This window comes from Procambarus clarkii, chromosome 25 (genome assembly GCF_040958095.1).
Source record: "Procambarus clarkii isolate CNS0578487 chromosome 25, FALCON_Pclarkii_2.0, whole genome shotgun sequence".
NCBI classification, from domain to species: Eukaryota; Metazoa; Arthropoda; class Malacostraca; order Decapoda; family Cambaridae; genus Procambarus; species Procambarus clarkii.
The window spans coordinates 1,915,443-1,987,531 of record NC_091174.1 but is presented as its reverse complement, the minus strand read 5'-3'; the positions used below and the strand labels follow the sequence as shown (position 1 = coordinate 1,987,531).

Here is a 72,089-nt window from a genome sequence, read left to right as displayed (position 1 = left end):
ACTCAGACCAATTCAGGTGGCTAATAACAGTAATTAAGCCCCACGTTTACGTTATTCTAAAATGACGTTACTCCTCCCATGAGTCAATCAAGTACCGGTACTTCCGGACAGATAAATAACGACGTTACGTTAATGGAACAATGGAGCCTTCGTGTGAGTCGATCAAACAAGGATCAAGGTTAATTACTTTGACTTCCTGAAACACGTCAATTACCTGGCCCACTGACCGTTAATTACGACAGACAATACTCTAATTCTTATCTAGCTGATGACTAGGCTCCTTGAGACTACCGTAGCCGCTTGGCAGGAAAGTAAATTAACCCAAACGTATTCTACGTTACTCAAATTGTCAAAGAACAAATTCTCTTAAAGCAATGGGCGTTTCCTTGGTTACGTTATATTAATTGCCTCGCAATCATCTCACTGAATACTGGACTTCGATGTCCTACCAGATAACCAGGAGAATATATGTGTACCCAAGTACTCGTCTACAGCCGAGTTCACCCACGACAATGACAAATCACAGTGATTTACGTTACAATCCGGTTGCAATGACAATATTGCAGAACCTTGTAAAATAACATACAGGACATGAACCCTCTAGAACACTGCCCCACAATGACCTTACTGAACTGCAATCACATACGATGATTGCTCAACTCTAGCAACAATCACCATCAAATAACAACCCCCTGTGCAATAACACACACGGCAAGTACTCAAATTTCCAAGTATTATAATACTGCACAACACTTACTGTTGCAAATGACCAACAGTGTGCTCTAAATAACCCCTTAGAACACAGGTTCACACATTGCAATCACCACAGTAAATAACACAATAACACTGGGCACTGTGACACTACGATCATATATATAATTACTGCTGACACATGTAGCCTACAGCTATCAAACGTTAATCGGTTACTAATCACTCAGCGATGGTAAACTCTGATTTACAATATCCAACGTGCTAAGAGAACGGTAATCACTCGTGATTACCTTTAGAGTAATTAATTATTATCCTCAAGATCAATAATTAAACAATTAAATACGCAACCTTTCACACTGGCTCAGCAATTTACATTAAAGGTATGAATTCCGTCTAAGCCTTCCATACTCAGACCAATTCAGGTGGCTAATAACAGTAATTAAGCCCCACGTTTACGTTATTCTAAAATGACGTTACTCCTCCCATGAGTCAATCAAGTACCGGTACTTCCGGACAGATAAATAACGACGTTACGTTAATGGAACAATGGAGCCTTCGTGTGAGTCGATCAAACAAGGATCAAGGTTAATTACTTTGACTTCCTGAAACACGTCAATTACCTGGCCCACTGACCGTTAATTACGACAGACAATACTCTAATTCTTATCTAGCTGATGACTAGGCTCCTTGAGACTACCGTAGCCGCTTGGCAGGAAAGTAAATTAACCCAAACGTATTCTACGTTACTCAAATTGTCAAAGAACAAATTCTCTTAAAGCAATGGGCGTTTCCTTGGTTACGTTATATTAATTGCCTCGCAATCATCTCACTGAATACTGGACTTCGATGTCCTACCAGATAACCAGGAGAATATATGTGTACCCAAGTACTCGTCTACAGCCGAGTTCACCCACGACAATGACAAATCACAGTGATTTACGTTACAATCCGGTTGCAATGACAATATTGCAGAACCTTGTAAAATAACATACAGGACATGAACCCTCTAGAACACTGCCCCACAATGACCTTACTGAACTGCAATCACATACGATGATTGCTCAACTCTAGCAACAATCACCATCAAATAACAACCCCCTGTGCAATAACACACACGGCAAGTACTCAAATTTCCAAGTATTATAATACTGCACAACACTTACTGTTGCAAATGACCAACAGTGTGCTCTAAATAACCCCTTAGAACACAGGTTCACACATTGCAATCACCACAGTAAATAACACAATAACACTGGGCACTGTGACACTACGATCATATATATAATTACTGCTGACACATGTAGCCTACAGCTATCAAACGTTAATCGGTTACTAATCACTCAGCGATGGTAAACTCTGATTTACAATATCCAACGTGCTAAGAGAACGGTAATCACTCGTGATTACCTTTAGAGTAATTAATTATTATCCTCAAGATCAATAATTAAACAATTAAATACGCAACCTTTCACACTGGCTCAGCAATTTACATTAAAGGTATGAATTCCGTCTAAGCCTTCCATACTCAGACCAATTCAGGTGGCTAATAACAGTAATTAAGCCCCACGTTTACGTTATTCTAAAATGACGTTACTCCTCCCATGAGTCAATCAAGTACCGGTACTTCCGGACAGATAAATAACGACGTTACGTTAATGGAACAATGGAGCCTTCGTGTGAGTCGATCAAACAAGGATCAAGGTTAATTACTTTGACTTCCTGAAACACGTCAATTACCTGGCCCACTGACCGTTAATTACGACAGACAATACTCTAATTCTTATCTAGCTGATGACTAGGCTCCTTGAGACTACCGTAGCCGCTTGGCAGGAAAGTAAATTAACCCAAACGTATTCTACGTTACTCAAATTGTCAAAGAACAAATTCTCTTAAAGCAATGGGCGTTTCCTTGGTTACGTTATATTAATTGCCTCGCAATCATCTCACTGAATACTGGACTTCGATGTCCTACCAGATAACCAGGAGAATATATGTGTACCCAAGTACTCGTCTACAGCCGAGTTCACCCACGACAATGACAAATCACAGTGATTTACGTTACAATCCGGTTGCAATGACAATATTGCAGAACCTTGTAAAATAACATACAGGACATGAACCCTCTAGAACACTGCCCCACAATGACCTTACTGAACTGCAATCACATACGATGATTGCTCAACTCTAGCAACAATCACCATCAAATAACAACCCCCTGTGCAATAACACACACGGCAAGTACTCAAATTTCCAAGTATTATAATACTGCACAACACTTACTGTTGCAAATGACCAACAGTGTGCTCTAAATAACCCCTTAGAACACAGGTTCACACATTGCAATCACCACAGTAAATAACACAATAACACTGGGCACTGTGACACTACGATCATATATATAATTACTGCTGACACATGTAGCCTACAGCTATCAAACGTTATTGGGAACACTAAGGAGATCTCGCACTCCTTAAATCACATGGGTGAGTGATTTATCGGTCACGCATGCCGATAAAGACACTCGAGAGTTACGTTACTCGACAGAGCGACGGCTGTCACTGCAGACAGCCTCGTCACTCACCAAATTCTACCAAAAATTACGTTAATACTGCAACCACAATACATATATAAATCACACTTGTCACGGCCCTGGGAACAATACAAGAAATTTCCACACTCCACAATAATCATTGCCAGGAATCACTGACGTTACACACTAACCTGAGCTCAACTAACTATAGTTAAGCAGCTGACATATGTGTTGAGTTAGTGTCACAATTGATATGTTTATCCTGCACACACAACTCTTCCCCCCCCCCCCCCCCCGCCATCCAGCGGGCAGCGGTGGAAAGGTTACAATCACCCACATTTACTTCCTGTAATTAGCGAACTGGGGACAGTTGAATAAAACTTCCGGTAGTAGGTCATTATGAATTAAATATTTACACATTTCTTGGACACTTGTTATAGATCAGCTGTTCCTAATGAATTCTGTTTAAGGTTCACATATCAGTTAAGACATTCTTACTTGGACACAAATTTTGGTTTCAGAAGAATGCATGACAGTGGCGAGGATTTTTATAATTGTTACCATATTTCAAAGCTAATTAGGACAAATATCAGCCCTTTGCTGCATTTAATTCTAAACACAGCCATGGTTCTCGTAGTACAGTTGGCTTCGTTCTCGACTCGCAATCCGGGATCCCTCGGGGAGCATCAGATCGTCGTCGCCAATCAATCAACGACAAAATCCGGTAACCTGAGTTTGGCTCTCGGTTAGGAAAGACGAAATTTGTGAAATTCAATTTATGATTTTTATCTCAACTAGTATTGGACTGCCTTTGAGCAGCCTGAGGGCAGTAATATTCCGGGAACATCAACTAAATTTCGTAGACTGCAGGCAAACTGAAATTCACACCAGTTACTCTATCTATCATCATTCTATTGTGTAGGAAGTACCGCACGTCTATGGGTCATCCAATAAGGTAGCAGACTTCTAGATGTTACCACTGCTATAGGCTTAGGCTCGGCTACAAGTACCTCTGGCAGTTTGTAACATCTGCTGATGGAGATTTGACTAAATGCAAACTCTGTCAGCAGAACTATTCGCATACTTTGCGTCATTATATAATGGAATGTGAAAAAATCGCGGAATTTAGAGATAACACCATCAATAGTGTCCAAGAAATGTGTAAGTACTTCATTCATAATGATGTGCTGCCCGAAATCGTAGCGAAGTATCCAAAATTTGCTAACTGTAGGTAATGCATGCACATGACTGTAAAGCTGCCGCCCAGTTGGGTGGGTGTGGAGCAAAACTAGTAACTATGTGACTCACCATAGATGTAAAGTGCCTTGTATAGTGACTGTTGTGAGCCTCTTGTTGAATTACTTATCACACAAAAGATTATTGATGTGTATTTGTGTGGGTGATTAAATATGTATGTGTATGTATATATGTATATGTATATATATGTACATGTATGTATGAGTATGTGTACATGTATACATAACATTAATAATTTTGTAACTAGCGTCAAAACATTGTTATTTGCTTAGCTAAACGAATTAGAGGGTTCAGTTCCTGGACCGATAATGTGCCTCTGTAATCCTTTACACCACCGCCCACGGGATGGGTATGGGGTGCATAATAAAGAAAAAATTGTAGAAATTGAATAGTATTAAGTTTTAGTCTAAGTTTTTTCCCCACACCTTGTCCGAAACGCTGTGCGTATTAGTGGCTTCAGGCAGTGGGGCTCTATCTATAAGACGATATTATGTTTGTAACTCATTTTCAATGTATGTACCTTTACCTGAATAAATATCTTATCTTATCCTAAAAGGTGGGAAGAAATGAACAATGCACGTGAAAGCATAATAAGATCCTTGTGTTCTAATGTTACAAAGTATGATGTCCGTAAGAATGTATTTCATTGCCAAAGAAACAATTAAGGCCAACATGGGAGGAATACAACGTAGATGCAGTAATTTTTCTCTGTGTGTTCTCAGATTCTTAACTTTGCTGCGGTTTGCTAATTCATTGATAACCGACATCGCCTTGTCCACAACCTCCCCACATTTTAAGTCACTGAGAAGCAAAATCGCCTTGGTCACAGACTCCCAACTTTTTACATCTCTTTTTGCTCAACACTTGTACCCCAATACAATCAAAAGTATCTATTCATAATTTTGTTTTCAATTTCTATTTTTGTAAACCATTTTTCCTGAGCTTCTCTGTCAACATTTTCCACCACACGGGGTTGAACACTACCATCATTAGTGGATAGTTCATTTTCCTGAGTGTGAGAGAGTGTCTCTCAAGATTCTCCCACAGCTGACTGGAATGGCTCATTGCTGTGCACAGTGCACCGATCTTGTGCACAAGGTCCTATTTCTGTTAACCCTGGATAGTGACCTGGCATGTTGGGTATCTCCAGAATGCCCACTTAACCAGGAACACTTTTATAATACGGAGGCCGCCGTATGTCCAGGCAGGAAGTAGATACAGGGAGTTAAGCATACTTGCCACCAAGGGTCAGTGAGTACATGGCTGGTGCCCGCGTGAGAGACAGAAGGTAGACGCCAGACCATCTGACCTCTGGGGTCAACCGGCGCGATGGACAATAACAGCTATGACGTGTTCATGACGTTACGCCTGCTACTGCTCATCGAACGAGCTAATATGATTGGTTCCCGCCCATTTGCTGCAATGCTATTGGTCAAATTGTAACTCTTTTTGTGTTGTGTGCCACGAGATGCCCGGCACCCCTTCAAAACCCATTCAAGTGAGGGATATCAAACCTAGAGGACGTGTCCTGTTCTGTCTATCGGCCAATAGACTGAACAACCGTCCATTCCTCACCGTCAAGTTAACTCAGCGCCTGAAGATTATACGACACACTCGCCCAGAATCATGGGTGTGAATATATTATTCAGAAGCCTAAAGTGACAAATCTCCAGAGCGAAACAGACTGGTATCAGGTAACCCCTGGTGACAAAGATCGTTGTGAGTGACTTAAGAGTGAACTAAGGCAGTGCCGCCGCCTAAGTAATCTGTGTGTGACTTTACCACAGTGTACCTGTACCACAGCGGCGTACAGTGTAGTGCATGGTACCATATAACCCGCAGTAGCCAGCCTGCACTCGGTCCAGAGCGTGTAGCTAGTACCTCTGTACCTCTGTGCCTCGAGCCGCTGCCGCCCTCACTACTACGTGATGTCACCACCTTACTCATCGCCAGCGCCAGTGTGTGTGCGGGTGTCTGTTAAGCATACAGCCCGCCCTACTGCAAGTACCCTCCGTGTCTACGAGCGAAACCAGCTGTCAGGCCACCTACGAGTGCTTGTATAAATGTGCCTGAGTGAGTGAGTGAGTGAGTAAGGAATGGTACCCTATCTGTAAGTACGAGATCTTGTCATTGTTTTATTGTGTCTGTGTTGATCTGAGGGATCAACTACAGTTCTCACCTTCTCATACCTGTCACAGGTCATAGGTGAATCGACGGTGTGTGCGTGTTTATCTGTGTGGTATCACGGCATTTCACTCGTCTGTTGAATGTGAGCTTCACATACACCACACATTTAGTTATTGTGTGATAATATTATTGTGCATGTTATTGCCTGTCCCATTGACAGTGTATTTGTTGATTTATTGCATATCATCATTACCGAGTATCCGGTTGGAACTCTTGTGATCCCTTTGCATACCGGCAGTTAGGTTGCCGTGTTAATGATTGGCTGTCAACTGTGTTAAGTTAGGTGTTTCTCCACGAGTGGATACGAGTCGTTTAGCCAGACGTCAAGAGTCTCGCTAATACAACCATAGCTTTGCTGACGCCAATCTAAAGTAAAGCAAGCACCCTGTGTATTAGTGGTTAAGTTAGTAAATAAACTACTGTTAAGCTTTATGCGGTGTTTCCGTTGAACCACTTCTGAATACTGCCAACATTACTCCAGCCTTCAGCTCTAGGTGTCTTCAACACCGAGTTGCCTATAAGTCACTAATCTATAAATGTGATGAGGACCCTAGGAGTCCCTTAAAGTGTTAAATCATTGAGGAAATTCCAACGATCAACGTGGAGCAGGACCAGGTGAGGCTAGTCTGAGAAGAGACCCTCAAGGACTCTAACTCGACCTTGCTCCCAGGCCCTGTACGGTTGCTCTCGTATTTTCTATTCTGCTAATTCCGACAGCTTCGTGAAGCGTCTGCCACATGTACATTGGCGACGTACGCATTGCAGTCGTGAAAGCAAAAAAGAAACACCCCACACTGAGATTCTTCCATCCGTAATACGCCATCCTCTTCCTTTCTTTCTTCCCCCTCCGTTTCATTCCCTACTTCACCCCCACCCCCCTCCCCCACTACACGCCATCTGTTTCCATGTCTAATTTTTCTAGAGCTTCAATCCTCTTGTCCAGCTTTTTGAGGTATTCCAAGATCTGTGTTCCGACCGCAGAATCCACAACGCTGGCCAGCACCTCATCACCACCAGGATACACTCTTTCGGCTTCATTTCCTACTGCCACTAGGCTATCCTTAATTGTCGCCGTGCCTTTCTTCCAAATGTTGGTCACAGAGGCTATCGTTGTCTTTCTACTGTTTCTTCCTTGTTCCTGTTTTACGAACTTGCCTGCCTTCAGAGCTTCGTTTACCCTGCTTATGGGTGCTGGCTTGGAATCTCTCATATGGGGCTTTATGGGACATAAACTGGCATTTCTAAGCCATATGTCCCCAACGAAAACACTTCAACACTATAGGCTCCTCAATATATTTGAGGAGCCTCCACTTTCCTGTGTCCAAGTCCTTGTAGAAAAAGTCTTTTTGGAACCTTACACTTTAACAAAGGACCAATCTGGCTTTGCTTTTTACCACGAACAAAGTTCTTCTTAGCCCACACAACACTTCCATTGTTGAGATGCAGAAATTCAGGATCCAAGTATGTCGGATACTTAAAAACAATAACTTTAGTATAAATTATTCCTACTTCAGGAGTAACCAGAACAATATTCTAAAATTCGTCAGTCGTTAGATGTTTCACTGCCTCTGCATTCCCAATCGTTATGTAGGGCCGGCGAACTTAAATAATGGTTCATATTCACCAAATTCCTTGGCCAATTGAATGGTCCACTCCAGCTTTTGATGAAAAGTTAGTTGACATGTCGAGGGAAACAATAGCCGCTTCCTTCTATTACCCTGTGCCTCCCGCCGCGTGTGGTCCTGTTGCATCATTCCGGTGAGATTTTACTACTGAGTTTGTATAGGACTTTGAGACCCAGGTCCCGTCTGTCCTCGATCACTACGCTTCCTCGGTCTTTTCATCACTGTCAGTATCACTTAACTCTGCGCACCGACCGAGTTCAGTGCAGTGTGTGCGAGGTCAGTCAGTGTGTGTGTGTAAGTAAGCATCCATCAGTCTCAGGAGACTATGGAGTTGCGCTTTGGTTGTCGGTTTGGAGTGGCCTCTTCATGGCGCAAAGCCAGGGTAGGTTGATATGGGAGAGAAGCTGTCACCCATGCAGCAGGTCCCCCCCCCCCCCTCCACGGCGCCGAAAGTCTCCAATGGAAAGGCAAACGCCAATACGATTGGTTCCAGCGCCGTCGCAGGAACTGTCAGAACGAGGTTGAAGGTAACATCGAACTGCCCTAGGAAGAGTTATTAATATAGCTCTACCTCCCAGACCTCCAGCTCCCGAGCCCGGATGGGATTTTATCAAAGCAGATTGGACAAAGTTTCACGAATCTCTCGAAACTTGGCACCAAAACTACACTCCGCCTGACAACACCGAAGAAATTAAAAGAAATTAGTAAATGCAATGCATAGAGCAGCAAATCACGCCATTCCCAGGAGGAAACAATTACCCAACAACATAGGGACCATTTGTATTACTGTGAAAGGATCAAAGAACTACGTAACAGACTAAATTGTGCACGAAAGTATTTCAGAAGAGATAGAACCGAAGCTAATCTAGTACTTCTTAGAGCTGCCTGAGTTCATGTGCATGAAGAAACTGCAAAAATCAGAGAAAAAAATGGCTCGAGTGGTGTGCCAAACTAAATCAGCATGCATCCTAGGGCGACATCTGGAGGCAGATCAACAGGGCCAAAGGAAAATCGCCTCCTGCTCCGCCACATCATATTCATCCAGAGCAAGAAGCAGAAAGGTTAGCAAATCTATTTGCTTCAAGAGTCAGTTCCACTCAACTTCCTACCAAGCAACTCTGACTCACCACAAAGACTTCAAGCAGCAAAATGGAAAAAACAGACGATGTTTTAGCCTTACCTGACAAACTAGACCAACCTTTCAATCTGAAAGAACTCTGAAGAGCTTCAAAGAAAACTAAAAACACAGCTCCAGGTGAAGACAAAATCACTTACAACCTGCTGGCCAAGCTAGGAGAAAAGGGTAAAGAAGTCTTCTTGAATCTCATCAACAGAGTATGGGTGACAAGATCTCAACCACTCTCTTTGAATAATGTAATTATAGTTCCCATTCCAAAATCCAAAGACCCAGGAAATCCAAGACTCTCATTAACAAGCCGTCTGGCCAAAACTGCGGAAAAATTGGCTCTCAATCGAATTGACTGGAAAGCCAATCCACTGCACCAAAATGTATCAATTGCAGGATTGATCATTCCTGGATCAAATCAATGACAAACCAGGAATCCTTATTTTTCTGGACCTAAAAAAAGCTTTCGAGCTAGCCAATGCTCCAGCTACACTGTGGTGTCTGATGGATAAAGAAATCAAGGATCACGCCTTTGCCTTTGCCAAAGGAAGCCTGCTTAACCGAGAAGCAAAAGTCAAATTCAAAGGAAAAACATCCTCCTCAAAGAGGCTGGAAAATGGGACTCCGCAGGGAGGAATACTAAGCCCCTTCCTCTTCGACTGTCTCATGGAACAATTCATAAAGCTCAAGTTACCAAAAAGCCAAACTGCTTAAAAATGCAGACGACTTTGTGCTCATCATCAATGTCAAAGGCACTAGGAATCATGCACAAAAATGCCTAAACATCAACAACAGGGAAGCGGAACGCATAGCAGTGAAAATAAACAGCAATAAAACCAAAACAATGGCCGTTAAAATGAGAACTCAAGACATCAGACTTGCAATAGAAGGACACGAAATTGAATGGGTTACCTCTTTTCAATACCTAGGAGTCATAATAGACAGCCAGTTGAAATTCACTCAAGAAATTTAATATCTTCGGCAACGTTGTAAAGCCAAAAACTCAGCTTTGCTCTCCTTGACAAGTCTTAGAGATAGTGCATCTCTACCAGTACTCAAAATGTACTACGTTCAAGCAGTTAGGTCACTCATTGACTATGGTGCTCCTGCTCTTACATCCCTCAGTGATAACCAATGGGAGAAACTGGAAGTGTCTCAAAATGATGCCCTCAGAACAATTCTGGGAGCACCTATATGGACGCGTCGAGAGAATCTAAGAATGGAAACCAACTTACCAGCCCTAGAAAACAGGATCAAAGAATAGTACCAAAACCACAAAACTTGTTGGAACCACCGCCAGACTGTCAATCAAAGATAGCATGCACAGATCGCTTCACAGAAACCTTCAATATTGAGCAAGTGCATGGACGGATAATCTGGATAAGATTCTAGAGAAAGCTGACTTGAAACTGACCATTAAAAACAAAAAAAGATAGAACATATCAACACTTTCGGCAGCCTCCTCCATGGGAAGAACTGGGTCGAAAGATAATCATTGAAGGATTACCGGTTAAAAAATCAGCATGTGACTCGCAGAGGCTCAAATCAGTCATAGAACGACAAATGGAAACCATCTCAAGACCGACAACGACTCATATCTTCACAGTTGGATCAGTTGATCAAGAAAGAGGTTCTGCTGGGGCAGCAGTTTACACTAACAACCATGAAGCTTACTGGAGCATGAATAGTGGGTGCTCAACATTGTAACCAGAATTATATGCCCTGAAGGAGGCCATACATTATGCAATTGAGAATAATTTACATGATGTCATTTATACCGACTCTAAATCTTCGCTTCAGGCATTGTTATCCAGCCATCACAGAGATAATATACAACTCATCACAGAAATCCAACATATAGGGAAAGAAGCATACACTCTAAGGCTGTCAATCACTCTAAATTGGATACCAAGTCACATTGGTATCTTCATTTCATTCATTTTCAGATGATAATGAAAAGGAAGACTCACTAGCAGAAACTGCCACTGCTCCTTTTGTACAGGGTAAAATGTCCACGTTTTTCACATATTAAGGAGCAAATCAAGAAGAAAATACTCCCAACTATCAAAAGTTGCCACAGAACCAAAGTAGTGGAGGACGATCCACTGAGATGTGGTACGAACAAGCCACTGGATACTCCACTTTCAAGCCTGACAAAAAGATATCCAAAGACATTGCAGTAGCCATACACAGACTCAGACTTGATTACAAGAGCTGCTGGGAGGTAATAAATCCAATAGTTAAAAAGAGTTATATCTGTGGAACATGCAGAGGCGCTATTATTACATTACTTAATGAAATATGGAGAAACAAGCCCTGCGCATCAACATTAATTCAACGACGGCAGCTGCATTAGATGCAAACTCCACAGCGAATACAATGATTAGAAAAGCAGTTGAAGAATGGGACACACTAGTGAACACTGTATATTTATATCCCCCATCAAGATAATGTTATTAAAACAAAGCTAAAACCAGTGTGCTAAAACAGAAGTGAAAAAATAAACGTGAAAAAAAGGAGGAAAACCCCGCCTCCATTTAAAACTGTAACGGTTCTATTGTCACGTAAAGTATGGTGACAATAAACACAGACACTAAGAGAATATATATATTTAGTCGAGTATACAGAAGTATACAGGTGATACTTTGGCGAGCAATGGTGTGAGTTGAGCGCACTGAGAGTCGCTACAGTATCTCGCAAGTGTCTGATCTAGACCACACTTGAAAGTAGACTGGTTATTATTCGTTGTTATAGATTCAGCTACTCGGAACATGTTCCAAGTAGCACGGGCTATGGTGAGCCCGCAACTTACCTGGCACAGGAGCGGGGCAAGTAGCACAGGCTATGGTGAGCCAGTAGTGGGTTATTATTCGTTGTTGTTGTTGTTATAGATTCAGCTACTCTGAACATGTTCCAAGTAACACGGGCTATGGTGAGCCCGTAACTTACCTGGCACAGGAGCGGGGCAAATAGCACGGGCTTTGGTGAGCCCGTAGTGGACTTACCTGGCACAGGAGCGGTGCCGTCTGCGTGTAGGTTATTATTCGATTGATTGATTGATTGATAAAGATTAAGCCACCCAAGAGGTGGCACGGGCATGAATAGCCCGTAAGTGGTACAATTTTTTTTTTTTTCAGTATTCTGAGGTTGCATTTAACCATCAAGCTGTTATCGCGGGGAAGGATACTGCTTCACAGTCTTTATGAGGGTGTCCAGCTGCTGGACACCTTTGTTGACCAGGAGAGTGGCTGTGTTGATGGCTTCAGGGTGGCCACTGCATGATTCAGGAACTCTTAAAGCTCTTCTAAGGTCATTGGTTGCTTCACATTCCAGAAGATAGTGAAGTAATGGCTTTTCTGTGACAGTTTGGCAGAAGATGCACTCTCTCTGTCGGGGTTCACCAATCTCCCAGTTGCATCTGTAACCTAGACGTAGTCTATATAGCCTAACTGCTATTTCCCTGTGGATTCCTTTTGGGATATTTAACCTTTCTAATTTGGTTGCCTGAAGATACCATGTTGCAGATGGCGAACCTTCAGCTATTCTCTGGTGCAGGTAGGCTTTGTTGAGATGTGAGAGTTTTTTGGTGATGATGTTTTTTATGTTCTCTAGGCTGGGTTGAATTGTTTTATGTATCACTGGATGACGAGTTGCCAATTTAGCAATTTCATCAGCTTTTTCATTTAATGGGATTCCAATATGGGATGGGATCCAGTTTAAAGTTATGTTGAGGCCTTTGCCTTTAGCGACTGCTCCAAGATACAAAATGGTGGTAATTATTTCCACATTATCTTTCCATTGTTTTTGTCCTAGTATTTGAAGTGCAGCTTTTGAGTCTGTGTGTATGATTGCATTTTGAGTGTTTTGTGCAATCACATATGCGAATGCCTGTTGTATGGCAAACAGTTCAGTTTGGGTTGATGATACTAGTCCTCCCAGTCTCCAATATGCCTGTACGCTAGTCGTGCAAAGAGCAGCGCCAGCACTCATTTTCTGTGTCCACCGATCCGTCTGTGAAGATGTGGGTGGCTCCTGCTACTGCTATACATTTGCTCTTCTATTATGCGCCTTAGGATTGTCGGATCATAGGCAGCCTTTTTCATTGGGAGACTTTCTATTACTATTTTGAAAGTAGGCTCTTCCCACGGCGCGGAAGGAGTGTAATTTGGGTGTGGATGATCACCCTCTCTATCAAGAATCATGTTTTTTAAATGTAGTCTGTTTAGGACTTTTCCTGCTCTTGCAACCCAAGAGTTTCCATTGTTTTGGCCTAGTCCAACCACCAAGGCCTGCCGTACTGGGATTGGATCAGAAGAAATAATTATCTTACTGATAATTGTAGCTGTCCTTTGTGATATTCTTTCTTGTAGAGAGGGCAAACCCGTCTCCAGTCTAAGAGTTTCAAGCCTGGTCCACATGAGGGCTCCCAGTGCGGCTCTCATAGCATTGTTTTGGGCAACTTCAAGCTTTTTCCACTGTTGGTGTGATAGACTTGTGAGTGCAGATGCGGCATAGTCGATCACTGATCTGACTGCCTGTACATAGTATGTGCGAAGGACTTGCAAATTGGCTCCTCCAGAGAGGGAGGTTAGCGACCTGATGGATTGCCGTCCGGGACGCAGTTCGCTCTCTCAAGTAAGTGACCTCAGCATTAAAATTCATGTGTATGTCCAGGATTATTCCTAGATAGATAGGTGTCCACCCATTCAATTGGTTGACCCTGTACTGTGAGTTGGATGTTGGGCTTCGCTATTTTTATGGGCATGGCTTTTGACTTTGAGGGGTTGAGTTTGATACCAATCTGTTTTGCCTCTTTACTGATGCAGTCTAAGCATTTGGTGCAAGGCGCGCCGCATCTATTCCTGTTATGATGATGACAAAGTCGTCCGTGTAGTTTAGCAGCCAGCAGTGATATGGGAGTTTCAACCTCATTATTCTTTCCATTAAACAGTTGAAGAGAAGAGGGCTGAGAATACCTCCTTTCGGTGTACCATTTTCATGTCTTTTGTACTCAGAGTCTGTGCCATGAAGTTTTACTCTTGCTTCTCTGTTTATGAGACAGTTTTTGGTCCAGGAGACAAGGATTGCCTCTGACCTCTTTGTCAATGAGGCAGCAGAGAATAGCTGGGGCGCTAGCCAGTTCAAAGGCTTTTTCGAGGTCCAGGAATATCAGCATTCTTGGTCTGTCATTCAAGTGAGCTAACAGAGTTGTAATACATTCCACTGTGCCAACCCCTCTTCTATAGGCATACATATCATGGTGCAGTTTAGACATTTTCCACTCCAGTCTGTTGAGTGCCATTCTGTCAGCCGTCTTGGCTGCACAGCTTTGGAGAGAGATGGGCCTGGGATTAGCTGGATCTTTGGGTTTTGGGATCGGCACTGTCTGCTCTATTCCAAGCTGAAGGTCTAGTTTGAGAAGTCCAGGCTAGATTAATTTACCTTAGGTATGCAGCGTCTCCCTCTGGGCCGAGGTTTCTAATCATTTTAAAGGTTATTTTGTCGTCTCCAGGGAAAGTATCCTTGGAGTTTTTCTTAGCCCGATTGAGCTCATCCAGTGTGAAGGGGGCATTAGTGTCAGAGACTTCTTCACATGCTGTAAAGATTCTGTGCCACCTTTCTTCCTCTAGTCCGGTCTGTGCTGCTAATACATCTGGTGGAAGCTGATTGCTGGCTGCTCTCTCTGCAAACCTGGTTGCCAGTACTTCGGCTTCCTGTTGAGGATCCTTGGGGGTATGGGGCTTTATGTGTTTTATTCCTTTTGGCCCAGTAGATTTGCTGCCACATCTCTCCAAGAGAGGTGTGTTCATTCAGGTGTGAACACCATTCCAGCCACTTTTGTTCTTTTATTAGTCTGGTCTCTCGATGTACATGTTCCTTGACCTCACAAAGTAAGGTCCTGTTGCGGTCACTTGGCTGCTTTTTGTATAGCTTTCTTGTTCTGTTGAGTCTATGGTTGAGTTCTTTGACACGTTCCATTGGTACTATTGCGAACGATCTTTATGGTGTCCGGTGGACTGTTTTTTCAGTGGGATTGAGTGGTTGGCTGCACTTTGAATCGCTTTGACAAATTCTTGTTCTGCCTGATTAATGTCTTCGGGAAGATCATAGTTTCTATGCCACTCTGAAATGAGGTTTTGAAATCGGTCCCAATTTGCTGAAGCAAAGTTCCAGGCTTCAGATGGAGGCGGAGGTGGGGTGGGTAGATCTAACTTAAGATCAATTTGGACCCCATAGTGGTCGCTTGTGAGTGTGGGCTCAACTGACCATGTTGCTGCATCTCTTAGGGAGACTGAAATGAAGGAAAGGTCTAATCTGCCTCCTTGGATGTGGGTGGGTTCATTCTTGTTTAGGATTTGGATTTCTGGAAGCTGGTCTAGTAGATGTGCAATGTGAATGCCGGCCTCATTTGTTGTGTTCGAGCCCAGTGCCAATCGATGGAGCATTAAAATCTCCACAAATGATTGTGTTTGATGTTGTCGCGTGTCCAAATAACACAGAGAGATCCATTTCGGCATGTGGAGACCTGTACACATTAAACACTTCAAGTTTGTCGTGTCTTAGCTCAATGGTTACTCCCATTACCTCTGTCCCTGCTCCACAATTGGGTGGGCTGGTTATGGACTTGGAGATCAGGTCACATTTTACGTAGATTGCACATCCCCTGGATTGCCCGTTGATCAATGGAAGGAAGAAGCCTCGATAGCCTGAGATTTTAGGCTCTAATCCGGCTCGAAGCAAGAAGCCTCGATAGCCTGAGATTTTAGGCTCTAATCCGGCTCGAAGCAAGCTCTCCTGTAGTATCAGGATGTCTATGCCCTTGGTTGCTGCTATGCATTGCAAGTGTTGCAATTTTGTGCGCATTCCATTGCAGGGTCTTTAGACCTCTAGGTTCTTGGAATTTGCTGATAATTCTTTGGTATCCATGGAGTCTGATGAACACGCCATGGAAGTTACAATTGGTGTATAGGTTTTTAGTGAACCTGAAATTGACTCATCAATGTCCCTTTCCGACGAGCTGGACTCTATCTGTTTTTAGGGGGGTGTCTCCTGCCCTACGTTCTTGAAAGTGAGGATATTATATTTTCGAATTTCTTGAGCTTGTGCTCAATTGTCTTCCTAGTCTCTATGGTTTGCTTGATACCGTGTAATGTCAGCAGACTTTCGACCAATTCGGTGACCAAAGATTTGAGCATTGGCCAGAGAGCGTCCAGTTCTGCGGGAGCACTATTTAATGCTGTGCAGGTTTGGGGCCTAGTTACTTTTTGACCCTTCTCAGTAGTCACTTTGACACTGGAATTATTATTCTTGCTCTTATTGCCCCCAGTGTGCTTACTGGATGAAATGGGAGGGCGACTGCTTTGAACATGTTTCTTGTGGCCCCATCTATCTTTTTGTCCTGTACGGAGGCCTTCACACCCTTCACCATAGCCGATGGTGAAGGGCCGTGTGCACCCTCTACCTGAATGGGTAGACCCCAAGCGGTTTTAGTGGGCAGGGGAGCTGGTATAAGTTTTGGTGGGGGCTTCGGCTCCGCTGTAGGCGTGGTGGGGTTCGTTTGAAGCCTTTTGAGCCTTTCAAGGCATTGCAAGTTCCAGGCGTGATGTGCTTTAGAGCAATTTGGGCACTTTGCTTGGACAGGGTGGTTTGCCTTGTGTTTGTCAATGCATATTTTTGTGTCGTGGGGAGCTGGCTGCAGACTCCGCACCTCACTGGGCGTTGGCAGCCATCTTTGTGATGCCCAAATCTCTGACATCTGAAGCATCTTAGGGGCTCTGGGGTGTAAGGCCTGTGTTGGAACACGCCCCAGATTCCAAGGTTAAGTTTCTCCGGGATCCGTCCTCTTACTGTGAGAAGGACTTGTCGGGTTTCCTGTTTTGTGGTTCTTACCTGGCATCTCTCTGCTGACACCACATAGTTCAGCTTTTCGAGATGGCCAAGGGCCATATGCAAGGGATAGTGGAGGACAATGATTTTTCGTATTTTATCCTCTGGTTTGAGTTCCTCACATTTTGTGTAATTTTTCAGAACCGTTGCGGCCGGCTCGTCTTTAGGCCTCAGAATATATTCTCCTCTGAGGTTTGGTTTTGCTCTGATCTGGAGCTGGGGATACTCTTTTTCAAGATCCATTACAGTAGCGTAAGAAGACTTACCTTCGGTATGCTGGACTTTGATGACTGGCAGTGCAGATTTAGTCTGAGGAGCTGGAGAAGCTGGAGTGTTTTTTTCGGAAGATGGGTCGTCATGGAGTGGCTTGTCCTGTTTGCCTTAGTCACATGATTCCACTCGCCGTCACTTTCGGAGCTTGTATCGAGTATAGATTTTCTTTTCCTACACTGAGCAGCATTGCTGGATCTATCACAATTCATTTCATATTCCATGATTTAATTCAAATGCTCACTGTGGAGTGGTCTGGTGAGTGAAGGTGATGCTCTGTGCTACAGGGGACAAAGTCAGCGTGGAGTTGGCTCACTAGGTGAACTCGGGTGAGGTTATTATTCGATTGATTGATTGATGAAGATTAAGCCACCCAAATGGTAGCACGGGCACGAATAGCCCTTAAGTGGTGGCCCTTTTTGGTCCATTACCAGTATCAATAGATGATACTGGAGATCTGTGGAGGTGCGGCTGCACCCTGCGTGACGGGAGATGTCTCCCGTCGTTATTATTCTGTTGTTGTTTTAGATTCAGCTACTCAGACCAAAAGTTCCAAGTAACACGGGCTATGGTGAGCCCGTAACTCACCTGGCACAGGAGCGGGGCAAATAGTACGGGCTATGGTGAGCCTGTAGTGGACTTACCTGGCGCTGGAGCAGTGCTGAATGTGAATCCGTTATTATTCTGTTGTTGTTGTTATAGATTCAGCTACTCGGAACAAGTTCCAAGTAGCACAGGCTATGGTGAGCCCGTAGTGGACTTACCTGGCACAGGAGCGGTGCTGTGAGTGCGTTATTATTCGCTACTCTGCTGCTTATATGCTCGGGCAACACCTCACCGTTCTTCAAAGGTTGGCAGGAATATTAACTGGAAGTAGGGAAAGGTTTGAGTTCTATAATTAGTACTAAGAAGAGCTTTGCTTCTCTCGTTAGGCTAATGCTTTAGGAGCGAGTATATTATTGGGATAATCTACTCGCTACAAAATCGTTGTAACCTAACCTAAAACGCTGTAACGCAAGCGAGGAGTTCTCCAAAGGTACGCTGTAAACGCTAAAACGCTAAAACTGTAACACTGCAAAATCGCAACAAATCTAAAACAAGAAGTCTATGCACAGTTTTCCGTTTCTCTCTGCTGGTCATTGCTACCTAAAAGACCTGGAATCGTGTTGTTCATCATCCATCAACGTCACTGGATCACAAGTTTACAACTTTTCTAGATCTCTCCAAGACGCATCCTTCCTCCACCACGGCTGGATTTCACTCTTGTGTCCAACTGTCTGGTTGACCAGACCACCAACCGCAGGAAGCCTGGCCAGAGACCGGGCCCCCGGGGACGTTGATCCTCGGAACCTTCGAAGGAAAAAGTAAACGCAAAGTAAGATAATCCTCCCCAGGGGCGATAGACTTCCCAGCCATAATCATTAATTTCCTTGCCCGAAACGCTGTGCGTACTAGTGGCTTTAGGTATTGTATGTACTAGCTCTATAAATCCAACATTATGTTTGTAAATCAATTATGTATGTACTTTCCTAAATAAAATTTGCTTTACTTAATTGTCATTAATACTTCATCCCGAGTAATGTCTATGGAAGCAGTCCTAATTACTGAAATGATAGTATTTATCTGTTTGGTGGAAAGTACCAATATATGTAGTGATGGACCACCAGTAAACGACTTATAGATGAATAGACAGATATTGCGTGTGAAGAACATTTCTGTGTTTGTGTTAGATATTATAAAGCTAAACTCAGTAGGATTTTACCTCAGTTTATTGGACTAGTTTTAGTCGCAAGGACTTCCTAAGAAGTTTTGTCTCAACACCTCAAAAATTATTTTGGCTATATTGGAGTTGATTTGAAGCATGGTCTTGGACGGACGGAACATCAACTCTGTGTGGACCTTATCTCTCACTTTACACTGTGATGAAGAAAGATATCCCTTACTGGTTTCTTATCAAATGCCCATCATTCCCTGCATATGGGCTGTTCTCATGCATCTGACGAATTACCTTCCAGCATCGACTTCACGAAAGAGAAAGCTACAGCTGATTCCACAGATCTTCATTCAGGAGAGAAAGTTATCTAGAGACTTATAAATGATATGTACAGACTTATAAATGATGGGAAAGATCCCTTACAGTTGATACCTTTGTCAGGAGTACGATGGTTGGCAAGGAACAATAGTGTTAGAGCGGCTGTCTGATCAGTGACAGCCGCTCAGATCAGTAATCAGACAGTGAGATGCTTGAACAACTCATTACCAAATCTCTTCTTCTTGTGATAAGTATGTTGCAAGGCAACTATTTAATATACTCTCATCCTGCCATAAGCTATATTTCACATTCCTCAAACCAATCCTAAATGATTTTGAAGGGATGAATTTACTTTATCAAAAAGATGAAGCACTGACTTCGGAAACTTTACTCTTGGAATACTCGGAAGAACCGTGCATCCTGATCAGGCAAATCGTCATTTTAATTTGAACTTAAATTCCATTTATCTGCCCCTGGAGAAAGTGGACTTTTGTTATTAAATTTCTACACGTCTGGCCATCAACAGACAAAAGAAAAATTCTATAAACAAGAAAAAGTTTCAAAATGTTCAAGAAAGAAACCAGATTTTTTTAGTGGAAGCTTGCACAGAGCTTCTTCCTCATATTCCTAGTAAAGCTAAAACTTTCAAAAAGGTGAAAACACTTGTTGCTCATCATTTGAACCACCCATGTCAGTGATAAAATATGAGTCTGCAATATGCAAGAATGAGGTTGTGGATGCAGGCGAAGAAATCTTGATAATCTTCAAATGTGAAGACATTGAAGGACTCCAGATCCATTACGCTTCATGAAGCAAATATTGCTAAGTTATTCTATTATCCTTATGTATATGAGTGGGAGTGGGTGGTTATAAATAGGAGCTGCCTCGTATAGGTCAATAGGCTTTCTGCAGTTACCTTTCTTATATTCTTATTATCCAAACATTGCTAATATTATATTAATACAACCATTAAATCATGTAGTGTTTCACTATATATTAAAATATGTTGCTCTGAAAACCGTATCAGTCGCTAAACAATATATAGGGCTACTTTAAGTACAAATGCGCTACTTTTAGACCGTCAGCTCGCTATATTTCAGCAATTCGGATGCGGCCACGACCTCGTAATTAGCGCGGGCAGGACGAGGGAACGCGGCCGGGAGTCGGGACGAGGGAACGCGGTCAGACGGTGGCGCCAAGACTTCCCGCGTTTGTGCTTTAAGTTGGTAGGTACTCCAGGAAGACCTTGATTTAGGCAGTTTGTGTGGTAAGGTGAGGAAGCCAGGTCGCCATCGCCCACAACGCGTCACAGCCACAACTGGTGAAGTGTTTTGTCTTTGGTAAATGTGTTCACAGCTCTGTGGGAAGTTTAATGTGCGGGCATTTAACTCTGGTCGTTTCTTCCACCAATTTTTTATTTCAACCACTTTGATTACGTATTTTGTGACTGGACTTCGGCAGTATAGCCGTTAGTGTGTGTGTGAACCGTATCTTATACCGAGAGTTAGTTTTAAGTTCATTTATTCTTCACCCCATGCCCATCCTGTGGGCAGTAGTGGACCCCCATACCCATCCTCTGGGCAGTAGTGGACCCCCATACCCATCCTGTGGGCGGTAGTGAACCCTCATACCCATCCTCTGGGCAGTAGTGGACCCCATACGCATCCTGTGGGCAGTAGTGAACCCCATACGCATCCTGTGGGCAGTAGTGAACCCCATACGCATCCTGCGGGCAGTAGTGAACCCCATACGCATCCTGCGGGCAGTAGTGAACCCCATACGCATCCTGTGGGCAGTAGTGAACCCCATACGCATCCTGTGGGCAGTAGTGAACCCCATACGCATCCTGTGGGCAGTAGTGAACCCCATACGCATCCTGTGGGCAGTAGTGAACCCCATATGCATCATGTGGGCAGTAGTGAACCCCATACACATCCTGTGGGCAGTAGTGAACCCCATACGCATCCTGTGGGCAGTAGTGAACCCCATACGCATCCTGTGGGCAGTAGTGAACCCCATATGCATCCTGTGGGCAGTAGTGAACCCCATATGCATCCTGTGGGCAGTAGTGAACCCCATACACATCCTGTGGGCAGTAGCGGACCCCATACCCATCCTGTGGGCAGTAGTGGAAAGGGTTATAGAGGCACAGAATGGGGCTCAAGGACTTGACCTGAACATTCATTTAGCTAAGCAAGGTAGTCTTGATGAGCTAGTTAAAAATTGATGTATATCGTTTTCATCATTAGTGGGCTCAACTGACCACAAGTACATCTCTAAGCTAAGCAACCGACATATGTGGAGAGCTAGTGTTAAAATTGATATTGTGACAGGCACAGTGGTAAAGCACCCTGGCACTTCACGAGCGCTTTGGCCGGGGAGGATTGACCGGGTGCCAATCCTTAATTGTAGCCTCTGTTCACCCAGCAGTGAATGGGTACCTGGTTGTTAAAAGATATGGCGGGTTGTATTCTGGGGAATATTAGGATTAAGAACCTGCCCGAAATGTTATGCGTGCTAGTGGCTTTACAAGACAAGAATGTAAGAACTCGTGTGCATCTTGAGGTTATCTTGAGATGATTTCGGGGATTTTTAGTGTCCCCGCGGCCCGGTCCTCGACCAGGCCTCCACCCCCAGGAAGCAGCCCGTGACAGCTGACTAACACCCAGGTACCTATTTTACTGCTAGGTAACAGGGGCATAGGGTGAAAGAAACTCTGCCCAGTGTTTCTCGCCGGCGCCTGGGATCGAACCCAGGACCACAGGATCACAAGTCCAGCGTGCTGTCCGCTCGGCCGACCGGCTCCCTGCATAGATAGATAAATAAATCAAAGTATTGATATGGTTTCATGAAACATTTTACTCGACAAGGTTTTGTTCATCGGCATTTAGTAAACAGATAATATCGACTTTATAATGGTCCAGGACGGACCGAAATGTTATCCGTCTCTTCAATTTCTAGTGTGTGGTTTGGTCAACATTTTTCAGCCACGTTGTGACTTTACATCTGCAGTTAATATGCTAGTAATATTACTAGTTAATATAATAATACACCAGTTAATATAATATTACTTGGTCTATATATATCCTGACTATTAGATTTTTTTTAATCTATCTTGTACTGTATAAAGTAGCCTACTGTATATCCATTTACAAAAATACAGGTTATTTTGTAGAGCAGATGGAGCACAAATATGTGAAGGCGAGACTTCACAATATTTATGTACTGTATTCTGTACCATAGTGTAATACAGTAATTGGATAACTTTGGCACAATTCGAAGCACTGCAAACCTGTTGCATTTTCTTGCCAACTTGTTGCACATTTATTTGAATTATTCAATAATTCAGAACCTGTAAATGCTAAAACACTTAACTTTTAAAGTACAGCTAGAAAAGATGAAGGCAAATGGGGGGGGGGGGGGAAGAGGGGATCTTTGACAGGCCCCCAGTTTCCTGTCCTCATCAAGGCCACTAGTGTTAGGGGCTCTCTGGTAAATTCAGGTAAATAATTCTTTGTACAGTACTTTGCAAGAGTGAAAATAAACACAAAATTTAAATATCAACCCCCCCCCCCCCCCCCAAAAAAAAAAAAAAACTTCATCCAATAATAATTCATTGTGTCCGTGGACGGGGCAGCCAGTGTATTTATACATGTTAGGCTTATATTGCATCCCCCCTCCCTCGGGTCAAATTACGGACCCCCGCCCAGGATGCAATACCTACAAGAAGTTGATTAACTCCTGGGTACCTACTTACTGCTAGGTGAATAGGAGCATTAGGTGGTAGGAAATGCACCCTAAGCATTTCTGTCCCACCTGGGATTCAAACCTGGAATTCTAAAATTGAGTTAAGAACAATACTACCAAGGCCCTTATGGAACTGGGATCATGAGAGACTTGTCTAGATTATCATTAAATTTTGTAAGCTATGGTTAGGAGAGCTACTGTGTTTAGTTTGACCTTATATCTTGTGTACATGCATTTTATAAAATGTGCAGTACAGTAGTTGATAGTGTAACATTAGCGTGTGCAGACTCCGAAGTGTACTCGGGTGAATATAACAGTGGCATTGGGGCCACATTGCGCTTAATGCTTCCGTTTCAGTTTGCCTTCCCAACGTTGGCAACAATAAGCAAATTAGAACTTAATAATGTCCAACTAGGCCAGCGATTGACCTATTCCAGAAGGTAATCCACAGCAGTTGCCATAACTCGCAAGGTTTCAGATTGAGTTGCTCTATTTTGATTAGCCAAACTTTTCTAGTATATCGATATGTATTAAGGTTAAATTAGGATATGTTAGTTAGCATGGTTACTTTACATTTGAATAAAATATTAAATTAAGAATTGAGACTTTAACACCAAAGTTTATTTCATCTTACCCGAGCTAACCGAGCAACAAACCTCAACATGATGAACAGTGTCTTGTAGGAAAATATTTATTGTACACACATTGGTAATCTATTGCAAATTATTGAACAATAATTGAATTGGTGTGTGTAGTAACATGTACAGGATAGCCAGATTTACTGGGATACTGAAAAGCATATGTTTTACTAAGTCATAAGATGTAGAAATAAGGGATGGCATTGTAGCCTTGGAGCAGGACACATGGGCCAAGGCTGACAGGTTATTGGTCTAGCCAGGAGTAGTGAGAGCTAACAGCAGTGTGTGGCTGTTGCACTCATGGACTGCTGAAATGTTGCAATGCTGGTTTGAGACGATTGAATATGGCTGTTTTCATCTTGTTTGTTCAATTCTGGTAGCTCTGCTATTGTAACTAATTCTGAAAGAGTTTTGGGGTTGTCATGGTACGAAAATTGATAAATGGCTTTTGTTATGGCCTTAGCAAATCCTGTAACTTTTCAACTTGTTCTCTAGATTTACCAAAATGTACAAAAACAGTAAACATAAATATTTGTGATCTGCTGCTTTTTATAGTACCCTTTATTTTGTATGTTGGGGACTAGTGTGTACAAAATGAGGTATTGTGGAGAGAATGGGTTGAGCTTTCAGAGGACACTGGCAAGCCTGCAGGTGCTAGTCTGATAGTGATGGGAGTAACTGCACATGTTAGAAAAGAAATAAATTTTTATAATATTGATTAATCAAAATATTAATGTAGAATACCAAATTTGTATAAATAAAATTACAGATTGGCATTAAATAATTACAGGTAATGAAATAATTGAAATTATCTTTATTTTACATAGTAAATATATATTTATCATTTTCCATATTTTTCTACCATAGCCTCGTTCTTATTAGTTCATGTACTATGTCATTTCAGTTATGTTTAAATTGTACCACTTGCCCATAATGTAAATCATTACCACTATATAGCCATTACCTATTGTATACTCTAATGACCAATTTTTTTGACTAAGAGTTGCAGTTAACCGCTTTCATGTTTTTTCCCCCCCATTACCAATTTTTGGGGGCTACCAATGTCTTGGGTCAAGTGCAGATTCATGTAGAGATATTTTATTTCCAATGCATACTGCCAAGTGGCTGTACATGGTAAAGTGTTCAATTTGGCATCTTTTTGAGCTAAGAGTTGTATTTTATGATATTTTCACAAATGTAATGAACGCAAAATAAAATAACAAGGTGATTTAGTTTTTTAGTTTTTTCTCAACATAACTGTAGAAATCATTTTCAAAATCATCAGAACATTCTGGCATTTTGTGCAAATGATGACTGAAGGCAACAAAAATGTTAAAGGGTTAATATTAGGCTCTTTTCATGACAGGTTATGCAGTGTCCAACATATCTTTTTTCTAGTTTTCCTGTAAGTTGATGTGTCTTTACTCAGAAACCCAAAAATCCAAATTTCAGATTCATCTAACTTTGAGTGGTTTGCGAGAAAACATCATTTTCAAATTCGTCTATCTCGGCTTCTAGCTGACAGCTAGAAGAGTGATTTAAAATACATTTGTGAGGTATTCTTTAAAATACAGCATTTTGATAATGTTATGAAAAACAATTTTTTTTTTTTTTTTACATAAATTTTGTTAATTTATATTTTTAAGAGGAATCTGCCAAGAGTGTTTGGTTGTAAATCTTGCAAGTGTATTACTTTGAATATTGGTTGATGTATTTTGCATGCTGATTTACCATCTACAAAGAATGATAATGAGGTCTCCGTGGTGTAGTGGTAAGGCACTCGCCTGGCGTTCCGCGAGCGCTTTGTCATGGGTTCGTATCCTGGCCGGGGAGGATTTACTGGGCGCAAATCCTTAACTGTAGCCTCTGTTCAACTCGACTGTAAAATGGGTACTTGGTTGTAACAACGATTCTTCGCGGTGTGGATCGTATTCCAGGGACCGGCCCGAAACGCTACGCATACTAGTGGCTGTACAAGAATGTAACAACTCTTGTATATATCTAAAAAAAAAATATTTTTGTAATTTTGTCTATCTAATATGAGTGAGAGAAACCAGTATTGCAAGAACTGTGCCCTGCAGAGTTTTCCACAGTGTGTGTGTGTGTAATAAATAAATAAATAAATAAATAAATAAATAAAAATACATACACACACGTACGTACGTACAGTGGCACCTCAACATACGATTGCCCCTACTTACAATAATTTCGAGTTACAATGTAATTTTCATCAAAAAATGCGACAACATCCAATGGTGTCGTCGACTTCCGATATTTGTTGGTACACGTTTGGGTCGCCGAGCGCGTGGTTCCCGGTTACGCGGCCGACCTGCCTCAGTTTACATCAGCTGCCCGCTTAGTGACAATCGCGCCTATAAGAAATTCCGCTTCTGTGGTGCATTTTGCATTTTGAACATTAATGGCGACTCCCATCTGCCCTTACGAGCATTTGGAAGAAATTTAATTTATTTAGTTTAATCAGTGATTATTCACAAAACTTTGTTGGTTTTAATAAATGCTGTAGCATTAAACTAAGTCATATTTAGTAATTTGTAACTGATACTATGAAATGTAGGTTAATAAAAACCTTTTCATCTCCAGCATTAATAGATCGTAGGCTGGGACTCGTTAGGGAAATGTCCCGAGGCGCCCATGGGGGGTAACCCTACATTGGAAACAACCTGAGGATATTTATTAGGAAGAGGCTGTGGATATTTTCTACAGTGCTGTCACCAGGTTATAGTGTAGATGTATATTACAAGAGGTTTATAGTGTTTATTAAATTTCAGTTACCCCTCATGACCTTCATTGCACAATATTCTAAACGGACTATGGATCCCATAGTTGGGAACCTTGATTAACCTATTAGGTTTATCAAGGTCCCCCTTAACCACTGTGCTGCTCGCCTTCCAAATACAGGCATACCTCAGAATAAGAGTTTAATCCGTTCCTGGAGACGCCTCGCCTTCCGAAAACTCGCATTCCGAAGTTAATTTCCCCATAAGAAATAAAGGGAAATGAATTAATCCGTTCCTGACTACCCCAAAAACCCCAAATCAAACTAAATTTTTATACCTAATTTACCTAATTCATCTAAATAAACCTACAAAACTGTGTTCCAGTTATTACTTGCCTTGCTGTCGAGTGCTGTAGGCGTATGGAAGATGGTGAGGAGGGGGGAGGAGGAGAGGAGTTACTGTTTGGAAGGGGAGTCCCCTTCCATAATCACATCACATAACCCCATGCCTTGTAACACTATGGATACCACTTCTCTTTCTAAATTTTTCAAACCAGCCCCTGCTTGCCTTAAACTTTCTTATCTGCATCACTCGTTGCAGGGGTATTCTTTAGAAGGTCTTCGTGCAACACCCTGGCTTTCTCACAAATAATGGCCTCCGAAACACTATCACCCCTCAACTCCTTGTCGTGTATCCAAATTAATAACAACTTTTCCACTTCTTCAAGTATTTGTGGTCTTTGTGCCGTTAATGTTCTTACTCCTTTTGCCACTTTAGCACCCATAATCTTATTTTTCTTCTTAAGTATAGTGCATATTGTTGATGTGGCTTTGTTGTACTGCCTACAAAGTTCAACAACATGTGTACCGTTCTCATGCTTCCGAATGATCTCTTGTTTCTCCTCTATTGTCATCCTCACATGAGCTTTCTGGCCTTTATCCTTACCACTGACTTTCTTGGGACCCATGGTGAGATATATAATAACAAATTGTATAGACAAATCACCAAAAATCCAGCAAAACACTGAAAATCCGCGAGAAGAATTGATGTGGGGGTAGTCACTGAGCGCGAGACAATGGTAAACTGAGGGGCGGAGGGGCGACGATCGCCGAACCACCACGCGCTAGGTCGGCTGTACGCGTATCAACAAACTCGCGTCCAAACTCGCCTCCCGAAGTAACCATCACCTTCCGAGACAAATTTTTGGAGTAAATACACCTCGCCTTCCGAAAACCTCGCATACAGGGACAATCGCATTCCGAGGTACCACTGTACGGCAACCCCCCCACTCCTGTGCGCGGGAAATAAATTCTCGGGATTTTTTTTAATGCGTTAAAATCCCTTCCCTGATTACAGAAATGTGAAAATAAATTAAAAATTGTACTTACTTTGGCCGCAATGGGGTCCGTAAAATGGCGCATGACGTCATCAATCCTTGGTTACCCGTGGTGTACGCTCCTGGGGGGGCAGTAGCGCGCCAGGTTCAAGATGCGCGAGTTGCCACAAATATATTTTTGTTCAGTTCCAAATACATTTTTTCTTGCCAATCGTATGTATAATGAACACGTACACTATATAATGGCAGTAGAACATCCGTACTGTCCAAAGACACTGTTACGTGCATCACTAGTGTTTACGTATCTTGCACATATTTCCAATGTATCATGCCCATTTATATATGTTTACAATTTATTTACACTGTTCAGTATCACACACTATACACACCATAAACACACTCAGAACTCCGCGAGTGTGTGATATGCTGCGAAAAAGCCAACGGGGCATAGTGGAACCTTGCACTCAATGCACCAGGTGCTGATGCATCTTTGCTTTTGTTCTCTTCAGGTAGTGTTTTTGCATACTATACAGGCATGTTTACCCTTTTCCCGTGATGGTGTGCCTGGCATATACTCAGAGCATGTGGACACCGAACATCTCGTTACCCCTCAGTCTGTCTGGAGCTGCATGTGGCATTGTTGCTTCCACCCCACACAGTACAACAGAGCCCTCCTTGCCATACTTTACGAGCATTTGTGACACAACAGCTACACTGAATGTCTGTATTGGCGGTCTCCTGCCTAATTTTACCAGATACACATTGAAGCAGTTGAGCACTGCAACATCTATTAGGTGGAAAAAACTTTCATCCACTTCACAAATTTCCTGCACACACTCGACGGCACTGAGCATCATGTCTCGTTTATCTATTGGGCTCATGTTCATGTTGTAGTCCGACACAATCTGGTTTATATATGGGGAAGCGCGTTTGAAAATGAACTTTGCCACTGTCCAACATGGCACCGGTGTGAATTGTAGTCAGCATATTCACCTCACGTCTGTCCCTCCACTGCACTGAGAGCATATTGTCACATTTGCGCAGCTGGCAATCGCCCACTGCAATACCTATGCTGAACACTGGCATTTTCTTCCTGTGGGCCTTCACAGTGCCACAAATGCCGGTGTTGTGGGGAAGGAGGTATCTGGTCAACAAGAGGCTGGTATAGTAGTTGTCGGTGAACAGTATATGCCTCTTGTTTAACAATGGTTCCATCAGGGTTTTGACAACACCACCGGAGAACCCGTGTTCATCTTGAGCCTGGTATGTCGACGTCTGTACCTGAATACAGTATCATGTCCATGATGATACCAATTTCACAGTCACACAAAAAAAACTTTAGTCCAAATCGGTGGCGCTTTGATGGGATGTACTGTTTGAATGCCAGTTGCTCCTTGAATAGTACAAGCGATTCGTTGACCACCACATTCTGTCCAGGTACAAAATAGTCACAGAACTTGACTCTCATATCACTGAAAACCTTCTGTACCTTCCAGAGTCTGTCGTGTCTTCTCATTTGCATTATTTCCGAAATGCAGACACCTGAGAAGCAACAGGAACCTATCACATGACATGTACCTGTTGAACACGAGTGATGGAATAAGGCTGTCTTTGCTCCACTAATCCTGGATGACATATTTCTCGAAGTTTCATCATCATGCTCAGTGCGAGAAACGTGTACATTTCGTCAATTGTGGTGTCCTTCCATCGTGTCAGGCGAGAGGCAGGTAAAATGCCGGCGTCTGAGGCTGTGAGCGTATCTGTCACAAGATAGGTCATGTGCACAGCTCAGTCGTCTGATGCTGAAGCTGCGTGTGGGTATGGTAGGAGATGAGGTTAAACTGCATATCGTAGGCCTACCACGAACACCTGATGTAGAGGGGCCACTGTTGTCATTGTCCTCTAGCTGTGTGACACGCTGCCGCTTGCCGCGACGTGTTGCTGGGGCAGCAAAACCCCGCCTAGTAACACCCTCGCTGCTCGTACTTGGGTCGTCAACACTAATCGTATCGGAGCCTATGTCACTGAAGCCCGAGAAAGATTCATCTCAAGTGCTGTCACTGAATAAACTTGCATCAGGAGAGACACATGATGGTGGTGACTAACGGTGTTGACCCAGGCCGGCGAGGCTCATGTACCGTACATACTCGCGACATCATCCACCTGTGTGTCTCTCCCTCACTCGTATCGGACTTCTGTGTAAGGTCTTTCTCTGGATCATAGTCAATCATCAGAAGGCTGGGTGTTCGGGTCACTCCGGGGTCACCAATGTAACGATTCTATTGTTACGTAAAGTATGGTGACAAATAAACAGACACTAAGATACTATATATATATTTGGTCGAATATACAGAAGTACACAGGTGATACTTTGGTGTGAGTTGGGCGCAATGAGAGTCGGTACAGTATCTCGAAAGTGTCTGCTCTAGACCACACTTGAAAGTAGACTCTGGTTAATGTTTGCTATTCTGCTGCTTATATGCTCGGGCAACACCTCACAGTGTTGCCCGGGCAACGCCTCACCTCATTCATCTCCAAAGGTTGACAGGAATATTAACAAAGCATTTGGAGCGAGTATATTATTGGGATAATCTACTCGCTACACCATCATCATACAAAATAATGCACCATCATCATACAAAATGTTGTGTATTTCCTCCTCGGAGTCGTTTTCCATAACCGCGGGTCACACAGATTTCGCAAAAGCTTTTGATAAATGTGACCATGGTGTTATTGCACATAAAATGCGTTCAAAAGGAATTACCGGGAAAATAGGCAGATGGATCTACAATTTCCTGACTAACAGAACCCAATGTGTAATAGTAAAAAAAAAATCCAGCCCATCAACCGTGAAGAGCTCAGTCCCCCAGGGTACTGTGCTTTGCTCCAGTACTTTTTCTCATCCTCATATCTTACATAGACAAGAACACAACCTATAGCACTGTATCATCCTTTGCAGATGACACTAGGATTTTCATGAGAGTTGGCAACATAGAGGACATGGCAAACCTCCAATCAGATGTAGATCAGGTCTTTCTATGGGCTACAGAAAATAATATGGTGTTTAACGAGGATAAGTTCCAGCTCATGCGCTATGGAAAAATTGAAAATATAAAAACAGAAACCACGTACAAAACTCGGGCAAATCATAACATAGAACGAAAAGGCAATGTAAAGGACCTGGGTGTACTCATGTCGGAAGACCTTACCTTTAAAGAACACATTAAAGTAGCCGTCACAACTGCAAGAAAAATGACGGGTTGGATAACAAGAACTTTTCACACTAGAGATGCTATACCGATGATGATACTTTTCAAAACGCTTGTGCTCTCTAGAGTGGAGCACTGCTGCACAATGACAGCCCCTTTCAAAGCTGGAGAAATTGCTGACCTGGAGAGCGTGCAGAGATCCTTTACTGCTAGAATCCACTCGGTAAAACATCTAAATTACTGGGACCGACTAAAGAGCCTAAATCTGTACTCCCTTGAGCGCAGGCGGGAGAGATACATAATAATTTACACATGGAAAATAATTGAGGGGCTGGTCCCAAACCTGCACACAGAAATAACATCACACGAGACCAGAAGACATAGCAGGATGTGCAGAATACCCCTGTTGAAAAGCAGAGGTGCAACAGGTACTCTGAGAGAGAACTCTATCAACATCAGAGGCCCGAGACTGTTCAACACGCTTCCACTACACATAAGGGGCATAACTGGCCTACCCCTCAGTGTTCAAGAGAGAACTGGATAAGCACCTCCAAAGGATAACTGATCAACCAGGCTGTGACTCATATGCCAGGCTGCGAGCAGCCGCGTCTAACAGCCTGGTTGATCAGTCCAGCAACCAGGAGGCCTGGTCGACGACCGGGCCGCGGGGACACTAAGCCCCGGAAGCACCTCAAGGTAACCGTGGAGCGGGAGCTCGTAAACAATGTGTCAAACATGATTGCTCCTTTGAAACCGAGGCTCCCCACAGCCGCAGGGCATGCTGGGATTTTTGTTTAAAGATGGTGGACGATCACTAGGGGCCCCCAGGCATCCATTTTGTACAAGCATCACCACGCGCCAGTTTTGAATGGAACGCTTAAAATATACAATCCCAGAGGCGTGTTGCGTACCCCCGGTAGAGTGCCTGAAGGCGAGTTGCGCAGTTCAGTGGTTAAGCCAAATACTGTACTGACCTCTCGCAGGCATCTGTTTACTGCTAGGTGAACTCTTTGGACTTATTGCTGGAATTGAATCTGGAACCTTTAGCTATGACCTAACAGCACTTAAAATGAAGTCAAACAGTTGTTCAACACATGGCTGAATTTTATTATAGGCATTTAAGGCATCCTGCAGCATTGTTCTAAACTTGGATTGTCATTGCTCAGGCCTGCAATTTTGAACATTACACATATTATTCATACAGTAGTCATGTCCCCTATAGTCGCCAATGTTTATACAGTATTTGTAATTTGTTCCTAAGCAAACTGTTTGAATACCTAGACCTTTCTTGGTCTTTCTAATTTATGCTGACAATGCCTGAGGATTGTTCCAGTATGTAATACAGGGGTACCTCGGTTTAAGAGTTTAATCCGTTCCTGGAGACGGCTCGTATTCCAAAAACTCGTAAACTGAAGCTAATTTCCCCATGAGAAATAATGGGAAATGAATTAATTTGTTCCTGACTACTCAAAAACCTCACTTCAAACTAAATTTTATACCCAATTCATCTAAATAAACCTACAAAACTATGTTCACGTTATTACTTACCCTTGCTGATGACTGCTGTAGACGTATGGAAGATGGTGAGGGCAGGTGTTACTGTTTGGAAGGGGAGTCCCCTTTCATTATAACATCAGGCAGTGAGGACCTCTCTGGGGTGCATTCTCTGGCATGTTTTGCCTGCATACCACTAGGTCCTGGTTGTGGCTCACTGCTCGATTTTCTCAACAAATCTGTCCATGGAAGATTGTTTTTCCCTTCTTCGCAAGATGTGTCTGTAGTGAGGCATCACATTGTCATTGAAAAGATTAATGCAATGCTCTACTACAGCTTTCTCTGGGCGAGTTTTTTCAATAAAAGTTTGCATTTCTTCCCACATCTGACACCACTTCTTAATGATTGCAGAAGGTGCATTCTGTACTGCCTCATCCTCCTCTACTGGAGAAACGTCCTCAGCTGGGTCTTCTTGCTGTTCCTTTTTGAAGGGCTTGGAGTTCTTCGGTGGTCAGTTCTTCATTGTGTTCTTCCACTAACTCCTCATCATCACCATCCAATTCCAAGCCCATTTGCCAGCCCAGAGTAACAATTTCCTCAACAATAGGCACATCATTTACAGGCTCAAACCCCTCAAAGTCTAGTTCTGTCACATTCAGGCCACAATTTTCTCCAGCCAGAGATCAAGGTTCTTTGAGTCACTTCTTGCCAGGCTTTGTCAACGAGTTTTAAGGCACTACAAATGTTAAAATGGTCTTTCCAGAAGTCTCTTGAGGGTGAGTTTTGTGGTTTGTCACTTAAAAACATTTCCGGAAAAGTGCCCTTTCATAAAGTTTCTCAAAATTCGCTGTGATTTTCTGGTCCATAGGCTGAATTAGGGTAGTGGTGTTAGGAGGAAGGAACTTTACTGTGAGAAAATTACTGTACAAGAATGTAACAACTCTTGTATATATCTCAAAAAAAAAAAATATATATATATATATATATATCTCAAGATATTTTTCTATGGCCAGGCACACCACTTCATTCACCCACTCCGAAAAAAAAATTCCTAAGTCACCCATGTCCTTTTATTAGCCCTCCACATGACACACATGTGGGTTTTCTGCACTTTATACTGTTTGAAAACCCTTGGATTTTCAGAATGATACACAAGCAAGGGTTTAATTTTCAAATCGCCACTCGCATTTGAACACAGCACAAGCATAAACCCATCTTTCATAGGCTTGTGTCCAGGCAATGATTTTTCCTCCTTGGTAATGTATGTCCTCTTAGGCAATCTTTTCCAGAAGTCCTGTTTCATCACAATTAAAAACTTGTTGCGGTAGGTATCCCTCAGCCTCTGCAAACTCTTTAAATTCTTTAATAAATCTTTCAGTTAATTACCTAAGTGTAGTTACAGGATGAGAGCTACGCTCGTGGTGTCCCGTCTTCCCAGCACTCTGTCATATAACGCTTTGAAACTACTGACGGTCTTGGCCTCCACCACCTTCCCCCCTAACTTGTTCTAACCGTCTACCACTCTGTTTGCGAAAGTGAATTTTCTTATATTTCTTCGGCATCTGTGTTTAGCTAGTTAATATCTATGACCTCTTGTTCTTAACGTTCCAGGTCTCAAGAAATCTTCCCTATCGATTTTATCAATTCCTGTTACTATTTTGTATGTAGTGATCATATCACCTCTTTCTTCTGTCTTCTAGTTTTGGCATATTTAATGCCTCTAACCTCTCCTCGTAGCTCTTGCCCTTCAGTTCTGGGAGCCACTTAGTAGCATGTCTTTGCACCTTTTCCAGTTTGTTGATGTGCTTCTTAAGATATGGGCACCACACAACTGCTGCATATTCTAGCTTTGGCCTAACAAAAGTCGTGAACAATTTCTTTAGTATATCGCCATCCATGTATTTAAATGCAATTCTGAAGTTAGAAAGCGTGGCATAGGCTCCTCGCACAATATTCTTTGTGGTCCTCAGGTGATAGTTTTCTATCTAGAACCACCCCTAGATCTCTTTCTTTATCAGAATTCTTTAAAGATTTCTCACATAATATATAGGTTGTGTGGGGTCTATGTTCTCCTATTCCACATTCCATAACATGGCATTTATTAACATTAAATTCCATTTGCCAAGTGGCGCTCCATGTACTTATTTTGTCCAGGTCTTCTTGAAGGGCATGACAATCATCTAAGTTTCTTATCCTTCCTATTATCTTAGCATCATCAGCAAACATGTTCATATAATTCTGTATACCAACTGGTAGATCATTTATGTAGACAATAAACATCACTGGTGCAAGAACTGAACCCTGCGGTACTCCACTTGTGACATTTCTCCAGTCAGATACATTGCCTCTGATCACAGCCCTCATTTTTCTATCAGTCAGAAAATTTTTCATCCATGTTAGAAGCGTACCTGTCACTCCTCCAATATTTTCCAGTTTCCAGAACAACCTCTTATGTGGAACTCTGTCGAAAGCCTTTTTTAGGTCCAGATAGATGCAGTCAACCCAACCATCTCTTTCCTGTAATATCTCTGTTCATAGATCATAGAAACTGAGTAAATTCGATACACAGGATCTTCCAGATCGAAAACCATACTGTCTGTCTGATATTATATCATTTCTCTCTAGGCGTTCTACCCATTTAGTTTTAATTATTTTTTCCAATATTTTGACTATTACACTTGTCAATGATACCGGTCTATAATTAAGGGGGTCTTCCCTGCTTCCACTTTCGTAGATTGGAACTATGTTAGCCTTTTTCCACACATCAGCTACAACTCCTGTATACAGGGATGCCTGAAAAATCCGTTGAAGAGGAATGCTGAGCTCAGATGCACATTCTCTCAGAACCCATGGTGAAACTCCATCTGGACCAACTGCTTTGTTCTTATTTAGCTCCTTGAGCATTTTTTCCACTTCGTCTCTGGACACCTCTGTGCTCTATGTTGTTCTCTGGAATTCTTATTGTATCTGGTTCCCTAAAGATTTCATTTTGTACAAACACACTTTGGAACTTTTCGTTTAATGTTTCACACATTTCCTTTTCATTTTCCGTGAATCTATTTCCCATTTTCAACCTCTGAATATTATCCTTTACCTGCAATTTGTTGTTTATGAATTTATAGAACAGACCTGGTTCTGTTTTGCATTTGTCTGCAATCCCTTTTTCAAAATTTCTTTGTCTCTCTCCTCAGTGCTGGTTTCCCGCCAAACACACACCGAAACTACAACGTTGGTACAACGTTCGAACACGTTTTAACACTTCCTAACCAGTTTTAACAATCAATATAGCAAGTTGTAACAACGTTCTAATACGTCATAAACATGTTAAGCCAAGATGTAACAACTTTATTACAAGTTGTAACAAGCGGAAAATAGAGACAGTTTCGGTTTGTGTTTCCAGGGTTGTCTGAGCTGGCAGCCTCCCCATGCCTTGCAACACTATGGATACCACTTCTTTTTCTAAATTTTTCAAACCATTCCCTGCTTGCCTTAGTCATCGTATCTGCACTCGTTCCAGGGGTTTTCTTTACAAGGTTTTCGGGCAATACCCTGGCTTTCTCACAAATGATGGCCTCTGAAACACTATTACCCTTTAACTCCTTGTGTATCCAAATTAATAACAACTTTTCCACTTCAAGTATATGTGGTCTTTGTTTCGTGATTGTTCTTACGCCTTTTGCCACTTTAGCACTCAAAATGTCCTTCTTGCTAAGTATGGTGCATATCATTGACGTGGCTTTGTTGTACTGCCTACAAAGTTCAACAACACATGTACCATTTTCATGCTTCCGAATGATCTCTTGTTTTTCCTTTATTGTCATCCTCACATGCGTTTTCGTGCCTTGATCCTTACCACTGGCTTTCTTGGGACCCATGGTGAGATATATAACAACTTTTATGGTAAAATGGCCAAAAATCCAACAAAGCACTGAAAATCCTTGTGAAGAATTCAGGCAGAATAGTCACTGGGCGCGAGGCACTGGTAAACTGAGGGGCGATCACCGTGCCACCACATGCTAGGTCGGCCTGTATGCGTATCGGCACCCTCGCCTTCCGTGGCAAATTTCAGAGCAGGATATTCCGAAAAAAACTTGTATGCAGGGACACTCGTATTCCAAGGTACCACTGTATATCTTATGATGCAAACATTTGAATGTGCCACCTTTAAGGTAAACATTTAAATGTGGCCACCTTATTACACTTGGGTAATTACCTCGGGGAGTTACTGTATGTGGAAAATGTTGCTGGGTTGTACATTATCTTTTCTTTTTCTCAGCAGTGATAGGGATATGTTGGGTCATAGGATATGGATATATTTTACACTTTTATACTGCTGTATCTATGTACTATAGGTGAAGTGTAAAATACAATTTTGTGTGGCGACTGGTGACAGGGTGGGTGAACACATCACGCGCACTGAAACACCAAATGCCCATTTTTCTGTTTGCAAATCCATGGGTTGTGTGTGTACACATCGTGCATTTCAATGTCATTTTATTGAACAATGTCTCCTCCTTGGATTCATCCCATAACATTTGCAAAAATAAAAAATAATACAGTACAAGGTACTATGTTACTATCTTAATCAATAGAGCATTAATAACTTTGTATCTGAAGACTGGCAGCCTTGCCATATAGACTGCTTATGAAGTTGAAACTTATGTTAGACACAATGACAGCAAATAACGTATCTTTAAAACAATCATTCCAAAACCTACATTGTTTTATAAGTTCTTACTTGGGTGTATGTGCAGGTCTGGTGCATACAAGCACCTTCCCCCCTCAGCCCACCTTAGGTTGTATCTCTATGCAGCTGACTGTTTAAAATTTTGGGAGCCACAACTACATTTTTGCGCGTTCATGAATACATCGATGATCCTATTTTTTCGAACTCCTATAACTGGTACTAACGAAAACATCAGGTGTGAAGACTTGTGTACCATTTATAATATTTGGAAAAAGTTCTTAATAAATGAGCAATTTAATATTTAAATTTTTCATGAAGAGTTAGGTTTAGTACGATTTTTTTCAGGAATTTAACTGAATTACCTAACTGGAGTTTATCTGTAACAGGTAATTTTCAAGATGGTACGAACACGTGCTGATGCCGGAGCCACCAAAGTGTCTGCTGCCAAGGCTCCCAGGAAGGTATTGAGTAATCCTAGTGGTGCTGGTATGTCAAGTTCTTCCACTGGTGGCAAGGCAAGCAGCAAGGATAGGTGAGTTATATCATGTTATCGTGTGTGTACCATGAGAACTCACTCAACTGAACTATATGGAGAGAAGTAGATTCATTATATCTAGAATTTTGTTGGATCCATCAGACACCCTCTGCCACCCTGGCAACCTCCCAAATATATACCCTGTATACATACCCAAACAACCACTACCGCTGCAACACTCTCGCTCTCATGGGCGTTCGGCAAGCATTTAAGGGTTAAAAAGATTTTCACCCCCAAAGAGAGGAGCTTGGCCTAGTTTTACCTCACCACTTGTATATATATTTTTTGGGGTGGGGGGGGGGGCATATAACCACTGTAATGTATGGGTCTTCATGTTCTGTGCCTTTCACATGAAAACTAGGCAATATAGGCTATAGCATTTCCTTTCATTTAGTTGAGGACCTGAAAATTTTTGGGTGAAAATACCAACAGCTTGTTCTAAAATGACATTTTCCCCCTTTTTGAGCAAATTTAAAAAAATTTCTGGGCTGGCCTCCAAGCAGCTCCACAAGCTACAACCTGGAAGCAACCATTCAGAGTTGGCAAGGATGCTGGGTATTAGAAATTGCAGAAATGAGCAAAAATTCCCACAATGTCCGAACTCCAATATCGTCAACTGCCTGAAGAATTTTTTTGAAATAAACCTTTCAAATAATTGTTTCCATTGCAATATCACCCCCCCTAGCTACACATACCCATCACAAAATGGCAACTCGAGCAACTTGGGGCCAGCCAGCCAGCTCATTCAAAAGCCATCTTGCTTTGGGCCTTATAATGACAGTTCATTCTGGCTGTTGTAGCAAAGTTCCTCTTTTTCTGGTAACTGGCCTCTGATGCCATTTCCTTTTAGGGCTGTCTTTCCTATAAGATTTGGGTTGCCTCATCTCAAAGATTCCTGCCTCTGGACAGTGTATACACATCTGTTCCTTTGTGAGGCCTGTTGATGGATTGTGCTAGTTTTCTAGCTGCGAGTGTGGCAATGCATCGTGCCTGTCTTTGAGCCGTCTTCCTTGATGCTTGGACTGAGGGTGGCTTGGTTAAATTTGTGACTGATTTATTGAGGCTTCTGGGAGCTGACATCTTCCCTTGCTAATGGCTTGTTAACATCTAGGGTTGGTGTCTGTTTTGTTGAGATGTGTGCCTTGTACCCAGCCTACCTGTAAGTCCATTTAATGTTGGCAGGTTGAGCCGCCTCAAATCACATTTGCAATTGAGCATAGCTTTGCCTTTCAGTATGACATCAATGTGATCAGTTATACCGAGTGTGGGTCCATGGTCTTATACTATATAGTATGAGATACTAATGGTCACTCATCATTGTGCCTGTTGGGTGCTGTAGTCATTTCACCCTCAGCTGTGCCATGTTTGTCACTCCTGGCTGGACCTCTGGTTTAGCCCTTCCACTGTTCACATCATGCACGTACGCTTTTGGTCTGACTTCACGGCTAGTCATGCAGGTATGATTTAGAGGATCATCTCAAGGCTCTTAAAATGTACTCTGGAAAAGACAAGAAGTATCAAATATATTCCTGGAAGATACTGGAAGGCCAGGTCCCAAAGTTGCACATTAGAATAACATACTGGAGCAAAAGATACATATGGAAATTCAGAATAGAACCAGTGAGGAGTAGAGGTGCCTTAGGGTCAATTACAGAACACTGCATGCACATCAGAGGTCCATGGCTGTTCATACTCACAACAAGCATTAGAAATATTGCAGGAACAAATGTGGACTTAAAGAAACAATTAGGTAAGTTCTTGCAAGAAGTACTGGACCAGCTGGGTTGTAGTGGATATGTGGGCCTGCTGGCCACTCACAGTAACAGCCTGCTGGACCAAGTAATCACAAGTCGTGCCTGGCTCCAGGATGGGCTTTAGGAGTAGAAAAACTCCTGACACCCTCTCCAGGTATGCTCCAGGTACACTGCACAAGATTTAAAAATCCCGCCAGTACACGAGGCTCACATCTGTTTTATCAGGTCTCTAATAAACAGATGCCATTAAAAAAAAAAATAGTGGACACAGTTCCTGGGTGTGAAGGCTCAGTACTGAGTGAGCAACGAAAGCTAGCATTTGCAGCATGAGCTAACAGCACCTTTGTCCAGCTTGTGTACACAGCATCACTTAAATGACAAATTATATAGGTAACTGCAATTATTTTTCGATGCTAGTATGACAAATCCTGACTGATAAATGCTATCTACTATGTTCAGTTCAGTGAGTACAATGCTGTTTGTGATGATCACAGCATGATGCAGACAGCCACAGCACTGTTTAGTGCATCTATCTTGAAACGACAGCTCATGTTCCTTTAGAAAATATACTTGCGTAAAATTATTTATTTTCATGATTTTGTGACCAGGATTTTTATAATAGCAGCATTATGCCCCGAATTAGAGATGTGTGTAGTATGGGGGGTAGGAGGAATTTTGTAAAGTGTGGTAGTGTTGTCAGCTGACTTGTGTGTAACTACTTAACACTTTCGCGCCCCCCGCGCGCCACCCCTCAACTATGCGATGTGGGTCCCAGCGTTTCACGGGAGCGCGCGTTAATTCTGAAATGTGTATACTCTCCAACTTTGTCACCTCAATTCTCGTCCTACGAGATTAAATTTGGTATCATTGTGTTTGCAATAGAATTCTCTAGAGGAATATTAGCGTATAAAATAAAAAAAACCTGGTCACGCTCAATCCGCCGACGAGTTGAAGACAGGCCACGCGTTAGTCGCGAGTGAGCGCCCAGACGCCTTCCAACTACACTCCCAATTCCTGCCCACAAATGTTTAGTATTTAGTATTTTAGTATATTTAGTATTATAGTTTAGTATTTTTTGTGTAGTAGTTGTACATCACATAAGCATTGTAGATAGCCATTTGCACAAAATAGGTCATTTTCTTTGTCCATTTGTGAGTTTTTCTTGTGAAGTGATAATCTTTGATCATTTGGTCAAAGTGGTCAACACCTTTCATGTTTGTATTGTAGTCACAGATTGCATTTGGCTTGTTGAGTTACCAAACAGTCCTCAAAAAATCGGATAAAAACCTGATTTTTAGCAATTATTTTAGTGGACGACACAGCATTGCGTCATCACCGAGATTACCGACAGTAAACTGACGACGCAGCATTGCGTCATCCCCGGACGAAAGTGTTAAGTGTAGTTACAGGATGAGAGCTACGCTTGTCGTGTCCCATCTTCCCAGCACTGTCATATAACGCTTTGAAATTACTGACAGTTTTGGCCTCCACCACCTTCTCACCTAACTTGTTCCAACCATCTACCACTGTTTGCGAAAGTGAATTTTCTTATTTCTTCAGCTGCTTTGTTCATAGTTTAAATCTGACATTATTCTTGAAGTTCCAGGTCTCAGGAATTCTCCCCCTATCAATTTTATTGATTCCCATTACTATTTTGTTCGTAGTGATCATATTGCCTCTCTTTCTTCTATCTTCTAGTTAAAGCATATGTAATGCCTCTAACCTCTCCTCGTAGCTCTTGTCTTTCAGTTCTGGGAGCCACTTAGTGGCATGTCTTCCCACCTTTTCCAGTTTGTTAATGTGCCTCTTAAGATATGGGCACCATACAACTGCTGCATATTCCAGCTTTGGTCTAACAAAAGTTGCGAACAATTTCTTTAGTATTTTGCCATCCATGTACTTTATTTAAAAACAATTCTGAAGTTAGAAAGTGTAGCATAGGCTCCTCGCACAATGTTCTCTGTAGTCCTTAGGTGATAGTTTTCTATCTAGCACCACCCCTAGATCTCTCTCAGAATTCTTTAAAGATTTCTCACATAATTTATAGATTGTGTTTGGTCTATGTTCTATTCCACATTCTATAACATGGCATTTATTCACACTAAATTTCATTTGCCAAGTAGTGCTCCATACACTTATTTTGTCCAGGTCTTCTTGAAGGGCATGACAATCATCTAAGTTTCTTATCTTCCTCATTATCTTGGCATAATCAGCAAGCATGTTCAAATAATTCAGTATTCCACCTGGTAGATCATTTATGTAGACAATGAACATTACCGGTGCAAGAACTGAACCCTGTGCTTCAGAGTGGCAACGTTCACAAGTGTGAATGCCACTTGCGGCATTCCTCCGAGCTGATACATTGCCTTAGACTACCGCCCTCATTTTTGTCAGAAAATTTTTCATCCATCTTAGCTTATTGTCACTCCTCCAATATGTTCGTTTCCAGAACAACCTCTTGTGTGGAACTCTGTCGAAAGCCTTTTTTAGGTCCAGATAAATGCAGCCAACCCAACCATCTCATTCCTGTAAAATCTGTGGCTTGATCATAGAAACTGAGTAAATTTGTTACACAGATCTTCCAGATTGAAAACCATACTGCCTATTTGTCATTTTTTTCTCTTGGTGTTCTACCCATTTAGTTTGTTTTCCAATATTTTGATTATTACACTTGTCAATGATATAGGTCTATAATTGAGGGGGCTCTTACCTGATGCCACTTTTGTAGATTGGAATTATGTTAGCCCTTTAACTCAAATCTGCTAGGACTACTTCCTGTACTCAGGGATGCCTGAAAAATCAGTTGAAGTGGAAAGCTGAGCTCAGGTGCACATTCTCTCAGAACCTATGGTGAGACTCCATCTGGGCCAACTGTTTTGTTCTTTCTTAGCTCCTCGAGTTTTTTTTTTTTTTTCTCCAATATTTGTCTGTAGTGATGCATCAATGTCATTGAAAAGGTTAAGGCAACGGCTTACTGCAGCTTGATTTGGGCGAGTCATTTCAGCAAAAGTTTGCAGTTCTTCCCATGCTGCACACACTTTCATAATAAATGAGGAAGGGACATGCTCTACATCACCAACCCTCATACCATTTTCATGTTTACGAATGATCTCTTGTTTTTCCTCTGTGGTCATCCTCACGTGTGTTTTCTTAGGTTGAACCTTACCACTGACTTTCTTGGGACCCATGGTGTAATGTATAATAATTACTTTTATTTTAAAAAAATCACCAAAATAATGGAATGTCTTAAAAGCGTGATCGTCACTAAGCGGGCGGCTCTGGTAAACTGAGGCAGGTCTGCCCGCGTGACCAGGAACCATGTGCGTTGACCCAAACGCGTATCAACGAATATAGTTAGTCAACGACCCTCGTAAGTTGAGTCCCATTTTCTGATCAAATTTATATCGTAAGTCAAGGTGTCACTGTATTATCCTTTAACAGCAATTTGTTGTTGATGAAAATATGGAATAGGCCTGGTTCTGTTTTACATTTGTCCTCTATCCCTTTCTCAAAATTTTTCTGCCTCTCCTCACTGCCGTGTACAGTGACACCTCAGTTTTCGAATGCCCCTCTTTATGAATTTTTCAGATTACGAGCCCAATTTCTTCGTAGAATTTAAATCGGTTTACAAGTTTTGCCTCACATTACGAGTTTGTTGATACCCATATGGATCAACCGAGCGCATGGTTTCTGGTGTCAGGGTCCTGAAATGGGGCCTGACAGCTGAGTGGTCAGTGCTTTGGATTCGTAGTCCTGAGGTTCTGGGTTCGATTCCCGGTGGAGGCGGAAACAAATTGCAGTTTCTTTCACCCTGATGCCCCTGTTAACCTAGCAGAGGACCGGGCTGCTGGTACGCTAAGCCCCGAAAATCATCTCGAGATAACCTCATGAAGCGTCATCTGCGCTTTAGTTTACCAGTGGCTGCCGCCTATTGACGATCGTGCTTGAATTCCTTGTAAAGTATTTCGTTGTTTTTCTGCTTTTTTGGTTTCTGAACATGAAAGTAATTATTATATATCATACCATGGGGTCCCAAGAAAGTCAGTGGTAAGGTTCAACCTAAGAAAACACATGTAAGAATGACCATTGAGGGGAGGTTATCTTGAGATGATTTCGGGGCTTTAGTGTCCCCGCGGCCCGGTCCTCGACCAGGCCTACATGAAACTGGTACATTGGTTGTTGAACTAGCTAGGCAGTACAATAAATTTTCAGGGAAGGTGGCGGTGGTAGAGGATGTCCCTTCCTCATTAATTGCAGGGATGTCCACCTGCACTCAAAAAAATGTGTACAGTATGGGATGAACTGCAAAGTTTTACTGAAAAGACTCACCCAGATGAAGCTTTAGCAGGATATTGCATTAACCTTATTAATGACAATGTGATCTCACTACAGACAAGTGTTAAAACATAGGGAAAAACAAATGTCTTTAGACAGATTCTTAGTAAGACAAGCAAGCAGTGAGCCACAATCAGTTCCTAGTGGTATGTCTGCAAATCGTAGGAGAGAGTACCCCAGAGAAGTCATCAGTGCCTGATACAGTATTATAATGGAAGGGGACTCCCCTTGCAAACACTAACACATCTCCCCCTCCTCCCCCTCTCCCCTCCTCCTCCTCCCCCTCCCTCCTCCTCCCCCCCTCCTCCCCCCCTCCTTCCCCCCCCCTCCTCCCCCCCTCCTCCCCCCCCTCCTCCCCCCTCCTCCCCTCCCCCTCCTCCCCTCTATTCCCCCCCCCCCCTCCTCCCCCCTCCTCTCTCCAAGTGCTATATAGTCGTAATGGCTTGGTGCTTTCCCCCTGATAGCTCCCTTCCCTTGGTCTCTGGCCCCCTCACAAATTATGTTGAACCAATCCCGTTTTCTAGTTCTGCATCTCTGCTTTGGTATAAATTTTTGTGCCTTTATTATATACAGGTATTTCACAAAACTTGACATACATCTTATTTACTACTTTGCCTAACAGTCTTTCCAGTCAAATTCCTTAAAGAAATTTCTAAGTTCCTCATAATGTCCTCTCCTGAAATCAGGATTTTAAACAGTTTCAACCTCCTCATTTTCCTCCAGATTATAATGCATTGTATACTTTATTCCCAAAAAGACATGGTCACTTTTACCAAAGGGAGGAAGGTACTGAATGTCAAATCTTTGCTCTTTCCTAGGTAAATATCAAATCCAGCATGGAGGGAACATTCCCTTCCCTCATCCTCGCAGCTTGTGTAACGTGTCTAATCACAGATATTACCAGGATGGGGTTTATGAATCTACAGGTCCAAAAGTCCTCTGTTCTAGCTTCATATGCTCCCCAGTCTTTGGATTTCAAGTTGAAGTTGCCAACTAAAAACAGTCGTGATCTATCTTTATCCACTCTCACTATAATCTCTCATTATTGTTATAAGACCCCTCTCATTTATTATCCAGATCCTCCTTTGTCTGTGTATTGTGTGATGGTGCAATGCTGTTTGGACTCACCGGACCAGCTTAGTGGCCCGTTGCTGTGCACAAAAACGTGGTTATATATAATGTGTGTATAGTGTAATAACAGCAAAACAGTATGTTTATTATTCAAAGAATATAATGTTTACTCATATTGGTGAACTGAATACGTGTGTACCAATATTTTAAACATTCTATGCTAGCCCAATACAATATTGCCATATATTGCCTCGAAAAAAACATGGTCAAAAATTTAAAAACAAAATATATACAGTATATATGTGTAAATCAGACAAATTAACACGTGATGAAAAATGTCAAACCATGGAGAAAGAATTGAAACAGGAATTTCCTCAAGTACTTTCGTATATTAATGCATCTTCAGAAGGAATGATTTACAAGTCAATAAGTTTGGACATATATAGGCAGGAGAGACATGAATTGAAGAGAGGTACAATGACAAATACATGAATGGGATTAGGTGGATATTCCATGCGTGCTGCATATTCAATGCGTGCTGTTAAAATTTTTGTATAAAATATGCCCGACCAGGTTGAACTCTGATAACCAGTTATAAGATTATTATACTCGTCAGAAATGCTTAGTGGTTCAAACTAGTGCATGAAAATGTAATTATGCAGTGTAATAACAGCAAAAACATGTTTATTGTTCTGAGAATGTATTAATTGTATTACTAATATGTGCACCATATTTTTTGAGTAGTGATGTTCCACTCACTGTATATAAATTTAACAAATTACAAACTATTGAAAAATATTACTGCATAAAAAGATAAAAATCCAATCAGACATATTGAAATAAGTAATATCTTCACGGCAAGGCTGGAGCAGATTGCCACTGGCATTTACTGTCTGCCTGTACTTTGCCGGACTCCTCACATCATCAGAGCCCAAATGTCACCTGCAATTCTCCTCACCCACTGTGAAGGTGAAGGCACCCTTAGTTTCTCTGAGGTACTTTGAGGTGCCTTCAAGGTCAGTAGCTTACAAGGTGGTGGCTTTCTAACAACTGCTGGCTCCAATAGGTGGATTGGGGCTAGTGGAGAAGTCTTCAAAGATTGCCCTGTACCAGGTCTTGATGGAAATAGCAGGCCCGTCTATTCCCTCTGTGTCCTCTTTGCTTCTCTGCGGTTTGGTGTACCAGGGTTTGGGGACGTCTCGAAATGACACTTATTCTTTTTCTATGCATTTACAAGCGTTTGGAAGGAATGTTGATTCTGTCCTGTGCCATTCTTCCATTAGTGTGATGGCGACTCATTGACACAGAGTTGTCAGAGAAGAGTACTTGGTACTTGGTTTGACCCTCTGGGGTGCCTGGCATGAGAAGGTTTATTGTTCTGCATTGACAGTTTTCATCATCCCCATCACAGTGCAAGGACATGCAAGCAAATGGCTTCCAGAACTGAAAGACAAGAGCTACGAGGAGAGGTTAGAGGCATCAAATATCCCAAACCTAGAAGATAAAAAAATAAAACAATATGATCACTATATACAAAGTAGTAACAGGAATTAAAAAAATGGACAAGGAAAATTTCTTGTGCCCTGGAACTTAAAGAAAAAAAAGTCAGATTTAAGCTAATTAAACAAAGCTGCCATAGAAATATAAGAAAATAGACTTTCACAAACTGGTAGACAGTTGGAATAAGTTATGAGAAAGGAGGATGTGGAGGCCAAACCAGCCACTACTTTTAAAGCAGCACATGGCGGAGTGGTGGGAAGACGTTAATTTTGAGATTACTATTGTTGCCTAGGATTCGCCATCTTTATGCAAATTTCCATTATATTTTCTCGTCTTTCCTTTGATGTGATGCACACAGATTTTCTCCAGTTCCTGCTACCAGACCAGAACTTGCATCAATATAAACCCTAACACACACTTCTGTATGGTCATCTTCACTGTCTTGGTTGCAGTGCTGGACAAGTGGCATTCATTTTGTCAAATAGAAACCTTTCCAATCCACTGGACTGGAAAGTGATTAGCTCTGTTTCAGGTTTTTTCTTGGTTTTCTTCCTTGGAAATCATTGTGGCCTTACATCTGCCAGCTTTTCAGCTTCATGTCTTAGTGTCTAAGTTGTCTGGAAAGCTTATTGCAGTGGATAAGAAGGTACACCTCAAGTTGGCAGTGTCTGTATCTGGCATGCAAGAGATTTTTGCTGGGTAATAAAGTGATGCTATAGAATTGAGCATCGAAAACTAGACCAAGTATTTTGTGGTTCGCAACAGTTGTGGTGGCCAAGCTGATCACAGCTTCTGTAGTATGCAGCACACACTGGGTGTGTTGGTTTGCAATGTTGCATTTTCTCTAGGAGTCTTAGTCTCATTCCCTGATGTTTGCTATTCCTGCTTGATACCTGGTTAATGGGGTTCTGGGAGTTCTTCTCCCCAAGCCCGGCCTGAGGCCAGGCTCGACTTGTGAGAGCTTGGTCCACTAGGCTGTTGCTTGCAGTGGCTGGCAGGCCCACATATCCACCACAGCCCGGTTGGTCCAGCACGCCTTGGAGAAAATGATCTAGTTTTCTCTTGAAGATATCCGTGGTTGTTCCGGCAATATTTCTTATGCTCGCTGGGAGGATGTTGAACAACTGTGGATTTCTGATGTTTATACAGTGTTCTCTGATTGTGCGCCTGCTCTTCACTGGTTCTCTTCTGCATTTCCTTTCATATTGTTCATTCCAGTATGTTATTTTATTGTGTAGATTTGGGACCTCCAGTATCTTCCACCTGTATATTAATTGAGATCTCTCTCTCGTCTTCTTTCTAGGGAGTATATTTGGAGAGCTTTGAGACAATCCCAATAATTTAGGTGCTTTGTTGCATCTATGTATGCCATATATGTTCTGTATTCCCTCAATTTCAGCAATCTCACCTGCTCTGAAGGGGAAAGCGAGTACTGAGCAGTACTCAAGACAGGACAGTACAAGGATTTGTATAGTATAACTATTGTGATGAAATCCAAATTCAAATTAAAAAAATTCAAATGTTTATTTAGGTAAAGTATACATACAAGGGGTGATACAGATATTGATGAATTTATAGATGGAGCTAGTACATACAATGCCTAAAGCTACTATTACGCAAAGCGTTTCGGGCAGGAAAAACACTAAAGACTAAAACTTGATACCAATTGAGATTAAAGTATAAAATGTGTTGAGAAAATATAAAAATAAAAAAGGGGGAAACATGGCAGGAAAACAGCAAAAATATAATTTGGTCGACAAACAGCATTGTTTAAAAATAAGACATGGGTTGACATTATAGGGGTAAGGTAGGTTACAGGGAGTTAATTAAGTAGTGCTTAGTTTTTATCTTAAACTGGTTGAGAGAGGTACAATCTTTTACCATGATTGGGAAGGTCATTCCACATTCTGGGTCCCTTGATTTGTAGAGCTTTTCTAGTTTAAGTCGTACTCTTGGAATATCAAAAAGGTATTTGTTTCTGGTGTGGTGCTCATGGGTTCTGTTATAACCTTCAATGAAGCGTTTAAGGTCAGGATGGGCATTACAGTTCAGTGTTTTATATATATATATCATACACAAGAAGAGAATGTGTAATGACTTAATATCTAACATATTCAGAGATTTGAGAAGGGGTACCAAGTGATGTCTGGGGCCAGAGTTGGATATTGTCCTAATAGCAGCTTTGTGTTGAGTAATTAGAGGACGTAAATGTTTTTGGGTAGTAGAACCCCAAGCACAAATACCATAGTTGAGATAAGGATAGATGAGGGAGTAATAGAGCGTCACCAGGGCAGGGCGAGGTACATAATATCTGATCTTAGAAAGAATGCCAACAGTTTTTGAAACTTTTTTTTATATATTTAGAATGTCCCTGGAAATTCAGTTTGCGGTCAATAAGAACGCCAAGGAATTTGCCGTCTTATTTTGTTACAAATTTGGGTATTATTTATCCTGAGATTTATTTGATTTGAGGATTTATTGCCAAACAAAATATAGGAAGTTTTGTCAATGTTGAGGGTGAGTTTGTTGGCAGTTAGCCAAAGATGGACTTTATTTAGCTCAGTATTCACTGTGACATTAAGAGCAAGGGGGTCAGGACTGGAATAAATGAAGGTTGTGTCGTCAGCAAATAGAATGGGTTTGAGGTGTTGGGAGGCATTTGGAAGGTCATTAATGTAGATGAGAAAGAGAGGAGGGCCAAGTATGCTGCCCTGAGGAACACCAATGTTGATGGGTAGGGTGGGAGAAATTGAATTATTCCCAGAAACATACTGGAGCCTGTCAGCAAGGTAAGATTTGAGGTATTGCAGGGAGTGTCCTCTGACTCCATAATGATGTAATTTAAGAAGGTTTTGGTGGTTGACAGTGTCAAATGCCTTACGCAGCTCCACAAATAACCCAACAGGGAACTTATTTTCATCAAGAGCTGCATGTATCAAGTTAATCATACTAATAAGTGCATCATTAGTGCTTTTTTTGGGTCTGAAGCCATATTGACAAGAGCTAAGTATATTTGTTTGGCTAGATAAGAGTAAAGCTCCTTGTAGATTAGTTTTTCAAATATTTTTGACAAGTTTGGCAGAATTGATATAGGTCTCTAGTTGTTAACATCAGTGAGATCACCACATTCGTGGACAGGGATTACTCGCTTTTTTTAGAATACACTGTATCTGGAAAGGTTTGGAGTTCAAGTGATTTATTGAAGAGCAATGCAATAGCAGGGGCTAAAAATCTAGAGGCTTTTTTGTAAATTAAAGTTGGTATCTCGTCCAGGGCACTAGACTTGGTTTTAAGGGAAAGGATTATCTCATTAACATGAGTGGAATTTGCAGGCGTTAGGTACAGAGACTGTGGATAGTTACCTGTAAGATAGTCCTGAACATCAGTACTGGAAGATGGAATATCATTTGCAAGGGATGACCCAATGAAAGAGAAGAGCCTATTGAACTCAATAACAGTATCAAAGGCTGTAAGCTGACCATTGTTATTTGACAGGAGTATTGGTTTGTTATTTAAACTCTTCTTTGATCTCAATATTTGTGAAATTGTGCTCCATGTTTTCTTAATGTTGACCTTTGTTTGGGTAAATTTATCTTCGTAGTATTTAGTTTTGGCTCTTCTAATTATTTTAGATAGCAATAACGAGTAATTCTTTGAAAATTCTTTGGAGATGATTCCTAACCTATACTTCTTCTTAAGGTCATGTTTTTTATTAATGGATTTAAGTATTCCCTTTGTAATCCAAGGATTGCTTAGCCTTTTAGTTGTGACTTGTTCCATTAGCATAGGACAGTGGGTGTTATAAAGGCTGAGAGATTTTTGAAGAAAAGATTGCACTGCTAGGTTGATGTCCCCTATGTTACCTAATTCGGACACCCAGTTGACATTAGCAGCAGCAGCCATAAATTTGCCTATGGCAGTTTCACTGTGCAGCCTGAAGCTTATCTCCATTGTCTCTAGAGGTGGTTTCTTAATGTTAGGAGAAATGTGGGGTAATGGTCTGTAGTGCTATCGACGATTATCCCTGAAGTAAGTGGAGAGGTTATGTTGGTCCAGATGTGATCAAAAGCCATGGCAGTACTATCAGTGATTCTAGTAGGTCTAGTCATTAAGGGTATGAGGAAGCAGTAATTCATACAGTTGAAGAAGCTGGCAGCATTAGGGTTTTCGGGCTTGCAGAGGTCAACATTAAAGTCCCCTGCGATAATTAGATGGTTTTTGTTCAGTCTGTTATCTAGTATTTGAATTCGGACACATCAGTGTTAGGAATTCTATAGACTGCTCCCACAGTCAGGACAGACTCGGCACCCTTGACTCTGAAACTGGCGAAGATATACTCCCCACAGTAGTCTCTAGTTCTAATTACTTTTAAGCATGTTAGTTCTTGGTGGTAGTAAAGAGCAGTATCACCACCTCTCTCTGGTACCTGTGATCCCTGGATTTGAAAGTTCTCGTAATCCATCCGATCATTTTTTTGGCTGACGCAATATTTGCTTGGTTATGCTCCCTAAACGTTAGGTCGTCAGACATCATTATTCCCAAATTCTTAACATGCTGCTTTCCTTCTATGGGCACTTTGATTGTGTTTTGTACCCTGTATTATGTTTAACCCTTGTGTTGCTAAGGGCTATTTGGCCATTGTCACCTACAGGTGCATAACAAAAAAAAAAAAAAAATTCTTCTAAACATGTTGTTCCCCGATCACGGAAAAAATAATAAAAAGAATCGTAAGTGGCATATTTTGCCAACTATAGAGCGGGGAAGTCTGGCAAAAAAGAGGCGCTGACTCGGTGTGCATCCGAGGCGGTCTGCTCAGCCCCAGCTGTCAGGCAGGAGTGGCCACAGAGATAATTACCTAATTATTTAAATGTGTGTGATTGATTTTTCTTTTTTTCTGTAATATTATTCAATCCTGTGCAGTGTGATACATTTATATAATAAAATATGTGAATCATTGCTGTACTCAAAATTATGGTGTCCATATTATTGATTCAATTGAGTTCATAAAACAATAAACAAATACTTTCAGTTAGTACACTATATACACAGGTTATATATACGTATCTGCATGTTTTGTTCACCATAACGAACCACTAAGTTAATATTGCAAGTCAAAAAGCAACGAGGTGTGGCCACCACACATCTGCCAGTCAGCCTCTCACCGCCACTCCTTCAATGACTCCTCACTCGCCCACATCCTCCTCCCACCATACTGTTCTTGCTTTTATTCACTATATACAGACGTTATATGTAAGTATCTACATGTTCTGTTCACCATAACTGTTCATCTAAGCTGGTAAAGTGCCCAAGCAGCATAGTGGCCACCCCTACGCAGCATGATGAATCATGCAGCTGTCGAAACTTCCCTTATCAAAATGGCTTCTCCCCCACGCTCATTTTGTTATTACACTATATATACACATTATACATAAGTATCTACATTTGTGTTCACCATAACAAACCACTAAGTTGGTATGCTGAGTGGCAGCCAGTGGCAGCCCGCCACTGGCTGTCACTCGCTCCCTCCCTCACCTCACCTGACTCGCCACTCTTCTCCCACCATACTGTTTTTGTTTTTATTCACTATATACAGACGTTGTATATAAGTATCTGCATGTTTTGTTCACCACAGTGAACAACTAAGCTGGTATAGCGAGTCCAGACAGTAAAAGGTGGTCACATAGTAAGCAGACAACACTACCTTCCTCCCCACCAAGATTACTCCTCCCACTACAGCGCTAATTATCACAACAATCCTGCTATTATCAGAATCCTGGTCATTTTTATCAGTCAGGGGCCTTCTATAATACTATCATCGCTAAATAATAGCATTTACATATATATTATGGCATTTTTAGGCGATGCTGTGGTCACAAGCTGAACAGCAGTGCTATGTGCACCAGCCTTGGTGGCTTACTCAGTACTGAGGACCTCACACCCGGGAATGTGGCCCACAATTTTTTTTTTAAATGGCGTCTGTTTACAAGAGCCCTGATGAAGGTGAGGTGAACCCCGTGATTGTGGGCCGTTTAAATCTTGCATAGTACTCCAACATATCATATGACGTGATGTGCAATTTATAGCAAGTTACTCAACATATCATATGACGTGTTGCGCAGTTTAAGGGTTAAGGTCCACATTTTTACTGTACCTGAGTACCTGGAATTTATCACTGTTAAACATCATGTTATTTTCTGTTGCCCAGTCGAAATCTTTATTAATATCTGCTTAAAGTTTTTTCAATGTCTTCAGACGCATCCCATTTCCTCCTTTCTTTTTTTTCCTTGATGCATGTGTTGGCAGCAGCAGGTGTGACTTTTCAGTCACTTTAACAAGGTGTTTCAACGGTGGTTTATTTCTCCAGCTTCAATTTTCTGGCAATAAGTGAGCATTTTCAGTGTTCGTCTCAGTCTGACAGTTGGCAGGATTTCTCCAATCAGTTCTTTTGTGGTATGCCCCTTAGTGTGCTTGGAACCAAGATCCATAGTCTTATCCAGTAGTGTCTTGGGGCCCTTGGTGGGTTCGGTTTCCTTCTGTCTTGGAATCCTCTAGAAATATATACTCCACTTTGTAATGTCGTTTGCGATTTGTTGGACATTATCTTGGCGATGCCATTTCTGTATCTCATTTGTTTCTGGTTCCCAAAGGAGACATTGCAAAGCCTCGCCTTTCCTTGACCTGTTGGATCTTTGCCCAAGATCCTAGATGACCACCGTGTTCCAGGTTCACCTGGTGGTTTAGTGATTCTTGGCTTGTTTCCCTGGATCTTTGGAATATCTTTTTAGCACGTTCCCATCCACAAAGAGTTCAGAGATTGGCTGCAGTTCAGAGTGAGGCATTTCTCATACCACTTTTGGGTTCTGCTGTTCAGTTAAATCTGGTGCCCAGATCATTTACTGGGTTGATCTGGATGGTACTTTATGATCATCTGTTGGGGGAGCCACATTCTGGCTTACATCAATGATAGACTGGTTAGGCTTCTCAGTCATCTTGTTTACTAACCAGGAATCTGGTTCTTTTCCAGTTCACTCACTTTTGAGTTTTTCGTCACTGGAGAGTTTTGGATGGAGCCCTCTCAGGTTCAGATTTGGTTGGGCATGGTCTGAGATGCCAGAAGGGCCTACCTCTCCCTGCCTTGGTGAACCCTTCTGCTGTTGCTGCATCTCAATCTGATGGTACAGAGTACCCAAATTTTGTCTCTAGCATCTGTTAGGTAGCCTGAAGTTTTACTGTGTTGCATCCTTTGGACTGGGTTTGAAGATGCTGTACCAGCTTCTCCAGTGCATCTTCAGGAGAAAACTAGACTGTTTTCTAAAAAATGTCGGACTAACTGGGCTGTGGTGGGTATGTGGGCCTGCTTGCTGCTCCAAGCAACAGCCTGGGAGGAAGGCTTTAAGGGAGCCGGTCGGCCGAGCGGACAGCACACTGGACTTGTGATCCTGTGGTCCTGGGTTTGATCCCAGGCGCCGGCGAGAAACAATGGGCAGAATTTCTTTCACCCTATGCCCCTGTTACCTAGCAGTAAAATAGGTACCTGGGTGTTAGTCAGCTGTCACGGGCTGCTTCCTGGGGGTGGAGGCCTGGTCGAGGACCGGGCCGCGGGGACACTAAAGCCCCGAAATAATTTCAACATAACCTCAAGCCTGGTGGACCAAACTCTCGCAAATCAAGCCTGGCCTCTGGCCAGGTGGGGAATAGAAGAACGCACAGAACCCCATCAAGCAGGATATCATTTTGTTATTTGGGGCTCGGTTTTGTGACGCTTTTCAGTTTCTTCCCCCTAGAGCTGTTCACAAATGTCGAACCTCAGCAGAGGGTGTTATTTCCAGCTGTCATTACACCAGTCAGAGATATTAGATGTTTTGCTTGGTTTGTCTGGTTGGGGGGTCATACTTTGCCCTGTTGCCCACATTAGAGCATAATTTGTGTGTGTTTACTAGTGTTTTTGCGGGGGTTGAGCTTTGCTCTTTCGGCCCGCCTCTCGACTGTCAATCAACTGTTTACTAACTACTTTTTTTTTTTTTTTTTTTCCCACACCACACACACACACCCCAGGAAGCAGCCCGTGACAGCTGACTAACTCCCAGGTACCTATTTACTGCTAGGTAACAGGGGCAGTTAGGGTGAAAGAAACTTTGCCCATTTGTTTCTGCCTCGTGCGGGAATCGAACCCGCGCCACAGAATTACGAGTACTGCGCGCTATCCACCAGGCTACGAGGCCCCCCTGATATGCCACCCGGGCTTTGTGGGTGGACACTTTATTCATACAGATTACCTGGTCATTAGGATGGTAGTCCTGCTTGGCCAGCCAAAGGTTTATCCCCAGTACAATGATATTCTTAAATTTGAAGCCTGTTGAAATTTGTCTGTCTTCTAAGCCAAATATCCATGCTTGGGATTTCTGGATGTCCAACCAGTTCTAGGCCTCTGTTTTGTTTAACCCTTAAATGGCGCATGGCTATGTACCATTTGACACCCACAGGCGCATAAAAAAAAAAATTCTTCCTAACCTGTTAATTTGTGTTCACTGATCATGGGAAAATAATAAAAAAAATCGTAAGTGGCATATATTGCCCGCTATAGGGTGGGGAAGTCTGGCAAAAAAACAGGCGCTGACTCAGCGTGCGTCCAAGACGGTCTGTTGCTCGCCAGCTGTCAGGCCGGAGTTGCCACAGAGATAATTACCTAATTATTTCAATGTGTCTGATTTTTCGTAGTTTTTTGCTGTAATTTTATTCAATAGTGTGTAGTGTGATATAGTTATATAATAAAATGAGTGAATCATCACTGTACTCAAAAATATGATGTGCATATTGTTGATTCAATTATGTTCATCAAACAGTGACCAAATACTTTGTCGGTTATTACACTATATACACAGGTTATATATAAGTATCTGCATGTTTTGTTCACCATAACGAACCACTAAGTTGCTATTATGAGTCAAAAAGTAACGAGGAGTGACTGCCGTGTACCAGCCAGCCACTCACGCCCTCCCTCAACACCTCACTCGCCCACATTCTCCTCCCACCATACTGTTTTTGCTTTTATTCACTATATACAGACGTTATATATAAGTATCTACATTCGTGTTCACCATAACGAACCACTAAGTTGGCATGCTGAGTGGCAGTGCCAGTGGCAACCTGCCACTGGCTGCTACTTCCTCCCTCCCTCAAGTCACCTGACTGGCCCACATTCTCCTCCCACAATACTGTTTTTGCTTTTATTCACTACATACAGACGCTATATATAAGTATCTACTGTACATTCGTGTTCACCATAACGAAGCACTAAGTTGGTATGCTGAGTGGCAGTGGCAGCCCGCCATTGGCTGCCACTCCCCTACCTCACATCACCTGACTTGCCACCATTCTCCTCACACCATACTGTATTTGCTATTATATACAGACGTTATACAGTATATAAGTATTTACATGTTTTGTTCACCATAACTGTACATCTAAGCTTGTATGGTGAGTAAAGGCACAAAGACGGTTTTACACAGTTTGATTCAAAAGGTGACACCCCTAGGGTCAACACTTGCAGCAGAGGAGCTCCAGCATATTTCAACAATCCTAAGTATTGTAGTACAGGTTGATGGTAGTGAGTGGTGTCCCAGAGAACATAAAGGTATAGTGCTCTTGAAAAATAGGTGAGATAACAGGAAAGTGCTAAGGGAAGTGAAAAATCGGATGAGAAAAAGTTGCCCTAGTGTTTACAGTGCAGAGAAGAACATTCAAGATGGCCACTGGCAAGGGGAAAAACAAAACAGAGCTTGATTTTGAGGGATTCAATGAAGAAAGCATTGATATTAGTAGTCTACATAACAAGTTGGTAAATTTAGATACTATAGTGAACTCTCATGTAGAAATAATTAGTAAATTGAAAGAAAGTAATGACCATTTGAATAGCAAAGTTTTATGTCTTGAGGGTTTAGTGAAAGACTTGCGCAAGGATAAGAATCAATTGGAAACAGATTGCAAAGCCATGGAAGAAGAAAATAAACTCTTACAAATAGCTTTGGAAGAAGTTAAAGTAAATTTAAACATAAATGACTACAATAGGTTAGGCAAGGAAATTCAACAGGAGAAACAGCTTTTGTCAGCACAGATGGAGGAAGTTACACAGGGAATAGAACAGTGCAAGAAAGATATGCAACTCACTTATGCACAAGTGGCCAAGGAGAAGGAAAAAATAGAAGAAGCAGTAAAGGAAGTCAAACACTGCAGCAACCAAGATAAAACAAACATTAGGCTAGAAGTGAGGAAAGAATTGGCATCTAACCCGAAGTTGGTGCAAAACACAGTTGATCGGAGTAAGTCCCTGATCATTTTTGGCTGCAAAGAAAAGGCGATAACATCTAGGTCAGAAAGAGCTGTAGAAGAAGCTAAAGTAGTAGATAAAATTGTTGGCCTCGTGGAAGGTCTTACAAACAGAGAGAATGTGTGCGACTACAGGAGAATAGGCAGGTACGTAAAAGGGAAAGATCGACCTTTGAGGATCACCCTAAACGGTGCCAAACAGATGGAAGAAGTACTAAGGAATGCTAGAAAATTGCAAAGGGATGAGGATGGGAAAGGGTGGTCGTTAAGACGAGATCTTTCAAAAGAAGATAGCGAGAAGCTGAAACTGAACCTCGCCGAGGCAAAACATTTAAATGAGAGCAGGAATGAAGAAGAAATAAATTCTTTTTTCTACAAAGTGATAGGGGTAGGCAAACCAGTAAAGTGGTACATAAAGGCAAACCAACAAAATCAATAGAGAGAGGGGGAGTGAAGAATAAGGAGAGGGGGAACAAGTTCCTGAAGATTGCATACACCAACATAGATGGAGTGAGATCGAAAATACTGGAGTTAAGTGATGTAATACAGCTGCAGACACCAGACATTGTTGCACTCACGGAGACAAAACTTGAAGATGTAATTTTAAATGAGGTCATATTCCCAAGGGGCTACTCAATTTGGAGACGGGACAGAAAAATTAGGAAAGGCGGTGGCGTTGCTGTGCTGGTAAAAGAACACCTAAAGGTGAAGGAAATAATGACTGCCAATCCACAAGAAGTTGACATAATAGCACTAGAGATCTGCTATGAGGATGATAAACTAATGATGATAAATGCATATAGTCCACCGCCAAGCAGCACATGGTCAAAGGAGGAGCTAGATAGTAAACGTGAAGGTCTTATAACAATAATGAGAGAGATTATAGCGAGAGCGGATAACGATAGATCACGACTGTTGATAGTCGGTGACTTCAACTTGAAATCCATAGACTGGGAAGCATATGAAGCTAAAACAGAAGATTTTTGGACCTGTAAATTTGTAGACCTCATCCTGGAAACATTCTTGTATCAACATGTTAAACAAGCTACGAGGATGAGGGAAGGGGACGTTCCCTCCATGCTAGATTTGATATTTACCAGGAAGGAGGAAGAGATATTTGACATTCAGTACCTTCCTCCCTTGGGTAAAAGTGACCATGTCTTTTTGGGAATAAAGTATGCAATGCGTTATAAGCTGGAAGAAAATAAGGAGGTTGAAGCAGTTGAAAAACCAGACTTCAGGAGAGGACATTATGGTGACCTTAGAAATTTTTTTAGTGAGTATAATTGGACAGACTTGATGCTAGGCAAGGAAGTGAATGAGATGTATGGCAAGTTTTGTGAAATATATGATAAAGGCACAAAAAAATTTATACCAAAACAGAGATGCAGAACTAGGAAACAGGATTGGTTCAATAGAAATTGCGAGAGGGCAAGAGACCGAAAGACACAAAAATGGAATCAATACAGGAAGAGGCCGAACCCCCAAACATACCAGCGATACAAAGATGCGAGAAACAACTACACGGCAGTGAGGAGAGAGGCAGAAAGAAATTTTGAAAAAGGGATTGCGGACAAATGTAAAACAGAACCAGGTCTATTCTATAAATTCATAAACAACAAATTGCAGGTAAAGGATAATATTCAGAGGTTGAAAATGGGAAATAGATTCACGGAAGATGAAAAGGAAATGTGTGAAACACTAAACGAAAAGTTCCAAAGTGTGTTTGTACAAAATGAAATCTTTAGGGAACCAGATACAATAAGAATTCCAGAGAACAACATAGAACACATAGAGGTGTCTAGAGACGAAGTGGAAAAAATGCTCAAGGAGCTCAGTAAGAACAAAGCAGCTGGCCCAGATGGCGTTTCACCATGGGTTCTGAGAGAATGTGCATCTGAGCTCAGCATTCCACTTCACCTGATCTTTCAGGCATCCCTGTGTACAGGAATCGTAGCAGACGGGTGGAAACAGGCTAACATAGTTCCAATCTACAAAAGTGGCAGCAGGGAAGACCCCCTCAATTATAGACCTGTATCATTGACAAGTGTAATAGTGAAAGTATTGGAAAAACTAATCAAAACTAAATGGGTAGAACACCTAGAGAGAAATGATATAATATCAGACAGACAGTATGGTTTTCGATCTGGAAGATCCTGTGTATCGAATTTACTCAGTTTCTATGATGGAGCCACAGAGATATTACAGGAAAGAGATGGTTGGGTTGACTGCATCTATCTGGACCTAAAAAAGGCTTTCGACAGAGTTCCACATAAGAGGTTGTTCTGGAAACTGGAAAATATTGGAGGGGTGACAGGTAAGCTTCTATCATGGATGAAAAATTTTCTGACTGATAGAAAAATGAGGGCAGTAATCAGAGGCAATGTATCGGAATGGAGAAATGTCACAAGTGGAGTACCACAGGGTTCAGTTCTTGCACCAGTGATGTTTATTGTGTACATAAATGATCTACCAGTTGGTATACAGAATTATATGAACATGTTTGCTGATGATGCTAAGATAATAGGAAGGATAAGGAATTTAGATGACTGTCATGCCCTTCAAGAAGACCTGGACAAAATAAGTATATGGAGCACCACTTGGCAAATGGAATTTAATGTTAATAAATGTCATGTTATGGAATGTGGAATAGGAGAACATAGACCCCACACAACCTATATATTATGTGAGAAATCTTTAAAGAATTCTGATAAAGAAAGAGATCTAGGAGTGGTTCTAGATAGAAAACTATCACCTGAGGACCACATAAAGAATATTGTGCAAGGAGCCTATGCTATGCTTTCTAACTTCAGAATTGCATTTAAATACATGGATGGCGATATACTAAAGAAATTGTTCATGACTTTTGTTAGGCCAAAGCTAGAATATGCAGCTGTTGTGTGGTGCCCATATCTTAAGAAGCACATCAACAAACTGGAAAAGGTGCAAAGACATGCTACTAAGTGGCTCCCAGAACTGAAGGGCAAGAGCTACGAGGAGAGGTTAGAAGCATTAAATATGCCAAAACTAGAAGACAGAAGAAAAAGAGGTGATATGATCACTACATACAAAATAGTAACAGGAATTGATAAAATCGACAGGGAAGACTTCCTGAGACCTGGAATTTCAAGAACAAGAGGTCATAGATTTAAACTAGCTAAACACAGATGCCGAAGAAATATAAGAAAATTCACCTTCGCAAATAGAGTGGTAGACGGTTGGAACAAGTTAAGTGAGAAGGTGGTGGAGGCCAAGACCGTCAGTAGTTTCAAAGCGTTATATGACAGAGTGCTGGGAAGACGGGACACCACGAGCGTAGCTCTCATCCTGTAACTACACTTAGGTAATTACAGTCAGCTGGTGGCTGCTGCCCTCAAGGCCAGGCGCACTAATATTTCTCCTCCAGCAATACTGTTTGTGGTGTTATTACGCTATATACACACATTATATACAAGTATCTACCTGTTTTATTCACCATACTTGTAAAAGTAAACTGGTATGGTGCCCAAAGACCATCGTGGTCACCAGTAAACATGGTAAGTCGTGCAGACAATGCCACCGTCGTCGCCAAAATGGCGGCTCCCAACCTCCTACTCTTGCTGTTTATACCCTCTATACACACGTTATATATACAAGTATCTACATTTGTGTTCACCATAGCGAACCACTAAGCTGGTATGGTGAGTGCAGTCAATAAAAGGTTTCCCCCACACAGTCAGAAGACAACGCCACTACCCTCCCTCCCCACAGCATTACTCCTCTCTCCATGGAGCAGTGCTAAATTGTGGTGATCCACAATCCTGCTATTATCAGAACCCTGGTCAGTTTTATCACAGTCAGGGGTCTTCTGTAATAATATCGCTACATAATAGCATGAACAAGTATATTATGGCATTTTTAGGCGATGCTGTGGTCACAAGCTGAACAGCAGTGCTGTGAGCTCATGCTGCGTGCGTCAGGCTTGGTAGCTCGCTCAATACTGAGGCCCCTAACACCTGGGAATTTGGCCCAAGATTTTTTAAAAAGATGGCGTCTGTTTACAAGAGCCCTGATGGTGTGGTGAACCCCGTTTGTCCGCGGGCTATTTAAATCTTGTGTAGTACTCCAAAGCATCATATGATGCGATGCACAATTTACTGCAAGTCGGTCAAAGCATCATATGATGCGATGCGCAATTTAAGGGTTAATGTCCATGGAGTTTCCTTCAGGGCACTGAATTTCTTTATCCATGTCCCATCTCCGTAACTGCCCCTCTTCACTAGTAAGCCCTGGTAGTCTGTTCTGTTTCCTTTTCAGGTTCGACTGCCTCTTCTGACAAGGCTTTGAGATCGCCTGTAGAGTGCTTGGTAGCTACATGTCCCTGCTCGTTCCCTTCTTTTATCCTAAAGTTAGGACAAGATGCGATGGAGATGGTTTGTGAATGAACTCTGGCTGGCTGACCATAATCCTTACTGCCCGGACTGTAATCTGGTGGCAGGAGAATGTAGCTAGACTAATCTCAACTGTGGGAATAATTGGTTTGCATAGTGCTTTTCAGATTATCCATTTTTTTAAAGCAATTACATATTTTGGAGAATTTTTTACATAGTGTTGAAGCTTTTGCTTGGTTCTTTGGTGATCTGATCATCAGGCTTTAGTTTAACCCTGTTTTGAGAGCCAGAATCTGGTCTTGGCCCTTAATAGCATGGTGCTCTTGTCATAATCCTGGCATGTTCTCCAAGACTGTTACTTCCAGGATGTAGCTGTTGAGGCCCACAATTATTGCCACCTTCCAACAAAGGCAAGAACACTGCAATAGCAGATGTTAAAATTTTCCAGAAGTCATTACATTCCTACAGGAATTGCAGTGTTGAAGATTAAAACATGTGGCAGATAGCAGAAGTGGTGAAGGGTAGGGAAGGTGGTGGTGCAATATTTCCTGATACCTAAAATCGGTTAAAAGAGTGTTACTCTCTAATTACCAGATCTAGACAAGCTTTTGCTTGGATCAGCCCGCAGGCCCATGTATCCATTACAACCCGGCTGGTCTGGCTCTTCTTGCAGGAACTTGTCTAGTCAATTGTTAATTCATGCCTGGATAATAAAGCTAATTATAGTGGTGAGGATGGCTGTGTTTAGTGTAGAGGGTTACAATGATGAAGACAGTGTGCAGTGGAGATGTAGCCCTCCATCACCCAAGTGATGCCGGGTACCGTCTCTTGCATCTATTGACACTATTATACATAAAAAAATCAATAAATTAAAAATTTGATTGTCAAAACTTTATATTGAGTGCATTCTGTAAAGTTTCTTTAAAGTAGGTAAGACGGTACCTGTGTAAATTATGCAGAATGGTGAGAGAATTTAACCACTGTCTCTTCCAAGGTATTCTGGAGGTAACAGCTACAACCCTCAACCTACACCAGAGTGGCAGAAAGGCATCAACACTTTCTTCAAAATGGCACCTAAACCCCAAGAAGGAGAAAGTAGCACCAACAGTGGAAACAGCAGCAACAGTAGCAATAGTACCCCAGTGAAGAGTGAATCTTCACCAAGCAAGGAGGGAACTTCAAGCAACTTTGCCAAGAATGGCATGGTCTCGGATGATGAGGATTAATTTGGTTTCTACGGTGGATATGATTGAAGTTATATTTTTTCTACTCGTATTAATCTATGTTGTTTAGTTTTTACCTTTACAAATTTAATGAAATTTTACGAATAAATCTAATTTTGTTTGAAAAGTGGTACATAACTGCATATAATGTTCAACAGTGATTACATAATTAATAGGTGTTTCAGCAGAGCTTCTCTTGCTAAATCCAAATGAAACGTCTTACTCCTTATCTCATAGCCCCTCTAAAATGATTTAGGTTATTGTGTTGGATTTGTTGTTGACATAAGAACCTTGTCATGTACTGTACAATGAGTTTTAATAATAAAAATTTTATTTGTATCCAGGTGAATTATTTCTCACAATAATTTAATGTGCTATAAATTACTCAAAAGAATATTTATCACATTGTATATCACACTAGCTTCAACCTGGTTGCCTTAGAACACTTGTTACTGACATCAGAAATATTTCCCCAAAATATAAGTATTTAACTATTTTAAAGGTAGAGAGATTTCACACTAGAGGCAAATAATTGGGAGCCTAATTTATAGGAGGGTATTCAATTTGAATATATTGGACAAGAAGCAGAGTTGTTAAGCTAGTGGTAGTGTAGTTGTCTATGGGAAGAATAATCTAGCTCATGATATGACTGTACATGGTGCATGTACCTAGTAGCCAGAACGTCGTACTCGGCCTGCTATGCAAGGCCCGATTTGCCTAATAAGCCAAGTTTTTCTGAATTAATATATTTTCTCATTTATTTCTTATGAAATGATAAAGCTACTCGTTTCATTATGTATGAGGTCAATTTTTTTTTATTGGAGTTAAAATTAATGTAGATATATGACCGAACCTAACCAACCCTACCTAACCTATCTTAATCTAACCTAAACTAACACAACTAAGTTAATAATTTATGGTCTTAATATAATATAGTAATACTAATTCAAATAAAGTAATTGTATAATTGTAATTATATAATATATAAATTTTTATCAATGTGGATGTTTTAATGCAATATTCTCTGCATCGTTTAGATGTAGTTTTATTAAGAAAAGGGTACTTAACATTGTTAATCAGTTAATTTTTAAAAGTACTGGGAATATGTACAGTACAAATATTCAGATAATTAATATTGATGATGTAATGAACATGAGATTTGGACTGTTGATCAGTTTTATATAATAAACCTTTGACATGCACTCAAATCTGTCGTAAAAAATGGGTAAAATTATCATGCATTCCAGAAACCACTGAAAGAAAGAAAATTAAATAGGAAAGAGTGCAGTATTATTTTCAACCATTCCTACCACAAATGTTGTATTCAGACTGTTGTCAATATAAAAATAGGCTCAGCTCTCAAGGATGTTGCAGGTTATCACTCTGGCTATGGTGCCAATGTCAGAATTGTCAAAATAATGTACCTTGCATACATCAGAGCTTTAGTGGATTATGCTGCACCTCTGCTTGCCTTGATACCTGAAAGAAAGCTTGGAGGCCTTGAAAAATTGCTGAACAAAGTCTTGAGGATAATCCATGGGTGCCCTCGTACCACAAAGATACTTACGGGGTCGGGAACTCAAATATTTGTCCGAATATGAAATATAGTGAAAACTGTTAAACAAATCTCACGTTACTTGGCATTTGCATAAAAATTTCATCCCAATGTGTTAAGAAATGGATTTTATATGAATTAAAAAAAAAATGTGCAACCAGTACTGATGATGACAACACTTCTTAGTGGAACTCGTACATAATGCAGCGGTTGAGATGCAAGCGCCTGTCCGATGCACAAAGAAGAATAGTATGTTTTGAGAGTATGATAAAATTATGAGTAGATTCAAAGAAGCAAAGGGAAACATGAAAAGCACATGGAAAAATATCTCTAACATCCTACGATCTAAACAGCAATCACATAGCAAGCAGATAACTCTACAAAGATGGTTATACACCTGCTACAGAATTTAATAGCTTCTTTAAATCAGTTGGTGCTAACCTAGCTAAAAAATCCCACAGACCTAGATGCATGTTACAATATACCTTGCAGGCAGCTATCCAAACTATCTTCTACCAGTCAGCCTGACAGTGTGTGTTCACCGTTAACTCGCTAAAAACCAAAGCTGGGGAACATTAGTGAAATACCATCTATGGTATATGAGTGGGCCACCAATGCCCTTGCACCACCCATAGCTCTGCTATTCAACAAATCTATAGTGTCATACACTCCCTGATATACTTAAAAAAGAACGAGTAATGCCAGTTCATAAAGGAGGCGATATAGCAGACATTAACAATTACTGTACAGACCAATATCAAATACCTGTATTTGAAAAAAATTATTTATAAACGGCTCTACTCGTTCCCCGTAAAATTCAACATATTAAGTCCGTCAGTTCGGCTTCCACTCCCAAAAGAGTACCAACGATGCAATTGTTAGTCTGTTTGATACCATTTACACAGCCCTAGACAAAAAAAAAAAAAATCCCCAATTTGACTTCATTGACCTGAAAAAGGTCTTTGATACTATTAACCATAACTACCTCTTGCTTAAACTTCACCATTATGGAATCTGAGGGCCTTGCCCTGAACTATATTTAATATTATCTTAGTGACAGACATAAATATGTAGCCATCAATGATATAACCTCCCCCCACTCTACTATTAACTGTAGGAGTGCCACAGGGCAACATCCTAGGACCTCTCCTATTTCTTATATACATCAGTGATCTGCCTAATGTGTGTAACATTCTCAAACCTATATTATTTGTTGATACTACCTTCATCTACTTGGGGGGGGGGGGGGGGGCCCCATATTAAATAATGATTTTTTTTGGGGGGGGGGAGGGGGAGTAAAGAGGAGGGAGAGGCATAGGTGAAGGGAAGTATAGAAGTGGGAAATAGAGGTATGAAAGCAGGCGGGCTGTGCGCCTTGCTGACAATAATGATGTAAGTAATGAATTAGAAAAATTGTCTATCTGAAGCTGGATTGATTTGCTTCCAAATAAGATGTAGTAGGTCTTTTTTTATGTTTAGTGTGAGTTTGTTGGTTGACATACATAACTGGACATGTAAGTAATGAATCTTAAAGTGAGATTTGGTACCACTTTCTCCGACTTCTTTTTTTCGACAATATGAAAGTGTTCCCCCAAGTTAGTGTTCTGAGCACTACTATTTTCCTAGTTAACCTAAATGTTATTCCTTCCTTCCTTCCTTCCTTCTGGTATTCTATTCCTAGACAAGAGACTCAACTTCAGCACCCACATTCAACACAAAACTAAGAAAGTCTCTGAAACAGTTGGTATACTCTCCAAAATAAGATATTATGTTCCTAACTCTGCTCTCTTCTCACTATATTATGCACTAATCTATCCGTATCTTAATTATGGTATCTGTGCATGGGGGTCTACCACTGCAATCCACCTCAAGCCCATCATCACCCAGCAAAAATCTGCTATCAGAATAATAACAAACTCTGCTTTCAGACAATACTCAGCTCCCTTGTTTAAATCCCTTAACATGCTAAATATTAACTCCCTCCACACATTCTCTTGTGTCAACTACATTTACAAAACCCTGTTCTTAAATGCAAACCATGCTCTGAAACTCTCCCTGGACAGATGTAATAGGACCCATTATCACCACACCAGAAATAAATATATCTTTGATTTCCCAGGTCAAACTTAATCTGTGTAAACACTCTATGCAAATAAAGGGACCTAGTCTATGGAACTCACTCCCTAGTGAATTGAAAAGCTATCAAACTTTTGCTTCATTCAAAAACAAAAACAATAAGTACCTAATTTCATCTTCGTAGTTTCCTACACTGAGCTTTAAATTTGCTATGTATCTAGTGTTACCCAATCTTTATGTACTTCATCCAAACAACTTTATCATTGTGTTCATAGCTGTCTTCTTTTATGTGCTAGCCATATGCTGTATTGTGCCTACTAATTTTTTTTAAACTACCATTCAAGCTGTCATTGCAATCATTCTGAGCTCCCTATGTGCTTTAATATACCTACAATTTTCTCTCATCTTCTATTTTTTTTCTTGCTATGTAACTTATCATTTTTATAAATTTTGCAAGTATTTACCTACTTAAAATTTTCTTAGATTAAGGACCTGCCCGAAACGCTGCGCGTACTAGTGGCTTTACAAGAATGTAATTACTATACTATGTATCCTCACAATCCCAATGTACCTTCTTGTATATATATAAATAAATAAAATAAATAAATAAATATTAAAGTCTTGTCCCATACTTCCAGGGAAACTGATACACACACACACACACACACACACACACACACACACACACACACACACACACACACACACACACACACACACACACACACACACACACACACACACACACACACACACACACACACACACACACACACACACACACACACACACACACACACACACACACACACACACACACACACACACACACACACACACACACACACACACACACACACACACACACACACACACACACACACACACACACACACACACACACACACACACACACACACACACACACACACACACACACACACACACACACACACACACACACACACACACACACACACACACACACACACACACACACACAGAGAGAGAGAGAGAGAGAGAGAGAGAGAGAGAGAGAGAGAGAGAGAGAGGGGGGGGGGGGGGTGAGGGTGAGGGTGAGGTGAAGCTGGAGGAGGCAGAAGTCACACTGCAGCAAGCTCCTGGAAATATCGAATTACCTAAGTATTGGGAACAGGTTGAGGGCTACAGTGGTGTCCCAGGTTACATAAAGGTTCAGGGAAGAGTAAAAGCAAATAAAATACAATAAACAAGTAAAACTGAGTGAAAATAGCCGAGTGGAAAAGTTTGTTTTGGTCTAGAACAAAAACAAAGATGGCCGCCGCCACCACCCCCACTGAGAAGGTAGACACACCATCAGATGATGGTCTCAAAGGATTCTCACCACAAGATATAAGGAAAGGAGGTGTTCTTGGCAGGTTAGAGATAATTGAGAACATGCAAAAGAAGTATGAAGAAAAAGTGCTTAAATTAGAAGAGGACAATGGAGCTCTTTGGAGTGAGCTTTGCACTCTAAAAGGGAGTATGCTTCAACAAGGTAAGATTATTACTGCATTAACAGACAAGGTAACAAATCAGGAGGAGCAAATCAAGGAACTAGTGAAAGAAAATGAGGCATGGAAAGTGAAGTGTGGTGACTTTGAAGAAATAAACAAGAAAATAGACTCATATGGTGAACAACTCCAAGCAAGCCTAAGGGCTAACATAGAGTTAGGTAAGGATCTCCAACTGGAAACTTCACTGACAACTCACATAGAGGAGGTGAATAAAGAACTAGAAAAGTATAAAGAAGAAATAAAAGCGACATATGCTGAAGTTGTAAAAGAGAAAGAGACTATCAAAGAAGTGTGTTCGGAAGTCAAAACCAGAAATGACCAACAAGAAGCAGAAATTAGGCAAGCAATTAGGAAAGAACTGGTTACCAACAGTAAACTGGTACAAAACACTGCAGATAGAACTAAGTCCATAATCATTTTTGGATGTTTAGAGAAGGAAATTTCATCTAGGGTGGACCGAGCGGCAGAAGAGATGAAAATCATAGAGAAAATAGTAGGTTTAGGAGAAGGCTCAAAGGAAAATGTCAGTGATTTTAGAAGAATAGGAAAATATGAGAAAGAAAAGAACCGCCCCTTAAGGGTGACCTTTAATGGAGTGAAAAACATGATGGAAGTGCTAAGAAATGCCAGGAAACTGCAGAGTGATGAGGTTGGCAAATCTTGGTCAATAAGACAAGACCTCTCCAAGGAAGACAGAGAAAAGCTGAAAATGAACTTAATTGAGGCAAAACGGCTAAATGGGGATAGAAATGAAGAAGACAGAAATTCTTTTTTTTACAAAGTGACAGGGACTGGAAAGCTTGTGAAATGGTACATAAAAACAAAGCAACAAGATCAGTAGTGGAAGGGGGAGTAAAGAGCAAAGGAAAAGGGAACATGTTCCTGAAAATTGTATATACCAACATAGATGGAGTGAGGTCAAAAACTTTGGAGTTGCAAGATATAATCCAGCTTAGGGTCCCAGATATTGTTGCATTATCAGAAACGAAACTTGAAGGAAATATAATAAATGAAGTCATATTCCCAAGAGGCTACTCAGTTTGGAGACGTGACAGAAAAACTAGGAAGGGAGGAGGAGTGGCTGTACTGGTGAAAAAACACCTGAAGGTAAAAGAGTTAATATTTGAAAACACTCGAGATATTGACATAATGGCATTGCAGGTCTGGAATCAGGATGATAACCTGATAATTGTAAATACCTACAGCCCACCAGCAAGCAACACGTGGACAAAGGAAGAACTGGATGACAAACGAGAGGGCCTCATAATGGTCATGAGAGATATTATTGTACAAGCAGATAAAGATAAATCACGACTGTTGATACTGGGGGACTTCAACTTTAGAGCAATAGACTGGGAGGCCTATGAAGCCAGAACGGAGGACTTTTGGACATGCAGATTTGTGAACCTCATTCTGGAGACATTCTTGTATCAACATATAAAGCAAGCCACAAGAATGAGGGAAGGAGATATACCGTCAGTACTGGATATAGTATTCACCAGGAAAGAAGAAGAGATTTTTGACATCCAGTACCTTCCTCCCTTGGGAAAGAGTGATCACGTCCTGTTAGACATTAAATATGCTTTAAGATATCATCTAGAAGAAAATGGGGACATTGAAACAGTTGATAAACTCGATTTAAAGAGAGGCAACTATTGGGAACTTCGAAATTTTTTTTAATGAGTGTAATTGGACAGAATTGTTGCTAGGCAGGGAAGTAAATGAAATGTATGCCAAATTTTTAAAACTATACGAGGAAGGCACACAAACATTCATACCGAAACAGAGATGCAGGACCAGAAAACAGGATTGGTTCGACAGAAATTGTGAGAGGGCAAGAGACCAAAAGACACAAAAATGGAATCAGTATAGGAAGAGGCCAAACCCCCAAACATACCAGCGATACAAAGATGCGAGAAAAAATTATACAGCATTAAGGAGAGAGGCAGAAAGAAATTTTGAAAAAGGGATAGCAGATAAATGTAAAACAGAACCGGGCCTATTCTACAAATTCATAAACAACAAATTGCAGGTAAAGGATAATATCCAGAGGTTGAAAATGGGAAACAGATTCACGGAAAATGAAAAGGAAATGTGTGAAACATTAAATGAAAAGTTCCAAAGTGTGTTTGTACAAAATGAAATCTTCAGAGAACCAGACACAATAAGAATTCCAGAGAACAACATAGAGCGGATAGAGGTGTCTAGAGATGAAGTGGAAAATATGCTAAAGGAGCTCGGGAGGAACAAAGCAGCTGGCCCAGATGGCGTTTCACCATGGGTTCTGAGTGAATGTGCATCTGAGCTCAGCATTCCACTTCACCTGATCTTTCAGGCATCCCTGTGTACAGGAATCGTAGCAGACGTGTGGAAACAGGCTAACATAGTTCCAATCTACAAAAGTGGCAGCAGGGAAGACCCCCTCAATTATAGACCTGTATCATTGACAAGTGTAATAGTGAAAGTATTGGAAAAGCTAATCAAAACTAAATGGGTAGAACACCTGGAGAGAAATGATATAATATCAGACAGACAGTATGGTTTTCGATCAGGAAGATCCTGTGTATCGAATTTACTCAGTTTCTATGATCGGGCCACAGAGATATTACAGGAAAGAGATGGCTGGGTTGACTGCATCTATCTGGACCTAAAAAAGGCTTTCGACAGAGTTCCACATAAGAGGTTGTTCTGGAAACTGGAAAATATTGGAGGGGTGACAGGTAAGCTTCTATCATGGATGAAAAATTTTCTGACTGATAGAAAAATGAGGGCAGTAATCAGAGGCAATGTATCGGAATGGAGAAATGTCACAAGTGGAGTACCACAGGGTTCAGTTCTTGCACCAGTGATGTTTATTGTGTACATAAATGATCTACCAGTTGGTATACAGAATTATATGAACATGTTTGCTGATGATGCTAAGATAATAGGAAGGATAAGAAATTTAGATGATTGTCATGCCCTTCAAGAAGACCTGGACAAAATAAGTATATGGAGCACCACTTGGCAAATGGAATTTAATGTTAATAAATGTCATGTTATGGAATGTGGAATAGGAGAACATAGACCCCACACAACCTATATATTATGTGAGAAATCTTTAAAGAATTCTGATAAAGAAAGAGATCTAGGAGTGGTTCTAGATAGAAAACTATCACCTGAGGACCACATAAAGAATATTGTGCAAGGAGCCTATGCAATGCTTTCTAACTTCAGAATTGCATTTAAATACATGGATGGCGATATACTAAAGAAATTGTTCATGACTTTTGTTAGGACAAAGCTAGAATATGCAGCTGTTGTGTGGTGCCCATATCTTAAGAAGCACATCAACAAACTGGAAAAGGTGCAAAGACATGCTACTAAGTGGCTCCCAGAACTGAAGGGCAAGAGCTACGAGGAGAGGTTAGAAGCATTAAATATGCCAAAACTAGAAGACAGAAGAAAAAGAGGTGATATGATCACTACGTACAAAATAGTAACAGGAATTGATAAAATCGACAGGGAAGACTTCCTGAGACCTGGAACTTCAAGAACAAGAGGTCATAGATTTAAACTAGCTAAACACAGATGCCGAAGAAATATAAGAAAATTCACCTTCGCAAATAGAGTGGTAGACGGTTGGAACAAGTTAAGTGAGAAGGTGGTGGAGGCCAAGACCGTCAGTAGTTTCAAAGCGTTATATGACAAAGAGTGCTGGGAAGACGGGACACCACGAGCGTAGCTCTCATCCTGTAACTACACTTAGGTAATTACACACACACACACACACACACACACACACACACACACACACACACACACACACACACACACACACACACACACACACACACACACACACTGGTGTTGGAATGCATTAGGCAGTGATGTGGTGGAGGCTGACTCCATACACAGTTTCAAATGTAGATATGATAGAGCCCAATAGGCTCGGGAATCTGTACACCAGTTGATTGACAGTTGAGAGGCGGGACCAAAGAGCCAAAGCTCAACCCCCGCAAACACAAATAGGTGAGTACACTATGCACTCTCTCTGCTGTCTAAACTATTATGGCTGTCCTGCCTCTCCTTTGACTCTTCATCGCCTTTATGCTCTGCACCATATTGGGTTACACCTCAGCTCTTGTGCCGTTCGTTCATCCCTTACCCCGAGCCTTTATGCTGAAGTCGCAGTCTTGTCTCTACAGGATCGTCATGATGATTATTGCCTTCGTAATTGCCAGAATTAGGCTGGGATATTGATATCTATGACAGGTGGCTGCAGGTCTGCTACCAGAAATTTTAGCCAAATATCCCCAGTTTGCTAACTGTAGGTAGTAACTGAGTGATTGTAAC

At 41.5% G+C, this 72,089-nt stretch overlaps 1 protein-coding gene across 3 annotated transcripts; it reads left to right on the top strand.

Annotated features, from left to right (window-relative positions):
- Positions 1-20,717: 20,717 nt before the first annotated feature.
- On the top strand, positions 20,718-62,927 carry LOC123756336 (PCNA-associated factor). Of its 3 annotated transcripts, none has more exons than XM_045739406.2 (3): positions 20,718-20,851; positions 37,861-38,006; positions 62,360-62,927. In XM_045739406.2, the coding sequence occupies exons 2-3, from the start codon at positions 37,873-37,875 to the stop codon at positions 62,589-62,591; spliced, it is 366 nt and encodes a 121-aa protein (XP_045595362.2). In that variant the 5' UTR covers positions 20,718-20,851; positions 37,861-37,872; the 3' UTR covers positions 62,592-62,927. The 3 variants fall into 3 exon arrangements, with proteins under 3 accessions (XP_045595362.2, XP_045595363.2, XP_045595361.2); XM_045739407.2 differs by having other exon boundaries at positions 20,807-20,946; XM_045739405.2 differs by having other exon boundaries at positions 20,813-20,965.
- The last annotated feature ends 9,162 nt before the right edge of the window (positions 62,928-72,089 follow it).

Excerpts from the sequence above, each read along its gene's own strand:
- LOC123756336 (XM_045739406.2), top strand. The coding sequence starts at position 37,873 with ATGGTACGAACACGTGCTGATGCCGGAGCCACCAAAGTGTCTGCTGCC. Across the intron at positions 38,007-62,359 it reads AAGGCAAGCAGCAAGGATAG|GTATTCTGGAGGTAACAGCT; the intron begins GTGAGTTATATC and ends GTCTCTTCCAAG.